Consider the following 65134-nt stretch of genomic DNA (forward strand, 5'->3'; position numbering starts at 1 on the left):
ACATAGAATAGTGAGTTTACTAGGAAAAACTGTGCTCTTATGTATTTAAATTATAATAAATAAGATGTTTCTGAACACCAATAACTCTACGGTGTAATATCTTAATAATATCTAATTAACTATTTCAGTTCTTTGCTTGGCTTTGAAGCAAACAGTACGACGATGTTTGTTGTAGTTCCTTAGTTGTAGTAGCCTCATAAGCAGCAGGAGGGGTTTCAGGGGAAAGATCTTCCCTTTCAGAATTGTGTCCAGTGGACTATTCAGCTTTCTGCCAATGTGCAGTGACAATGTGGGGTGACACCTGTGGTCTCTTGAACAGCTGAGTTTATGGCAAACCTGAATTCTGGAAGGTATTGATCCCATTTCCCGTGATTGTCATCCACATAAGAGGCTATCGTACTTTTGAAAGTGCGATTTACCCTCTCAGTCATATTGGTCTGTGGATGATAGGCAGTGGTGAGCTTGTGTTTCACAATCCATTGTTAATTGAAAACAGAACTGATGTATTCTTATTATGGTCACTTTTCCCTGTGACTAACAATATATGTACTGTCTGTGTATTTAATGTGTATTCTGCATAAATGGGTCAATATTTTTATGTTGTGATCTTTAATTTAATATTTAGTGGGTTTTATTTGTCATGGTTCTCAGCAGGAAACCGATGGACTGTCCACTCCAAGTAGGGAATGAGTCCCAAGTGAAGGAGTTCAAGTATCTCGGGGTCTTGTTCTCGAGTGAGGGAACAATGGAGCGTGAGATGGGCCGGAGAATCGGAGCGGTACTGCAGTCGCTTTACCGCACCGTTGTGACGAAAAGAGAGCTGAACCAGAAGGTAAAGCTCTCTGTCTACCGGGCCATTTTCGTTCCTACCCTCACCTATGGTCATGAAGGATGGGTCATGACCGAAAGAACGAGATCGCGGATACAACAAGTGGCCGAGATGGGTTTTCTCCGCAGGGTGGCTGGCGTCTCCCTTAGGGATAAGGTGAGAAGTTCAGTCATCCGGGAGGGACTCGGAGTTGAACCGCTCCTCCTCCGCGTCGAAAGGAGCCAGTTGAGGTGGTTCGGTCACCTAGTTAGGATGGGAGGAGACCGAGGGGTAGACCTAGGACCAGGTGGAGGGATTATATCTCTTCGCTGGCCTGGGAGCACCTTGGGATCCCCCAGTCAGAGCTGGCTGATGTGGCCGGGGAAAGGAACGTTTGGGACTCTCTGCTACCCCCGCGACCCGACCACAGATAAGCGGGATTCATTTTATGTCATGCGTTTCATGGATTCTAGTTCATTTTTTTCAATATGTTTTATGTCACATCTTAGGTTAAATAGATTATGGAATTCTATCCCTTTTTTATTTTCAATTCATGGCTATTTTCGTTATTGTAAAGCCCGTTCTGCCGCATTTCCAGCATGAAAGGAGCATTACAAATGAAGTTATTGTATTATCATTCTAACATCCAGGCTACTGCTGGTGCCAATACATCTGCTTCTCATGTTAATTTAGCACTTTCAAAGTAAAGTTTTCGAGGATGTGGTTCTATAGTGGTCCAGTTAGTCATGCATTGGATAAGAGTCAGATAAAAAGACTTCCTGAATGGAGCATTAAAAACACCATAAGTGCTTCTGAGAAGTGCTGAATGGCTTTCATTTTCTCTTTCATGCATTGAGAAGCCATTTGTGGTTTATTTACATGGAGGAAGTAGCTCCATACATCCCAAACTTACTGTCTGAACACATGAAGTACTAACAATATTGTATATTATGCTTTTTTCCATGTATATATGTTTACTTATTTCTGCTTGCACACTGTGTCACTTGCATTTTTCACTATTGTATTTCAAGTTAAGTTTCGTCTTGCACTTTTGTTATTGTTTCATTTCTCCATGTTGCATTGATGGAGGAGCCTTTAGACTTGTATTGTCCAAAAAAAGGCAGTACATTAGACAATAAAGCCTTTGAATCTTGAAGGTACTAAATACCACAACTCCCAAATGTATTCATCCCACTGTACAGTCTTTCATTTTACATGTTAACGTCTATCTTTTTCTATTTTACATGAATATAAACTCCAGCAACATTCTGTGTAACATGTACCTTATTGTATTTTATTTGACATGTATATATAGTTAACTTCTCCTGCATTATTTGCACATTGGTCTTGCAACGTAAGCTGGCACTATGGCACTAGTATTGTTTTATGTCTCGTATTTATTGATGTTGCATTGTTGGAGGAGCCTGGGACTTAACCTTTTCGTTGCCATAACTACACTGTAGCTACTGTGCATATACATACAGTAAAACCTTTGAATCTAACATCCTAAAGTTACTGAATCTCTTGCATGATATGCTGCAAAACAAAAGACAATGACACAACCCAACTCACCGTTCATTGTGACAGCCAGTCACCGGCAGCAGTAGCATCCAAGCTAAAACCCTTCCTCCACAATTTGACAGCTTTTATCCAGAGGCTAGCGATACAGCGGGCCCATGCCGCCTCTGTGGCCGAGCGGCAAGCACACTAGGGCGGCGTGAGGACTGATGATCCCCCGGTGAACAGAGAGGCCTGCTGGGAGTCTACCACAAGCTGACATGAAAGAGTTGTACAAAGCCCGGGAAGCAGACAAAATGTAAAATACAAAAGCCGGAGTTTAGTTTATAAGCCATTAAACAACCTGTCAAAAACAGGAGGTGTTTTTTAAAAGAGAAACTAGCTGTTTTTAGTTAGCAGCCTGTGGCACTGCGAAAAAAGGGAAACGCGCTGACAGAGCCGAGTGAAGGTCACATGACACAACATACAGCCGTCATATGACCGGAAATGCATGATGGGAGTTGTAGTTTGTTGGTAAAAGTGTTGTGAAACTACAAAATAACATTTTAAATGCAGAATCTTTATAACAAGACATTTGATCCTCAATGTGTCTGTGTATTTCCGGTGGTTAAAGAAATATTAATACATTTTAGGCGCATTTTCATTCGAAAAAATGACTTTATTTCTATATTGTAGTCAAGAAAAGAAAACTGTATGTCCGAATATGGATGCAGCTAATTATGCATTTAATGGAAATTAAATAAGTATTGCAATAAACTGATAGGATTTCATTTAAGAATATTGCATTATTTTTACTAACTTTTGACAAAGCAATCAAAGCCAGTGTGAGTGAGTGTGAATATTGTCCCCAAAAAAATTATAACATGCAACAAAACATATTCTTAGCATGACAATCAGTTACCATTTATTGTAGAAACACAATGCAAAAATCACAATTGTTATTTAAATCATTTTTCAATAAAATGAAATCACACAAACACACTCCTGACCTCTTGTGGTAAAAGTAAGTATTATACATTCATGGTGTGTGTGTGTGTGTGTGTGTGTGTGTGTGTGTGTGTGTGTGTGTGTGTGTGTGTGTGTGTGTGTGTGTGTGTGTGTGTGTGTGTGTGTGTGTGTGTGTGTGTGTGTGTGTGTGTGTGTGTGTGTGTGTGTGTGTGTGTGTGTGTGTGTGTGTGTGTGTGTGTGTGTGTGTGTGTGTGTGTGTGTGTGTGTGTGTGAGAGAGAGACCTTTGGCTCAGGATCACGCCCAGGGCAAATTCCCATACCCTTTTTATCAGGTTCAATTTCAATTTGTTCAAAAAACGATTGACATTTCCATCAACCTCAACTATTTTGCTATTGTGTAAACACACACTCATCAAGCTCAGAAAGAGTCCTGCAAATCAAATGAAACCCTGCAGAACAAAGTAGTTTATGTTATAGAACAGACATGATGCTCTTTCCTTTACAACTCGATCAGATAACTCTAATTATCACTCGACCAGATGACCTGAGAATCATCCGTTAAATCTGCACTCTGATCACTTTGGTCATATCTAATCTAAAGTGTACTGTGTGTGTGTGTGTGTGTGTGTGTGTGTGTGTGTGTGTGTGTGTGTGTGTGTGTGTGTGTGTGTGTGTGTGTGTGTGTGTGTGTGTGTGTGTGTGTGTGTGTGTGTGTGTGTGTGTGTGTGTGTGTGTGTGTGTGTGTGTGTGTGTGTGTGTGTGAGAGTGTGTGAGTGTGTGAGAGAGAGACCTTGTGGGTGAAGTCTAAGATGTTAGATTTAAAATGTGAAAACACTTTTCCAGTGACATCTTTGCACAGACACACAACAATAAGTATAGTCAAGTCAAGACATTCTGAAAGACTGTTTTAAAGACTGTCGGAGCCATGAAACGTATAAAGTAATGCGTTTGTTTTAATATAAGGTATTTGTTTAATCACTATTGATTGGTTGGCTTGGGTCACATGGATATGGGCGGCACTCATTATAATCCTGTTCACCTGCGTGGTGTGTGCGTGTGCGTGTGTGTGTGTGTGTGTGTGTGTGTGTGTGTGTGTGTGTGTGTGTGTGTGTGTGTGTGTGTGTGTGTGTGTGTGTGTGTGTGTGTGTGTGTGTGTGTGTGTGTGTGTGTGTGTGTGTGTGTGTGTGTGGTGCAATTTTATTAGAGGATCACAAACAGATTAAGATATATTTAGATAACTCCAGATTACTTTACTTGCATGCTAACAATTGGACACTTAACCCTGAAAGAAGTTTGGGCACTTTTTATCTGATAGCTATTTTCATACTATGCTTTAGTCAGCTCTGTCTTTGTTCATGCCATGAATGTTTTACACATTTAAAGCACAAACTACATGTGTTATCTATGCACTGTAGCTGTTGTAAACCTTTGAAGGCAATTGAAAACACTGCATGTGATTTCAACTGTGGAGGCATGTGGCGCAGTGGGTTGTGTGTTGGTGTTCAGATCAGGGGGACAGGTTCAAACCCCACTGCAGTCAGCATGTCGTTGTGTCCCTGGGCAAGACACTTCACCCCAAATCATGTGGGGATTGCCCACAGTACTGAGTATGCATATATATGTGTGTATATATGTCAATCAACAGGTAAAGCAGATTAATAATACTAATAATATCAATAATAATGCAGACAAATTATAATTATTGCAGATTATAAATAAATAATTTAGGGAAATTAATAAATGTATCAATCAATCAACAAGTGACGTAATGTAACCACACAAATACATCGGTAAAGCAATGGCAAAAGCAGAACATTAATGACAAAATCACTGCAATATAGATAACTGTATTTATAAAGCAGGTGAGATTATAAAGGATGAATACCATTATGCATAAAATAAATAAGTAAAAACTGTGTTATTGTTGCTGTGTTGGTTAAATGCACACTGCTGCAAAAAGGCAGCTTCAAATATTCCGGTAACATTTTATCCAAAAGAAAAGCTTCACCATAACAAATCTCTTAATATAACTTTTATTTTCTATTTATAGTCACCAAGATTCAAGAATCAACTAAAATATTGACAGATATGACTGATGTTGTTGTAGTGTGCAAAGTGTACATCTTATCAGCTTGAAACGGATGTTATCTAGACAAGACATCAGTGTTGTCTAATCATTACAGGAGCGTGTATGCAGAGCAAACACACACACACAAAATCTCTTTCACGTGCAAAAAGGAAGCAAATAAGTCCAAGTTCAGAGTCATTTAGGTTCATATTGATAATGTGTCCCTCTCAAGGTATTTAGACGGAGATGTGGACGGAGAAGACATGTTGCTTTCAAAGACGGTGGACAGCGACACCTCAGTGTTTGAAGGTCTGTTCCTCCTGAAAGAGTTTCTGACCGTGGAGGAGAATCTGTCCGACATCTGCCTCACGGCCCGACCCAGCCCCCGGTTCCTCAGCTTGATCAAACCCACGTCGTCCTCCAGCTCCTCGGGGGGCACTTCTATATTCCCAGAGTACCAGAACACCCACCAGATGAGGCTGAGGAAGATGATGATGCCCCCGCCGTAGATGAACAGATCGTGGACGACCAGCCCTCCGAACACCCCCACCAGCATGAGGAAAGTTCCCAGAATATCATGAGCCACAGCGAACCAGAAGGAGCATTTACAGCGGCCCACTCCCTCATAAGTCCTCTCCATGACCGGCTCCAGCTGCACAGGTGTAGACATGTGGAGATCCTCCAGAAACCAGATCCAGTTCCCAGAGTGTAATCCAGATGTGTGTGTGTGTGTGTGTGTGTGTGTGTGTGTGTGTATGTGTGTGCGCGCTACAGGACAGTGGTGTGTTTTCCTCTCATGAAACAGCCGGCTGTGGTCAAAGTTCAATGTTCGGCAGGGGTTATCAGCAGAGGAGTTCACACAGGGAGGGGGGAGGGGCACAGGGAGGCTTTAAAGAGAGTCAGATGAACAAAATGTAAATACACATTATTTGTTTTACTCTAAAATGGATTAACTGTTTCGAAATGGAAGTATTTTGACATCCAATTACAAGACTGGAGATGTGTGTGTGTGTGTGTGTGTGTGTGTGTGTGTGTGTGTGTGTGTGTGTGTGTGTGTGTGTGTGTGTGTGTGTGTGTGTGTGTGTGTGTGTGTGTGTGTGTGTGTGTGTGTGTGTGTGTGTGTGTGTGTGTGTGTGTGTGTGTGTGTGTGTGTGTGTGTGTTGTAACTCCATTACATGACTCATTATCAGAAAGAGCCACATCAGATATTTCACTATAATAAAAACGAAGCAGTTGCATCATTAAGACGGCAGCCAATCTGGATCCGTTCCGTTGTACCTCCGTTTTTAGAGATGTGTGTACGGAGGAAAAGAGAGAGGGTTTTGTTTTCTGACGCTTTGTGAATTCCCTGACACACCGGGGACACAGAGTTATGTATAAAATACATCAAAAAGGGACTTTTACAAGATAGGAGACCTTTAAAGGTTCCCTAATATACTGTTTTTCATTACTTTATTATAGGTCTCAGATATATATATTCCCTCAGGGAACTTATTCCGGTGTGAACGCGATCTGTACTTAGTTCATGAGAACTGAAGAGTACTTGGTGTGAAAGCGCCTAATGGTGCTCTAGGAGGAGATTCAGGTGATAAGGTGGGGGGGGGGGGGTTACCTTGGTTGGTGATTGGCTAATGGTTACTCAAGACAAACAAACATTATGACATCATAAAGTGGATAGGTTTTTATATAAATGGATCAGGACAAAAAGAGAGAGAATCTTTTTTCCCGAAACTTTCAGAATCTCTTTCCACAGAGGGGACACATGTTGATGTAGAAGAGACATGAAGAAGAGGGGACACATGTTGATGTAGAAGAGACATGAAGAAGAGGGGACACATGTTGATGTAGAAGAGACATGAAGAAGAGGGGACACGTGTTGATGTAGAAGAGACATGAAGAAGAGGGGACACGTGTTGATGTAGAAGAGACATGAAGAAGAGGGGACACGTGTTGATGTAGAAGAGACATGAAGAAGAGGGGACACGTGTTGATGTAGAAGAGACATGAAGAAGAGGGGACACATGTTGATGAAGAAGAGACATGGAGAAGAGGGGACACGTGTTGATGTAGAAGAGACATGAAGAAGAGGGGACACGTGTTGATGTAGAAGAGACATGAAGAAGAGGGGACACGTGTTGATGTAGAAGAGACATGAAGAAGAGGGGACACGTGTTGATGTAGAAGAGACATGAAGAAGAGGGGACACATGTTGATGAAGAAGAGACATGGAGAAGAGGGGACACGTGTTGATGTAGAAGAGACATGAAGAAGAGGGGACACGTGTTGATGTAGAAGAGACATGAAGAAGAGGGGACACATGTTGATGTAGAAGAGACATGGAGAAGACGGGACACGTGTTGATGTAGAAGAGACATGAAGAAGAGGGGACACATGTTGATGTAGAAGAGACATGAAGAAGAGGGGACACATGTTGATGTAGAAGAGACATGGAGAAGAGGGGACACGTGTTGATGTAGAAGAGACGTGAAGAAGAGGGGACACATGTTGATGTAGAAGAGACATGAAGAAGAGGGGACACATGTTGATGTAGAAGAAACATGGAGAAGAGGGGACACATGTTGATGTAGAAGAGACATGAAGAAGAGGGGACACATGTTGATGTAGAAGAGACATGAGGAAGAGGGGACACATGTTGATGTAGAAGAGACATGAAGAAGAGGGGACACATGTTGATGTAGAAGAGACATGAAGAAGAGGGGACACGTGTTGATGTGGAAGAGACATGAAGAAGAGGGGACACATGTTGATGTAGAAGAGACATGAAGAAGAGGGGACACGTGTTGATGTAGGAGAGACATGAAGAAGAGGATTTTGCATGATAGGAGACCTTTAAATCCTCATCAGAGTCCCTTGTTTCCACGCCGCCTGGCAGTACCCCTTCCTCCTCTGCTTCTCCTTCAGTACGGGGATCCACACCAGGCCCATCAGCCCCAGCAGCAGCCCTAAAGAGAGGCAGGCGGAGGCCACGGGGCGGGGGGGCCCTCCGTCACCCCCAGACAGAGCAGCAGGAAGAGGAGCCCCCCCACTGCACACATCAGAAACCCCATCACCAGCACGATGATAGCTTTATGCAGATGGGCCCAGCCTGAGGCCCCTGAAGGGTCTGGAAACAGCCTCTGACTCCCGGAGGCTTCTGGAAACGAGTCTTCTTCAAACTCCTCCATGGCTGTCTTCAAACGAGGGTTTTAACTGTTTGTGAGTGCAATCTGAGAGCCGGCTTCAACACAAGAGCACAACTTATGCTCAGCCATAAAGGTGCTAACTGAAGTATGTTAGCTTCAGATAGGGAATTTAAAATGCTAAATAAATATATTTTCTTCTTTATATTAATTTCCAAGAAGCTGCTAGCGGTGAGAATGTAGTGTGCAGATATAACTATTGAATTAGATAAATAATGCCCTTTTTTCACAAATGCATGCGTAATGATAGCTCGGAAATACGTATGTTGATGTTGTCCAATATGAAGTCTGTAGTCCTGTGACAAGATCATCAAATGGTTGTGTGCCTGCATGCGTGTGTGTTAAACATGAATTACTAGCATGCATAAGTACATAATAGTAGATAACTACCTTACACCGTTTCGTTTTAGTAAGCAATATGTTTTTGGTTCAGTCCAAAACAACCATAAGGAGGCAAATTAAAGCACGTGCCGTCTATAGAGGTGGGTTTTCAGTCTGCAGAAATAACTATCAATTTAATGAATGCTTTCCTACCCCCAGATCTGTGATGCTGATCCCCTGAGTCAGTGCATCCTCTCTGCAGTCACACAGAGCAGCTGTATATCCTCTCTCTGTGATGAAGAGGGTCTGCAGGATGAGTCTCTCTGTGCTCAGGAACCGTGACTGTAATTCTAGTCGACCCACCGACACCCAGAGGGGGAAGAAGATAGTGTACTCTTAATTATAAGTAGCGATGCTTAACTGTGAACATACTGTGTTACACGCCTAAGTAGAATTACAGACATATTAGTATAAAAAAAAACTTCTTACAAAGTACAAACAAGTACAAAAGTCAAAGGACTCCTTAAACACTTATCTCGTGCCCTCATTGGTCATGTGCGCGTTCGTGTGTTGGAAGAGGGGCTCTGTGAGGAAGTGGCAGATTTTGTTCCGGCTGCATACTTTCAAATTCTAGCGCACTCGAGCTGGTTTCTCCATTCTTACCTACCCACGAACGCGCACATAACAATGAGGGCACGAGATACGTTTGTGCACGAGATGGAAGGCTGACAGGCAGGTAGGCCATCCAGTTACTTTAGCCGGGCCGGCTCAGATGATTGGTCGTGCTTGTTACAGCGCCACGGCTTCCACTGATGACAGTTTTATATTTATTGCTATCGGGATGTTAAGAGCATTCCATGGAATATAACAAAAAGCGTTTCTGAAGTGAATTACCTACCCCACCTTTAAGTTTTGAAAATAATCTAAACTCTACATGAATAATCACAGGACATCAGAAGGATTTCTAAAAGGCCTTTTTCATAGTTTAAAATAGCGACTGGATATAAATGCACGTGAAGCCCTCCCCCAGTAGTGACAATAATAAAAACACGAGTAAAACGTCACGATACGCAAGGGTCACAAATATTTTAATTCACATAATGCTTAACAACTTTTTGCTTGTCATCTGTAATATGGCATTAGGATATTACCGTTAGCTGCTTTTCACATACATTTAGATGAGTTAGAAAAGGTGTTGGATGTAAAAGCCAAGGTAAACAATCATTTGTTGATTTAGGGAACATACTCACCCAGCAACAACCCTAACAGAATAACCGATACTGAGCAAAACACTTTTTTATTTTCCACATGGAAGTTGCAAAAACGACTTCCAAAATTGTGAAATGCTTTCTTCATTATGTCAATGAAAGGCTGCATTCCCTTTAAGCTTCACTAGTTCCATGGAAGGGATTATTGATGCCCACAAGTACACAGAGCCATTGTTAGCATTAGCTCTGTCTTCCAGTGAAAAGCCTTTTGTTGGAGGGCTATATTTGAGAAACACAACAGAGCCAAGTTCATTTCAGATAATCAACTTTATGTTCTGCATCATCCAGGCATAACGAAACAGACTGAATATATATGAACCAGTGTGAGCCATCTGGTCCTGTGTTCTGAGTAAAATGTCCATGTTGAAGGTAACGTGTGAAGAGGAGAATCATTTCAATTTGGGCACTCTCCTCTTCCCTTTGGACTCGCCCTTGCCACCCTTCTTGTTCATTTTGTTTTGTGGTTTTCTTCCTTTCTTCCCACCAGCCGTCGTGGGCGCCTTCTCCAGCTGCTTCTTCTTGGGCGTCTTCTGCAAAAGAAACAAAGAAAATGAGTCGGATTACATATTTAAAATCAGTATTCAAATAGAGTGATGCTTTCTCACGAGCCGACCCGGAGGTTAGCATTGCTCCCTCTCCCGTGTTATTCTCCAAAGTTAATGTAAACTTGAATAATGTACTTCATTTGAATGTAATAATTATGTTGGTTGTTGTTTGTGGAAGCTCCAGTGAATGATGGCTAGGACGCACTGTACCCAGCTGGTCTGGCCCTGTCCCCCCTATTTCACAAATGAGGGCCGGCCCCTTGTCATGTCTGCCGATATCTGGTTTTAATCTGTGTCTATGTTGTTGTCAGTGATGTATTGTCTTGTCTTTTTTAAATGCCTTTGTGATGCGCTGCAACCCATTTTCCCCTCGGGGACAAATAAACGAATACTATACTATGAGCCCCATTAACTGAGTTTTAAACATCACTTTAAATCAGTGCTTCTCAAAGTGTGGTCCGTGGACCACTGGTGGTCAGTGAGCGCCCCCTAGTGGCCCGTGAGTATATTGGTAACATTTCACAATTGAAATAGATAAATGTAAGTTTTCCGCACTCTCGCGGGAATATCTCCGCAATGGAGGGAGCTTAAGTTTCACTTTCAAGCGATTTGTAATCTGTTCTAGAAAAACGATGTGTTTTTGGAAATCTGTGGAGTTCGGTGGTCCGCGAGTGTTTTTTTATTGGTTAAGTGGTCCTTGGTATGAAAAAGTTTGAGAAACACTGCTTTAAATGGAAGATCCCCATAGCCCCCGCTCACTCGATCGGCGATCCCTAGTGCTTATGTTTTATTCAGCTGGAAAATCTCCACAAATTAACAACGCTTTACGATGTTTGTAAATGCAAGATGTAAAAAGCTAACGTCAAGCTTTAAAATTAACTACAGCACGGTCACATGACTTCACTTCACCACCGCTAAGCTAAAGGTGGCTAATGTTCAACGTTTAGTCGTCTCATTTAGGCATTTGTTAGCAACCGCAGTTTTTAAGCCACTAAGAAGCTTTGGATATTCACGAGTGGGGAGTTTACTGACACATTTTATATATAAAAATTGGGGAAACCCCTTCCTCTCGTGTTAACCACGGACCTCATTTCAGGCCTCTAACCCATGGTAAAATGCTAACACACTCCTGGGTTTTAGGACTCATTCCTGGACCTCTCTATCGAGCAGCACTGACCTCCAGTTTGGGCTTCTTGCTTGGTGTTCCCATGGGAACCAGCTGTGGGATTTCTTCCCCCGTCCCCTCGCTTTTCTTCACGTCCTCTGTCTTCTTGTTTTTCTTTGCCAGCTTTTTAGCCGCAGCCTGAGAATCACAAACACAGCCGCTGGTTATTTACAGATTCTTTAAAGACGGGGTGAGGCACAGGAGTTTGTATTTGAGTCTGATGAGTTCTCCTCACCTCTTGCTTGGCGGTCTCTGTCAGTTTCTGATCCTCGTCCAGCGCAGTGAGGTGGTTCAGGTTGGAGGTGTAGAGGGGCAGCGCTACAGACATCTGAGTCTTGATGTGAACCAGCTTTATCACAGGTCCTTTCTGTTCAGAGACATACAAAGATATATTAGAGTTTGAGGTGGGATAAAGTGGCTGGAAAACGCCTTTTAAAAAGGTCCCCTATTATACTGTTCTTCATCAATATATCACAGGTCTCAGATATATACAGAACCTGTCTCTGATTGGCTGAAACACCAAACAGATCATGGCAGCATTACCCATAATCCCCTCTGTTTCAGCCCTGTTTCCAAAGTGCTGATTCTCTGTCTGTTACTTTAGATGAAAATAAGGAGCCCCTCCCCACGCCCCTCTGAGAGAGATTTGGTTACAAAGAACTCAATGGTGCTCTAGGAGGAGATTCAGGTGATAAGGGGGGGGGGGGGGGGGTTACCTTGGTTGCTGATTGGCTAATGGTTACACAAGACAACACATCGTTATGACATCATAAAGTAGCCAAAATCTGATCAGCTCATTTTCAGACAGGTTTTTATAGAAATGGATCAAAAAGAGAGAGAATCTTTGTTCCTGAGACTTTCAGAGTCTCTTTCCACAGAGGGGACACATGTTGATGTAGAAGAGACATGAAGAAGAGGGGACACATGTTGATGTAGAAGAGACATGAAGAAGAGGGGACACATGTTGATGTAGAAGAGACATGAAGAAGAGGGGACACATGTTGATGTAGAAGAGACATGAGGAAGAGGGGGACACATGTTGATGTAGAAGAGACATGAAGAAGAGGGGGACACATGTTGATGTAGAAGAGACGTGAGAAGAGGGGACACGTGTTGATGTAGAAGAGACGTGAAGAAGAGGGGACACATGTTGATGTAGAAGAGACATGAAGAAGAGGGGACACATGTTGATGAAGAAGAGACATGAAGAAGAGGGGACACATGTTGATGTAGAAGAGACATGAAGAAGAGGGGACACATGTTGATGTAGAAGAGGACATGGAGAAGAGGGACACATGTTGATGTAGAAGAGACAGGAAGAAGAGGGGACACATGTTGATGTAGAAGAGACATGAAGAAGAGGGGACACATGCTGATGTAGAAGAGACATGAAGAAGAGGGGACACATGTTGATGTAGAAGAGACAGGAAGAAGAGGGGACACATGTTGATGTAGAAGAGACTGAAGAAGAGGGGACACATGTTGATGTAGAAGAGACATGAAGAAGGGGACACATGTGATTTAGAATGAGACATGAAGAAGAGGGGACACATGTTGATGTAGAAGAGACATTAAGAAGAGGGGACACATGTTGATGTAGAAGAGACATGAAGAAGAGGTACACATGTTTGATGTAGAAGAGACATGGAAGAAGAGGGGGACACATGTTGATGTAGAAGAGACATGAAGAAGAGGGACACTGTTGATGTAGAAGAGACATGAAGAAGAGGGACACATGTTGATGTAGAAGAGACATGAAGAAGATGGGGACACATGTTATGTAAAAGAGACATGAAGAGAGGGGACACATGTTGATGTAGAAGAGACATGAAGAAGAGGGGACACATTTGATGTAGAAGAGACCTGAAGAAGAGGGGACCACATGTTGATGAAGAAGAGACTGGAAGAAAGAGGGGGACAACATGTTGATTGTAGAAGAAGACATGAAGAAGAGGGGACACATGTTTGATGTAGAAGAGACATGAAGAAGAGGGGACACATGTTGATGTAGAAGAGACATGAAGAAGAGGGACACATGTTGATGTAGAAGAGACATGGAGAAGAGGGGACACATGTTGATGTAGAAGAGACATGGAAGAAGAGGGGACACATGTTGATGTAGAAGAGACATGAAGAAGAGGGGACACATGTTTGATGTAGAAGAGACATGAAGAAGAGGGGACACATGTTGATGTAGAAGAGACATGGAGAAGAGGGGGACACATGTTGATGTAGAAGAGACATGAAGAAGAGGGGACACATGTTGATGTAGAAGAGACATGAAGAAGAGGGGACACATGTTGATGTAGAAGAGACATGAAGAAGAGGAGACACATGTTGATGTAGAAGAGACATGAAGAAGAGGAGACACATGTTGATGTAGAAGAGACATGAAGAAGAGGGGACACATGTTGATGTAGAAGAGACATGAAGAAGAGGGGACACATGTTGATGAAGAAGAGACATGAAGAAGAGGGGACACATGTTGATGTAGAAGAGACATGAAGAAGAGGGGACACATGTTGATGTAGAAGAGACATGGAGAAGAGGGGACACATGTTGATGTAGAAGAGACATGAAGAAGAGGGGACACATGTTGATGTAGAAGAGACATGAAGAAGAGGGGACACATGTTGATGTAGAAGAGACATGAAGAAGAGGGGACACATGTTGATGTAGAAGAGACATGAAGAAGAGGGGACACATGTTGATGTAGAAGAGACATGAAGAAGAGGGGACACATGTTGATGTAGAAGAGACATGAAGAAGAGGGGACACATGTTGATGTAGAAGAGACATGAAGAAGAGGGGACACATGTTGATGTAGAGGAGACATGAAGAAGAGGGGACACATGTTGATGTAGAAGAGACATGAAGAAGAGGAGACACATGTTGATGTAGAAGAGACATGAAGAAGAGGGGACACATGTTGATGTAGAAGAGACATGAAGAAGAGGATTTTGCACAATAGGTGACCTGAAAATTGAATAACTCCGGGTGGGAAGCACAACACAATAAGGACATTATAAAATTGTTATAAATGTTGTTGTTAGACTCAAACATATTTATGTTAGAGTTTGGGGCAGTAAAACACCCATAAACAAACACAATTATTCTCGCATAAGTAGCAACACTACTGTCGTGTGCCGTTAGACTCACCGTGCGTAGTTTGGTCGACACCGTTTGGAAAGCAGCCTCAACGTTTTCTGTCACCTCGTCTGCGGTCATGCCGGCGTGGGCAATACGAGCCATGCTGCGACACAGGACAGTTAGGTTAGATAATGCAAGGGGACTGTGGGGCACTCCAAAGACACATTTCCACTTCATGGTCTGGCTCAACATCTTATTTCAACCACAGTCCGCTTTCAGATGCCAGTAACCCAAACAGAGGAACATCTGTGCTTTCTCAATTGTTAGGCGATGTGTACTGCATTGTTTTACCAGTTGCTTCTCAAAGAAAAATACTGAGTTTATTGGAATAATAATAATCACTTTCGACAAAGATTGGCATTTTACAAACAGCCTTATTTGGGCATCAGTTTTCTGCATGGTTTAAACGCCACCTTTCAACAGAGTATCAGGTAATAACCACAATTATTACTTATTGGAAAACCAAAAAAGAGCCAGTTAAGTTGAACCATGAAGCGGAAACATGACATGATGTAGAAGCAGTAGAAATGCAGGTATTTAATGTTTCAAAGTTGTAGAGACAGGCTCCACGGGTAGAGGAGGTCCATCTGGATTTACGTTGAATCCCTATGGCACCAAATATTGTCCGGTTCAAACACTTCACAGAATCAACCGGGCTGCTAAGGTGCTGTTCATATCAAAACTATAATTGTTAGTGTATGTTTTTCTAAAGGTTACAGGGGTTAGTATCAGAGAGAGGGGATCTCACCAGCAGGAGCCCTTGTTGGTGACCTTCAGGTAGGAGCCCTGGACCACTCGACTAATATCTTTGGCCAGATTTTTGCTCAGCATGTTCACACACAGCGGCTCTCTGTGAAAAACAAGAATGAGATAATGCATTAGGAGAACAAAGAATCAAATGCTTAACCGAGACGCTTAACCCTCCTATTGTCTTCCCCCCCCCCCCCTTACTTTGGTGTTCGCGGTCAAATTTGACCGGTCCTGTTTTAACTGCTATTACATGAACACAAAAACCATTAATCATCACCACATTTCATTTAACACCCTTTCAAACTGTACATATTGTATCAGACTACTGGTACACATGAACACTGCAGTAAATATACAAAGAACAGACACTGAACATGTGTTGTGAGTGCCAGGTGTGATCCATGTGGGGGGAGGGGCACATAAGAGCGGGACATGTGTCAAATTGTTCTGTGTGTGTCAGGTATGATTCACATGGGGGGTGGGCACATAAGGAACACATCTAGAGTGTGTGTGTGTGTGTGTTTTATCTGATCCGGATGGTTACTAATTCCTTTTCTTTATGCGGAACACCATGGTGTCACAAAGTTGACTAAATCATCCAAAACTCAATGAAAGTGGTGATCAGCCATTGTATATGTTCAGATGTCTCCTGTGAAGGATATCATGAAGCCTGAATGCAATCTAATGTAAAACTAAAAAGTTATGATTGATGAAAGTAGTAAATCGGTCAGATTTGACCCGAAGACAACAGGAGGGTTAAAACGTGCATCTGCAACATGAAGGTATTAAAGGAGTTCCAGTCTGTCAACATGAGTAAGAAGGTGTTACCTCTTCCTCAGGTAGAAGTGTTTCCCGAGGTGAGACGGCAGCAGGCGGCGGACGCGGTCGTCGGAGAGGAACATGTCGAAGTTACTCAGCAGGCGGCGCTTCGCTTCGTGAGGTTTGTACTCCGTCCTCAGGACTTTATACGGGATGACCTGAAACAAGACACAGCACGAAGGTGGTTAACATCAATGTAGACCAACAACGGGGGATGCTCAATGTTTAATATGTTAGTTGGATGTGTTTTTTTTGCCATCTAATTTATCTTGAGTTTGTAATAACTTCGAAAATGTTTATATTATATTAAAGCCATGTTGTGTTAACAGAAGTGATGTCTGTTAAATGTTGTTAAGTCAGAGCTAAGGCATTGTACAAGTCATCCATCTTTGCTTGTTACATTTTAGCCTTGTTTCCACTGGGTGTGCATTACATGCTACTAACTCCTTATTTTTTTATTATCAAAAACAAAACTTAATAGGCGCGTTCACACCGGAGTACTTTCCCCGTTTAGTTCCGATAGTGCGTTCACACCAAAAAGAGTACTTAGTGCAGGGAACTTTTACCTCCATGTGTAGTGCCTGCTAGAGAGGTGGGACTATCCTGGGGAGAAAAAAGTACCAATTTCGATTGACTGGGCGAATTGCAAACCACGCCCCGTAAAACTCTGAAAAGTTGTATTTGCTGGCGTGAAAGCGGCTAATGTCTTATTGTTATCAGCCACGAGACGTGTTGGTGTAAAAAAATCCACATCTTCCATAATCTAGAACTTTCCTATAAAAATGTAAATGCAATACGGCTGGTAATGAGGTGGGTTTGCTGTCATGGCTCCAAGATGGTGGAATGAGCTCCCCATTGACATCAGGACAGCAGATAGCTTACACACCTTCTGGCGCAGACTGAAAACTCATCTCTTTCGACTCCACTTCGAGCGATAGAACTATTAACAAAGCACTTATATACTAATAAAGGACTGGCTTACCTAAAGCCAGTTGAGTAGCACTTGAAATGTTTTGCTCTATGAAACCTGATGTACTTATATGATTCTGTTTTCTCCAAGTTTGTATCTTCTTGGTCGAACGCACTTTTTGTAAGTCGCCGGATAAAAGCGTCAGCTAAATGCAATGTAATGAAGGAATAATCTAAATCAGTATCCGTCTTTATTTGAGTGTTTCTCTGACTGGTATTCACCTCTGTGATGTTCTTCACTCCCTTCTCTGCAAGCAGCTTCTTATAAAACCTGATGGTCTGATCTGAGGTCATGTTGGGCTCGTCTCTGGTGAAGAGGCAAACCTCCTCCGTGTCCGACCGCTGGCCATGGGGCAACGGACTGAGAGAGGGGGGGGGGAGAGAAGACATTATCAATAAAAGAGCATCCGATGAGAGCAACAGCAGGACGTATTCACACCGTCCATGCTCTGGAAAAGAACCACTGTAGCACATGTAGAAGAAAGGCAGGTATATCTAATATGAACATGACATGTTGTGTTTCAAAGTTGTAGAGACAGGCTCCACGGGTAGAGGAGGTCCATCTGGATTTACATTGAATCTCTATGGCACCAAATATTGCCCGGTTCAAACACTTCACAGAATGAACCGGGCTGCTAAGGTGCTGATCATATCAAAACTAAAATGGTTAGTCTATGTTTTTCTAAAGGGGTTAGTAATTACACACAGAGTATTATGAGTATGGAGGGTTATTAAAAACACAGAAAGCAGATTTGTACATTTATCGAAAATACCTCCAGGCATTTATTGCTCTCTATTTTAATTAAAGAGGAAACAAGTATTTACAAAGTTTCAAATTAAGATCAGTAATCTGCTATTTAGTAATATATATACAAGTATCAGAGCTTGGTAGGATCACAGAGAGCAGATACAAAAACACCTCTTAACATTTTCTGATTCAAAAACTCTTTACAAATGAAGTTATAGTCAGATGTTATTAAGTTATGTAAAACCGGGGCTATAAGGCCGCTGGCCACGGGGAAAGGGTGGAATAAAGTTAATATCAGTAAAGTCACTTGATATGACTGTTAAATAACAGATTAGGCGTGAAGGCAGCTGTAATGGCTGTCAGTGGACTCACATGCGGATGGTCTGTGCTTTCGGGGGGATCTTCCAGAGGGTGAAGAGCAGGCTGATCTGCTGAGTGTCGTCCAGGAACAGCGAGTCCCCGGTGGACTTAGTTTTCAGGAAAGCCTGCAAAGCCTGGACGGCCTTTTTCACCTGGCAGAGACATCCAATTCAGTTATAAAATGCCATGAAAACCCACCGACAGACTCCATTTTTCTTCAAGAGGTCCAGACATGTTGCTTTGAATTAGCTTCGTTGCTAAACAGCAAAGAAAACAAGCTAACTAATGCTAGAAAGCTTGGTGCTACAACCGAATAATAACAATGATTTGGTTATTTAATCTTTTATTAACACACTATATATTTATAATTAGTTTAAATGTGTTAAAGGACAAAGAAACCCGTTTTTACCTGGGTCCGGTCTATCCCAACTTCTGCTGTCTCCGCCATGCTGTCTGCTTCACGTGTAAACGCCACACGCATGCGCAATGGGTAGATTCCTTTTTCTTCTTCGTTGGTTGGCAGCTCAGAGGCGCACTACCGCCACCTGCTGGACTGAGCGTTGTCTTTCAAGACAAATAAATGAATCAGGCTTTCTTAATTTCTTTCTAATATTTCTTTAGCTTAATTAAAAGTTTTTTTTTACTTACCATGTCTTTCCTAGAAGATGCTCGGATAGAAAAGTGTTTTGAAATGTTATTTAATTATTAATGTCATTTTTTATTAATTTCTCCTGATAATTCATTTCTTTCTATTCTCTAACCGTTGCAATCTATTAACAGCGTGTCATTTAATCCTGTATATCTTATTCTCTCACGTGTTTCTTTGTCAAATAATAGCAAAAACAATGTTGTACGAATAATCTAAACACCTTGGAAAGTAAAGTCAAATGATCGATAAAGATAGAACATAACATTTAAAATGTTAAAAGCTAAAATTGCACATTTATGGGAGAATTAAATATAACAGTTTTTTTCATCTGTTGACAAAGTTAGCAATACATCCAATTATATTAAATCAACAAAGGATACCTCTATAGTAAAATGTTAAATGTTGGGATTTTGCATTAGTATTGATACACTGAATATTGATTAATCCACCTGAAATGAGGATACTTGATAAAAGAAAACACACTTTTCTGACGCAGCGTTGATAATTTATTTTCAGTTTGGATTATGTAACAGCTGTGTGTGTGTGTCTGTGTTTATCAGTGGTTTTAATCAGAGTAGTATGTGAGCCCAATCCAATCAAACCATCTCATGTGGAGAGAGACCAAACTCAAACTGTTGGTACAGCAATCCTTAAAAACCAAATAAAATGTTTCCTAAATCCCGCTCTTAAAAAGGGAGATGTGATTTGCAAATTATAATTACAGGCTAACACTGCTCTTGTTTTGCAGGATATGAAATCTTTCTGTGGTCATATCCTCCCCAAACTCAGTAACACTGCATCCATCTCCATTCTAAAAACAAATGGCGTAGCGAGCGGACATCGCGGTTAGCCGTGGGAATACAGAAGGGGGCGGGGCTTGTAGCTACATTAGTGGCATAGCTGAGCTCTCAATATGAGAAAGCTGACACACTGGACTTGGTCTCTCACTTAATATAGTTCATCAAAAAAACTGATTCAGTCTTGTTTTCTTCGTGTGACGTTATTTTAACTCCTCGATCCCTCTCCTGGTTGTCGTTGGACTTCTCTTCAGCGTGTTGAGTGTGAAGAGAGAGCAGCCGTTTGTCGGCCGAGCAGCGTTTCTCCACGGTAACAAGAGGAAGAACAACGGTCTTCTGACGAGGCGTTTAGTCCTTCTCTGGGACCAGCTTCAGCACTTTGCCGATGGCGATGGTTTTACCTGGAGGAGGAGGAGGAGGAGGAGGAGGAGGAGGAGGAGGAGGAGGAGGAGGAGGAGGAGGAGGAGGAGGAGGAGGAGGAGGAGGAGGAGGAGGAGGAGGAGGAGAAATAAGCCAGACATGCACAGAAGTTAATGCACATTTGATTATTTTAACACTAACATTTGTAAATTGGAAAATAAGGAATAAAAGTTGGAGAACAAATTTAAATAAATAATTGATATGCAAGGAATTAATAAATAAATATATATAAAAAAATATGGAAATAAACAATTATATATATACAGTCCTTATATAAACGTAAAGAGAAAAATAAATAGTTTTAAAAATAGGGAAATGCTAATTAAAATTAATTTGTAAAATAATGTATATGCAATAATATAATATGTAAATATATAATATTTTAAAAAGTATGTATATGTGTAAAAAACAACAAATATTTCTTATTTTATCTGTTTATTGCGCATTGCTACTTTAGCTCCTACCAGTATGTTTATATAAATATGTTTATTATATTTTCTTATTTCATTCCAAAAAATTGAGCACATGTTTTGAAACCCAATTTCCTCCGGGATACCTAAAGTGTTCTGATTTTGATGCTCTTATGACTTTATAGAACACACACACACACACACACACACACACACACACACACACACACACACACACACACACACACACACACACACACACACACACACACACACACACACACACACACACACACACACACACACACACACACACACACACACACACACACACACACACACACACACACACACACACACACACACACACACACACACACACACACACACACACACACACACACACACACACACACACACACACACACACACACACACACACACACACACACACACACACACACACACACACACACACACACACACACACACACACACACACACACACACACACACACACACACACACACACACACACACACACACACACACACACACACACACACACACACACACACACACACACACACACACACACACTCCTCACCCTCGTCCCTCAGTGTGAACCGTCCCATCTGAGGGAAGTCTTTGAAGGTCTCTAAGCAGATGGTTCCTGCCGCTCTCAGCCGGGCGATGCACACCTGGTCCTGCTTCACGAAGCGCGGTCGGACTTTGCTTTTCTCCCCCGACTTCTTATCCACCAGACAGATTAAGGCCTGCAGGCAGGATGTAAACAAGTTCAACCACAGTGGAGAAATGCAATCACAACTGACTGATCAAACTAAATAGGAAATGAAAACAGAATATGTCAGTAGTGTTGGCATGTCCTCCTCGCCCTCTGACGCAGCTGACCAGCCCTGAGCAGCCGTTATCTCCCATAAGGAGGGGCTGCCCTAGCAAGTTGTTGATGTTACCAGTTTGTGACCGGGCAACTCTCGGTCAGAGATAGTTATTGTTGTGGGACACCTGGAACACATCCTTCCCGAGCCCTAAGCGACAACAGATGTGATTCAGTGTCCTCAGCTGTTTAGTCTATCTATTGAAGAATGTTGATTATCACACTCTGAACTAGTTAAACCCTGGAGCTACAGAAGGGCTCTTCAGAATTGATTGTGGCATCTCAGCCGTGTGGTCAGACCGTGGCCCGTGACATGTCTTGTGAATTCTCCGGCCGAAGCTCCAAAATCAGTGTTTGCCATCAAAGCTCCAGCTCTCCTCGTGTCTCTGAGTCCTGTCGGTGTATTCTCTGGTTCCGATTAACCCAGCCAAATCTTTGTTCTTGTTTTGTATCTATATCTACGCCGGGATCCGGAGTCGAGGCTGATCCTCTTGCTGTAGTCCTGTGTCTTGGATCCTCTATCCTGAGTTCTGGATTAAGTCGTGGACGTTCGGGTCGTGGCTGAACCTGTCTCTGCGGTCCTGCCTGGGTCTCGTCATGCTGCTTCCCTGATGGCTTCCACAGGACTGTAGCTGACATCCTCGTGGATTCATCTTCTTATTACAGACACATGCATTTTGTAGAGGAAACTTCTGTGTAGCTATGCAGTGGGAGTCACCGACTCAGGAAGGAGACACGGTAGGAGCAGTAGCTTTGATGTCAAACACTGATGGTTTATTTGGAGTTACGGCCGGAGGATTCACATCACAAGTCCAAGAGCCAGAGGTTCTGACTTCACGGTAGAGTTGCCACGTCAATTCTGCAGAGCCTCTCTCTTGCCAGCCCATCTAACTGGTTCCACAGAGAGTCATCAACATGTTTTGATAAGATAGCTTTAGATAGTTTGGGCACACTAAGTTACCAGCTTCCGACACTTATGGCCTTGGATATGTCATGCCCTGGAGTCCTCAGACACCAGAGCAGGAAGTGTCCCAGTGTACCCACAATACAGACCATCTGTGACCCAGTATTGACCGGTCACAGAATGGGAACAATAACAGTATTGGCTGAAACAGCCTGTGTCCTTAAAGGAGGTAAACAGACATCAAGGTTTGTCCTGTATGTTACATCTTGGCGTCTATGATCATTATTTCAATAACACATTTCCTAACATTCGGTCTATATGCTGTAAAATGTATTATCTCTTCGATTTACACACGGCATCTATTGCATGTCTGTCCGTCCTGGGAGAGGGATCCCTCCTCTGTTGCTCTCCCTGAGGTTTCTCCCATGTTCCCTTTAAACTGTGGGTTTTCTCCGGAAGTGTTTCCTTGTACGATGTGAGGGTCTAAGGACAGAGGGTCTAAGGACAGAGGGTCTAAGGACAGAGGGTCTAAGGACAGAGGGTGTCGTTTTTCTCATACTGATATTCTGAACAATCTGTGTTGTTGTATTTGCTGTAAAGCGTCTCTACTGTAGGCTATTTTTATTATATGTTCAGCACTTTGGCTCGACCAATAATCGTTTATAAATGTGCTCTATAAATAAAACTTGATTTGATTTGATCTGACTCCCATTGCTTCAGAAGTTTCCCCCACACACAGTAGTAACTTACTGAGATCTGCACTTCCTCGATGCAGGTGTGGATGTGAAGGACTGCGTTGTAACCGGGACAAATGATTGACTTGTGCTCAATGATGACGATCTGAAATAAAAAATATATATATTTCATTTCATTTTTTATTTGTTCCGTTCATGGTACGCACAACTTAATGTCTAACAATTGTTTACAAAACATGTCTCTGTAAACACACCGTACCCGAAAAGGAGCAGGGAGAGGAAATGTATCTTATATTACCTGCCCCCTTTCTCAAAATAAAATTATGGTCTGTCCTTCATATTTTCTTATTCTCAGCCAATCATAACAAAACACTTTTCAGTTCCCACTTGACGGTTAACGGAAAGAAACAAAACAACAACACCAAAACATCACATGTACAAGGAACAGTTCAACACCCTCATCTGAGTCCTACTGGAGTAGAAGGGGTTAAGCGGCGCATTATAATAATAATATATAATTCAATAAATAAACCTCCCACCTCAACACTTCACAGCCTAATGGTCACTTTTAATGTTATGGATCTACTTACTTGGCTTTTATTAGTATGACTATGCCAGATAATAAATGGTGAAGCATCGGTTGAAACTAAAGTTACCGGAGCGGAAGACCTTGATATCAATTCTCCCCTGAAGTAATGACTGAACTTCAGAGGTAGGTTGAGGACACAGACGCCAGTGTTTCATTGATTTATGTGTGGCGGGCCGCCACAATTAAATATCGTCCGCCACAAATGGATCTCATAAAAACAATAATTATTTTTGTTTTTGTTTGTTGGTCTAATGGATAGTGAGGTGGGCTGATGATCGGAAGGTTGTGAGTTCAAATCCTGCCTGGAACACCACTACTAGTGTGCCCTTGAGTAAGGCACTTAGCCCTCGGTTACTCCAGGGAGAATGTCCCTGTAACTGGTCGTTGTAAGTGGCTTTGGAATAAGGCGTCTGCTAAATGCCTAAATTGTAAATGATATTTTTGGGAGAATAAACTCCACAGATCCTCAACTCCTGTGTGTCTCACTCATTAACAACGCAACGCAGAGCAACAAGAACGTTGTCTACAGTAGCCATGAACTCACATGTATTATCTTATTTGATAACCCAAATTGGTTAAGGGGCCTTTGGCTTTTCTTGCCGGAGGGGGGGTGCGGTGCGGTGCCCCCACAAATAGAATCAAATTCTGTGGGAAACACTGGACGCAGTGACTTTCATGATCTGTTTGTAAAGCACCTGTGCGTCGAAGGTGCGTCCGGAGTGGCAGATGTTGTCGGGGCTGCAGAGGATGAACCCCGGCAGGATCTCCTCCTCCTCGATGCCCTTCAGCCTCAGCTTCAGATTCTCCCCGGGAGTCGCATCGTCCGTCTCCACATCGTCACTCAGCAGACTGAGGACCTCCACTGTGTGCTGAAACACACACACATTTATATATTTGTATTATTTAACTGTTCAGTACTTGTTCTATCTATTGTTATTTTAAATAATGCAACTACTGGAAGTGTCATGGGTCTGTTGTGAGCAGCAGAGAGGAGGTCTCACCCTGTTGGGCATCATGATGAGCTGCTGCGCTTTACTGATGCACCCCGACTCCAGCTTCCCCAGGATCACTGTGCCCATGTCCTACACACACACACACACACACACACACACACACACACACACACACACACACACACACACACACACACACACACACACACACACACACACACACACACACACACACACACACACACACACACACACACACACACACACACACACACACACACACACACACACACACACACACACACACACACACACACACACACACACACACACACACACACACACACACACACACACACACACACACACACACACACACACACACACACACACACACACACACACACACACACACACACACACACACACACACACACACACAAGATTAGAGCAATTCTGTATAAAACAAGGACAATAATCTTTTCCATCCAAAAAGCTTTTATTTTATTTAGAAAGTGTAAAAACGGAGTGAAAATATGATGTGTAATGAGTGTGTGTACAACATGACAGTGGAGACCTTATAACTTCCAGGTTATTGTTTTTTTTGGAGATGTGTTTCTTTCCACACAAGAACAGGGAAGTATCAGCAGGATAATTGTATTATATTTCTGATGATAGCGGTCATAAAAAGGGCAAATGCAACAAAAACAATAATCAACATGGACTTTTATTAATATGAAATTGTTTCTCTGCATTTGACCCATCCTAGTGTTAGGAGCAGTGTGCTGCCATTTTGAACGGCGCCCGGGGAGCAGTGTGGGGAACGGTGCCTTAAAATGTCAGGGACACCTCGGTAGCACTTTCCGGGACTTGAACTGGTGACCTTCCAGTTGCCAAGCCAAGTCCCTATCGACTTCGCCACCACCGCCACTTCAAACAATTCCACTTGACATTTGGTGGGTTAAGTACATTTCAAGCTTCATTATATGATACTCATTTAATAATACAGTATTAACATCTGCTGGCGTGCAGAAATGAATGCATTTTGGATTTCTGTTGACTGAACCATAATCCCCTCTGATCACGAGACCCCAGTTTAATCATATATCCTCCACATAAAGCTCTCATGCAATCACAGCGAGAGGAGAATTAAACCAACTTAAAGACGAGAGGATGAAGAGAGGCGATGAAGAGGAGAGGAAGAGGAGATGAAGAGAGGAGATGAAGAGAGGACATGTGGAAGGATCATTAATGTGAGGGAGCTAATGCGACTCCACCGACACCCACATCTGAACTGAGTCCAACAGCAAGAGCCAAGAAGCTGAATTATCTTTAAGAGAGTGAGTGTGTGTGTGTGTGTGTGTGTGTGTGTGTGTGGTCTAGCATTACTATACTTGTGGGGACCTAAATCTGTTTACATAGTCACGTGTGGGGACTGGCTTCCCTTATGGGGACAAAATGGAGGTCCCCATAAGGGGAATCATTACTTTTAGGGTGAAGACTTGGTTAGGTTTAGGGTAAGGGTTAGGCATGTGTTGGTTATGGTTAAGGTTAGGATAAGTCTCCAGGAAATGCATGTAAGTCAATGTAATGTCCCCTGAAGTGATGTATACATGGTGTGTGTGTGTGTGTGTGTGTGTGTGTGTGTGTGTGTGTGTGTGTGTGTGTGTGGAGTCATATAAGTCTATACATCTATAAATGAATAAGAAACTAAAGGTGGAAATACAAAAACAACATAAAATATAGAAAATAAAGAAATTCAAATATTTAGTTTGAGTCCGTTTATCTTTTATAGTCATTTGACGTGCCATAAAAAAGAATCAGTCCATGTAAAAATAATAAGAACAAATAAATGGGGAAGTATAGCAACAAATGTATTTTTACATTATGTCATTTATTTAGTCCATTTTCTATCCAAATATCTTGAGGTATTATTTCCCTTATTGCTTTTCCACACAGAAAACACAGAGATAATAAATAAGATCTTGAATTGACTTGGTGTCAGCGCAGAGAAGCTGAGAAGCATTTCATCGTGCTCTATAAAAACACCCTGCAGGAGGGAGGATGACAAACTGGAGAGGAAACATCAAAATACTTTGGCAGAGTAAACAGAAACCAGAAGAAATGTGTCGCCCACTCTAATGCTGAGGCTCTGCGTCACATCTCGGTTTCTCTCTTCAGGTTTCTGTATTCATCCTTCAGGGTCTATGCAGGAATCCTGAAGTCAGATGTAAGACCTTTTAAGACCCTTTCCATACATTTTAAGACCTCATCGCCACTTGGAGTTCTCACCGGTTACCTTGGCGACACACTTTACCTCACATTCACTATATCGATTGTAAGATAGCACAACTAAACAGAGTGCAGACCAGAGGTTGCGCTAGACTTTTTCGCTGCGGACAGGATCGTAAAACCTCCGTCAAAATCCAGAATTACCCGTCGGCCTTTACACAACTCTGGGGGGGGGGGGGGGAAGCATGCTCGTGAACTGTCAACGGGGGGGGGGGGGGACAGTTCACATGCGCCGTGTAATGCATGGCTGCTGCACCTCACGGGAGCGTGCACAGCGTAAAGCCAAAACTCACAGACATTTCAATGATCTGTGCGGCACAGTTCGGTTTGGAAACGGTATGATTTCCTTTTTGGAGGGCAGGCATAACACGGAGCCTCGCTGCGGGGAAACTTTGGCGCTGTTCCGAGTTTGTTCTAATCTGTCAAAATGACGGACTGCTTTCAGATTTATCCGTCATTGTTCAAAAAAATATTCGGTTAACGCGACCTCTGGTGCAGACAGACGACTGAAGCCTCCTCTCCACATGAACTTCAACCTCTCTGTGAAGGTCAGGTTTAATGCAGTATGCTGCTTTGTTACTTCTGTGCTCCGTGCTCTTTCATTCCAGTAGAACTCCTCAGAAACCATTAGAAACCAGTATTTGACCAATAAACTAAACTTTGAACTATGAAATATATTAAACTTTGGTGAGCTTCAGCGGGGTAATGCCATATAGGAGCTCCCTCACAAATACCCAGGGGTTGAATTGGGCTAAGCCCCGGCATGTAGGACGATGCTCTGACGTCATCACCCTCACACATTTGTCATATATGTTAAGACTTTTCTCGTTCTTAATATAGACTATATTTAGGGTCGATATGTGTTGACTTTACTTTAAAATAGCAGATCTCTGCGACCGGATATAGTTCGGCTTAGTGAACGTGTGTCTCTTCCTTGGAGGAGCAGCATCGGCCGGACTCCGCGGCTCCTCCGTGCAGAGAGTCTGCACTGCAGCGGTGTGTGTCAGCGACGTGCAGTCAGGGGAGGCACGGATTGGCCATCGGGAGAGTCGGGACTTAAACGCCGCGGCTTTCTGGCTAGCACTTAGCATGTGGGACCGGACAGCTTTGATCCCCCCCCCACAGAGCGGAGCAAGGCAACGACATTTTTCTTAAAAAATAAGAAGTAGCATTTTACAGCGCTATGCATGGGGCCGCCTTGAGGGGGTTTCCCGACATGTCGTTTCAGTAAATTAAAGGGTGTTTCATGTTGTCGTTGCTGTGGACCTTCTTAATACCTTGGAAAATGCCGTTTAATACTTTTTAATAGCCTTAATTTTCGCTAAATTGATTTATCAACTTTTAATACTTTTTAAGACCCGCGCGGACGCCCTGCTTTAGAAAGCGGCCAATGGCCTCCAGCTGCTCACCTTGTACTTGTCTACGATGGGTAGTCTCACCGGTCCGTCGTTGGATCTGGTGAAGTTTGGCAAACTGTCCAGGTGGGAAATAAATGGCATACCCCTGGTGAGGAAGAAAAATCATCATATTTAAAAAAAATCCACTCGTTCACTCACATTTTATATCTGTTGTCAGAGACTCTGATTAATAGATATACAATTATATTTAACATTATCAACACACACACACACACACACACACACACACACACACACACACACACACACACACACACACACACACACACACACACACACACACACACACACACACACACACACACACACACACACACACACACACACACACACCACACACACACACACACACACAACACACACACACACACACACACACACACACACACACACACACACACACACACACACAACACACACACACACACACACACACACACACACACACACACACACACACACACACACACACACACACACACACACACACACACACACACACACACACACACACACACACACACACACACACACACACACACACACACACACACACACAACTTACGTGTACCAGAGGCATTCTGTGAGGGGGTCTTTGAGGTTGGCACCTGTGAGTCCGGAGCAAGGCATAAAGTAGATGTCCTTCTTGGGGTTGAAGCCCACCTTCTTTAGAAAGGGAACCAGCTTCTCCTTACACTCTTCATACCTGCAGGGAATAATAAAACCATGAGATGTTTTACTAAAATATGAAAGGCATAACATCATGACTGCAACACATCAGTATGAGCCTCCATCTTTGTGTACCAGAGGCAATCTGACATTTGAATTAAAATCCTAACATCGAGCTTTGAACTATTTGGAACGGCCCTACATGGATTTTTTAAAAAGGAGAAAGACGTCACAACTATAAAAAGAACATCTTAACCCTTAGATGCATAAGTGGGTCTTCTTTGACCCGGTGAGGTGGTTTTCTTGAAGTATGTTTGTAATTACATTTTTTTATCATTTCATATTCCAGCTATTCCTCGAAAAACATGTTTTGGATATCATGCCATTCACATTTTAAGAAATGATAGTTTTTGTATTTCTACCCCAAGCTTCCATAAGTGGATCAAAAATGACCCGCATGCATTTCCTATGGGATCCTTTGATTATTATCACCTGTTGCTGTCAGGACCACATTCACTGTGGACCACACAGACGACATCACAAGTGACACCTCTCAGGAAGATTATTTTACACAGCAAGATCTGATACCTGTCAGTATGATAATAATAATAATAATAATAATAATAATACATTATATTTGTATAGGGCTTTTCAAGGACTCAAAATCGCTTTACAATATAAGCGAAGGTTAGGGTGGGGGGACGTATAGGACTATCAAACTTGATCAACCTGCATGGATTGATGGGGGGGGGCTATGAGTAGACAAGAGGAGAAGAGATGAGTTTTGAAAAGGGACTGGAATACTGTGAGGGTCTCAGAATAGCGGAGATCTTTGCATCGATATGTAATTTTTTTTTCTAAAATTATAAAGTGAGAAATTAAATATTAAATATTTCTAGTGTGAACAAAAATATAATACTAAATATTATACATGTAATTTTTCTTAACGAAATTGACAAAAATTGCATAAAAACACTTTTTTATTATTCTAATACGGGTCCTTTTTGACCCACTTATGGAAGAGTGTAGGGTCCAGTCACTCTAAGGGCATCTAAGGGTTAATAAAACAGGATCCCAAAACCATGCTAAGAATTCACTGATAGACAATGTTATGGTGCCGAAGCTCAGTAATAGATGAAAACAAGTTGAAAAGGCACTGACACAGCATTCAGAAATATCGTATGTATTTCAAGGCGGCCTCTTCTGACCTGTCGAGGCTCCAGTTGACCGTGGGGTCGTCCATCTTGTTCACCAGGACGATGAGATGTTTGACCCCGGCCGTTTTAGCGAGCATGGCATGTTCCCGTGTCTGCCCCCCCTTCTCAAAGCCCGTCTCAAACTCCCCCTTCCTCGCCGAAATCACCTGGTACAAAACAAGAAGGGAGGCAGGAGTTAGTCCCGCATTCAGGGACATTTACGTGCATTCATTTGAGCTTATTCATAACATGTATAAGTAGGATGAGAGGGGAACGAATGCAGAGGTTTGAATGGACTTTTTTTCCTGCATTGGAACATCTCACGATATGCACTTTCAATCTCTATGTGTCAGTACAGGATTTCATCTCTTTGGCTCGTTATGGATGGGATAGAGTTGTTTGTTTCTCTCACCAGCACAGCCAGGTCGGCTTGTGACGCCCCCCCGATCATGTTGGGGACGAAGCTCTTGTGTCCGGGGGCGTCCAGGATGGTGAAATGTTTTTTCTCCGTCTCAAAGTAAGCCCTCCCCACCTCCACCGTCTTCCCCTTGTCTCTCTCCTCCTGGTTTGTGTCCAGAGCCCACGACAGGTACCTGCACCCAACATGTGAATCTAGTCATTTGTGTTTTTTACATACATGTGTTAATATGAGCATTTAAGATTACTCTACATGCGTGTAAAACAGGCCTGTCGTAATCAAAATGAGGGATGGGAGAGAAACTCTAGAAACCTCTGGAGGGGCATGCGGCCCTTTAAGCCCTCTGCTCTGGCTCAGTGGCAGTTCTAGATCAATTTGACTGGAGGGGGGCCACTGGGGGGCCAGTTATTTTCTGAGGGGGGCACAATAAATGCAGAACGAAAAGGAGAACTAGACAGTATGAAGTAATTGCGCATAAGAAAACAATGCAATACAGTTATTGGTATTTGTTTCAGTACACTTATTTATTTCAGATAGATCTTATAGTTATTACTGTTAGCTTCAGCTTAAGTTACACATTTAACATTTAAAAAAAACAAAAAAAAACTTTTCATTGTTAGGGGGGCCACAGGGGGGTCAGAGGTCAGTGTTAGGGGGGCACTGCCCCCCCCCTAGAACCACCCCTGCGTGGCTCCCTTGAGCTTAAACAAAAATAAGAAGGAAATAAAAGAAAAGTATTTGTAGGACTATTTATATTTTGTTGCACGGTTCAAAATGTTTCGTATCTTGTATTTTGAAATGATACTGTGATATATAAAAAAAACGGTTTTAATTAGGTCAACTAAAATATGCGTCACATCCTGCTACGGTCCCGCGCTAGTGCCTTTTCTTGCAGGCGAATAACCTGACCCCCGGCTCGATGAGCGAACTATAGATACATCAAAGAAAAGTATCGGAGGAACACAGGATTTAATTCTGCGTGGTTAGAGTTATCTGCTTTCAAGCAAGCGATTCTGGCTTACCGGGATGTTTGATATGTGGAGAGAAGTTGTCAAAGGTGCTGCAGCCTTTACGTATCGAGGAGAAACACGGAAGAGGAAGACAGCTGACGATCTTCACTCATAATTCAATCAGTTAACTCGTTTTAGGGTGCAGCTATATGTGGGCTATTTTAATTATATTCATTTCCTTCAAATGTGCAGAGGACTCCTCAAGTGCTGTGTTGATTTATTTTAAAGTTGGCCTGTGTATTTTGTTAAATTCTCCTTATAAGAGTTCTTTGTTTCTTATTAGAGGTTAACAGTTTTCTGTAATGTAATAAATAATACATGCAAACAAACTGTAGTTTTTGTCTATGATGTAACAATATACAAGTTTATAAGCTATCAAGCTATCAAATATGTTTTGCAGCTCCAGACAAAAAAAATAGGTGGACAAGTGGGCAAAATGGTGGTCAAAAAGGTTGCAGACCCCTGCACTAAACCTACATATAACACGCTTCAGAAAAGCATAAAGCCCAAAAAGCACAATAGGACCTCTTTAAAATTGAAAAAACATGTAAAATAACGGCATATTGTAGATCAAATTTAGCCATTTTGAGGCCCTTTTGTTAAAATATTATAGATAGGCTTACTGCTTTATTTTCACAAATATTAACACTTAATATTAGGCATATATATTTTTAAATCCATGTTCTAGGTGGTCTATTTAGTCTAAATTATGTCCCCCTTAATTTCCCCAAAAGTAGAAATGGGTCCGGGTTCTTATGGGTTAATATTAGGTATATCTTTTTTAATCCATGTTGTTTTTAGACACAATAAAGTGAATATTGTTGTTTTCCTCACCATGTCTCCCTGTTCTTCTCTTTCGCCTCTCTTTCATATTTCTCCAGGGTTCGCTTTTCCACCATTCCAGTTAAGTACCTACAAAATAAAAAGGAAACACATAGAGGGTAAGATGACTGACCAGATGGCCGTGGCGCATTAGTTATTGTATCTGTGGCTTTATGGGGGCAAAAGTGGAACTGAGGATTAAAACTGAAAGTGTTGTGTAAGAGGGAACATGACACAATGGCAACAACAAACATTGGGTTGTTGTTGGTTTCATTGCTCAGGTCTGGACTCAGTTTTCTATACAGTTTGAAAATCTATCAATCAATCAATCAATGTTTATTTATAAAGCCCAATATCACAAATGTTACATTTGTCTCAGTGGACTTCACAGTTTGTACAAAATATCAGTATGACAATACGACACCCTCTGTCCTTAGACCCTCTGTCCTTAGACCCTCTGTCCTTAGACCCTCTGTCCTTAGACTCTCTGTCCTTAGACCCTCACATCGTACAAGGAAACACTTCCAGAGAAAACCCACAGTTTAAGGGAACATGGGAGAAACCTCAGGGAGAGCAACAGAGGAGGGATCCCTCTCCCAGGACGGACAGACGTGCAATAGATGCCGTGTGTAAATTGAAAAGATAATACATTTGCAACATAGGTAGTCCAAATGTTTGGAAATGCATGTGTGTAATGAAAAGGCACACTGGGGAAGGGGAATATTAGTTGTGTTTAATCATTAACACACATTAAAAAAGGGTTACTCACATGATCTGTCCTCCGATAGTTGATTTTCCAGCATCTAAACAGGTCAAATATATAAAAACGTTTGATTGTTCATGTTTCTTCTAGTGTTTTTTAATGAAGATGCTATATAAATAAACGTAACACTTTTTAACAAATAGCCCCATGTTGTTTGAAACCTGTCACAATGGATACCTCGTCTTTTAACTGCAACCTAAACCTACAGGTTGAAAATGAATAACCTGAACATTACATGATAAATAATATTCTTTAGATGAATGCATATTTAGTTTTGACTCACCCACGTGACCGATGAAGACCACGTTCACATGTTCCTTCTTCGGGGCATTTGGTGGTGCCGGAGCCACTTTGGGCATCGGCATCTCCTCCTCTTCCTCCTCCATCATCTCCTCTTCTTCTTCGATCCTGGCCGCTCCCTCTTCGCAGGCTCCTCCTGGTACCAGATCTTCCTCTCCTCCTCCTCCTCCTCCTCCTCCACCTCCTCCTCCACCTCCAGGCTCCTCCTTCTGCTCCCACGTCTCCTCCTCTGTGGTCATCTTGGCCTCTGAGCTTCCGTTCTCCACCGGAGCTGCAACTGAACACATTTGGAAGTATTTAATGACTTATTTTCTTGGCAGGACTGAAACCCTGCAGACTGATTCATGATGAATTCTGGAGTTTATTAAAGATGTTCCTGCCAGGTTTATTTTTACACCAAAAAGATCCCCTTTTTCCAACAACAAATTCCAATTTCCAAGACAGAACTGATTCACTTCTATCTCCTCCACTATTATCACTCACATGCTCTGTACATTACAATGATTTGATGTCTTTATTGGTAATAGTGCTGCATCGAACATCATGTCTTATTTAATCAGCCTAAAATGTATTAAACCACAAGGTCACCTGTTATTTTAACAATAGTTCAAGGACTGAACAGATGATTTGGCTAATTTCTAACCTAAAAATCTAGTTTTAAAAAGGCAAAACTGCTCCAAAAACTACGACAGTGGTATTGGATTTGCACCAACTACTATTAGAGCTGTACCTTAAATCCATATGTCATTTAGGGACCTGAGCAAATGCTCCAAAAAATGTATGTCTTAAGACTAAAAAGTTGCACATCTTCACTGTCTATGCAGTTACTCGTTCATAGAGAGGCGAAGTCCCTCCCTTTCCTCCATGGGACCTTATTTCGGAAAAGGTATGTATTGAAGTCGATGGCGAGAGAAAGATTATCTTTCGATCCCGTTTGAATTGTGCCACGAATTACACATATGATGTTTGTCAATTTAAAAGATAATTTTGCAAATCAAAAAAATTACAAAGTGTCGTAAAACTGTGAAGTAACACTTTTTTTTTTGTGAAACCGCTCAATGAACTACATCTCCCGTCTCGCACCACACACCAAGACGGCCGTCACGTTGAAACATTTCACTCCTTTCTCTCAGAATAAGGCGAAAAGTATAAAAAGAGGTGAAAATCACTACAAGTCTGTTAAACGCTATCGATTCAAACGGCAGCGTTTTATTAATATTTAGTTTCAAGCTCTCGTTCTTAGTAAAAACAAAACTAGTGGAAAGGGAAATGCTCCCAGGGGAAGCTGATCCATCGGCGCTGGGACAGCTCGCTCCCTCTCTGCAGCTCTATGAGCCGCGGTCTGTGTGAACGCCGCTCCGCAGTTTAATGCAGGGCTGTAGCTGCGTTTTTAACGGGCCTAAAATGATATTTAAAATGATTCACTTTTAACTAATGTAATGCTTGTTTAGTTGCTTCAGAAGCTTGTGGAAATAGTGTAGGTTTGTTTTAGTACAGTTTTAGGGAAACAACAGTTAGGGGGGCAGCTGGGGGGGCAAGGCTCTACAGACCACGGCTCGCAGCTGCCCCCCCTTGCCCCCCCGTAGATCCGCCCCTGAAGTCTGGGCATGTTGAGAGCTGTACATACTGTACACACAAGGGGAGTTAGTCGGTTCCGTGAGAGCCAGCATGCGGGACCGGGATTCTGGGATTTGTAGTCTTTCTAGTTGCGTATTTTTCATAGTCTTATATTTCAACAGTTTTACCGACAAACTGTGACTTTTTTGACATGGAAATTATTTTTTAAGGTTGACAAACATCATATGTGTAATTCGTGGCACAATTCAAACGGGATCGAAAGATAATCTTTCTCTCTCCATTGACTTCATTACATACTTTTTCCGAAATAAGGTCCCATGGGTCGGAAGTAGATGGGCGGGACGTCGCCTCTCTATTAGTCCCCTTGTAAGAAACTAAATCAATGCATCATTCTGCAGAGAAAACAAGTTCAACTAAAGGAAAAAACATTTAGTAGGCTAAAATCTTCCCATGGCAACACACACATAAGCCTGCCGCTCAGTAGCTATGAAATTATGCAGCCCAGCAGTTATGTACAAAGCCCATTTTCTCCTCATTGTAATCAGCGTGTGGAATAATGCGGCTCATTTGGGCTTTGACTTTGTCAGCAGTGTCATCGGGCTGTAATTATAATCTTTATTTCAGACTTGTACAGAGATTTTAAGAAGTACTAGACTCTCTGTGAAAAGCAAAGGTTTCTCCAGTTTACTTAACCACTCTGCTAAAAAACGAAAAACACCACCAGTTCTCTGTAACCCGAGTAGAAGCACATACCAACCCACTGCAGGCCAAAAAATGTGAATGAACCTGGCAAATAACAACCGGTCAGCAAAAGGGATTCTATATGTTTGCTTTTGACACGCAGCAGACTAATGGCATGCAGCGGTTGCTTCACACATATCAGTGTGTGGCAAAGAGTCTATTTTGGGCACAAGAGAGGTTGCATCATATTATAAGAAGGCCCGTGCACATGTTTAACCCCTGCCAGCTATCCAAATATGGCGCAGTAAGTGAACCTTCAAGACTCAGAAGTGGGCATCCAAGCTTTTTCTGCTCTGCATGAAGTTTGGTGAGAGGTTAATGTAGGTACACTTGAGAGTAGAACCACACCTGTGCTCTGGGAACAAACTGTAACTTAATAACCTGAACAGTGTGGCTTCATACCGGCTGTTTCTGCCACCTCCATGCTGGCTACTGGATCAGGGGCCGCTTTAGAGAGAGAAGAAACAAAGCAAACTTTCATAAGTATTTACAAGACAAACAAGGGTCACGTCTTGATGTCACTGTGTTATAAATTACCTATGACACCATATCAACACATGACTAACACTGACTTGTTGACTAGTTAGTAGTGGTGTAAAGTAACGTAAGTATTTACTCAAGTTCAATATTAAGAGACGTGTACTTTGCTTGAGTATTTAATTTTTTAGCTACTTCTACTCCACTACAACTCAGAGCAGGTATATCATGTACTTTTACTCCACCATTTCTTTAATATCTTTAAAGATTTGGATTAAGGATGTGAAATATAATCATAATTAGACTTTAGTTCCACCTGGAGTCAATTCACAAGCTACCCTCCAGTATACAAAGTCATTCAAACTAGCTGCACCTTTACCAGCTTTGATAACACTTTAATGATCAATCATTATAAAACATATCATAAATATTGTTCTGAAATGGTCCAATTTGCATAATGAGTACTGTTGGTACTTTAAGAATATTTAAATGCCAATACTTTTACTTGAGTAACATGTTGAATGCAGTACTTTAACTTGTAACAGAGACTTCCTTCACTCTGGTACTTCTACAATATCTGAGTACTTCTTCTCCCACCTCTGATAGTTTAGCTTTAACTGTACTGCAGGGAGGAAGGCTAACTAACTTAGCTTGGGTTAGCATGCTAAGCTAAGCTACTTCCAGCTGGCTGTCACCCACCGACTGGCGCTGGTGTCTCTGCGGGGCTTGCTTGAAAGAAGCTCGGCACAAACACCGCGGCGTTCACGTTGGGGACAAACGGCTTGGCATTAACGTTAAGGGCGGCAAATGAGGCCTGAAGATCCGCAGCAACAGCCAGGGCCTCGGCATCCTCCTCCTCCAGCTCCCATGAATCCGGGGCTGTGTCTCTCGGGTCCATGGCTGCCTTTTCCCGGGTTGACAGGCTCGGGTACCCCGGTAAGGTGGATGGTGGATGTGGGGTCCGCTAACACGCGTTTAGTAGCCGGTATGTTTTAGACTCTCGGCAGCAGGTTTGGAGAAGTTGCCATTGCTTTGTTGAGCCTGAGCTTTTTCACAAGCATATGGATCCCGTAGCCGACGAGAAGTGCCGCTGAACAGCCGCTGTAGGAGCCGGGAACACCGCGAGAGGCGCTGCTGCTACCGGGGATACTGAACACATAACTATACACTATGAACACATAACTATACACTATGAACACATAACTATACACTAATGTACACATAACTATACACTACTGTACCGCAACTATACACTAATGTAACTTCACTACTGTACACATAACTATACACTAATGTAGAATACTGTACACACTATACACTACTGTACACACTATACACATAACTTTACACTAATGTAGAATAACTACACTACTGTACACATAACTATACACTAATGTACACATAACTATACACTAATGTAGAATAACAACACTACTGTACACATAACTATACACTAATGTATAATAACTACACTAATGTACACACTATACACATAACTATACACACTATACACTAATGTACACAACTTTACACTAATGTAGAATAACTACACTACTGTACACATAACTATACACTAATGTACACATAACTATACACTAATGTACACATAACTATACACTAATGTACACATAACTATACACTAATGTAGAATAACAACACTACTGTACACATAACTATACACGAATGTACACATAACTATACACTAATGTAGAATAACAACACTACTGTACACATAACTATACACTAATGTATAATAACTACACTAATGTACACACTATACACATAACTATACACACTATACACTAATGTACACATAACTTTACACTAATGTAGAATAACAACACTAATGTACACATAACTATACACTAATGTATAATAACTACACTAATGTACACACTATACACATAACTATACACTAATGTACACATAACTTTACACTAATGTAGAATAACTACACTACTGTACACATAACTATAACTACTGTACACATAACTATACACTAATGTACACATAACTATACACTAATGTAGAATAACTAAACTACTGTACACATAACTATACACTAATGTACACATAACTATACACTTGTGTACACTCAACACTACTGTAACAATATATAGTCAATATAGTCATAATGTTACCTCTAATTGTACCTTTATTTCTGAAGCTCAATACATACAGTGGTTGGCTACTCAATTACAATTTTAAGGTTCTTATTTTATATGTATATTCCACTGTAATTAGGAGACACATTTTATATATTTATTTGAATACTGTCCAATAATTAAATTAAATAATGTATGTATTATTATAGGTTAAGATACACTTCATTGATCCTTTGCTGAAATACAAATACTTGTAAAGAGTATTTTTAGAAAGCTGAATTACTACTTTTACTTAAATAAAAAATCAGAGTAAAACATCCACCATTCAATCTGAGGAATTATACTATTAAAAGAAGTACATTACAAACTGTTGTCTTATTTATTTTAATATCTAAGAAACATGGGGAACAATACTACAAAACTATAGATATAATAAATACATCAAAAGTACAACGGTACAATATGGTCAGTTTAAATATAATAAGTTAATACAAATATAATAAATAAATCTTACAAGAAAACAACTTCAAACTGACAAGAACAGGGACTGTGATAACTGTGTTTCTTCTCCTCAGCGTTCACTCCTTGGCATCAGACACTCCTCCGGCACAGATGGCGAACGTGGCCTCGCTCTCAGGCATATCGGGACTAAAGGATACCAGGCAGAGATCAAAAGGAAGTGTGAGTTCATAATGTTTTCATTTTTAATATAATATTAGTTAAACATCTCACAGTTTATGTAACTGCAGGCACACAACTCTTATCAAATCATCCCACCACCTTCATATTTACAAGTAGGCCTATGTTAACATGGGCATGTACAAAAATGGTATTAATAGTTGTTTTATACTCATATCATAAAATAGATTTGGGTGTAATATTACTTTAGCACACAAAATGTTGCGATGTTAAAGGGGACCTATCATGCAAAATGCACTTTTTGATGTCTTTTCTACATAAAGATGTGTCCCCGGTGTGTCGGGGAACTCACGCAGCGTCAGAAAATAAAACCCTCTCTCTTTTCCTCCGTACCCAAATCTCTAAAAACGGGGAACAACGGAGCTGATCCAGATTTGCATCCAATATGACGTAATATCTGAAATGTGGACCCACGGCCCAATCAGAAACGTTGCTATCAGAAACAATGCGCGACTGTTTTGGACGTAATATGGTCGGTGTTTACATTAGCATCGCTAACACTCAGAGCTAACCTGTACTGGAGAGCATGTGTGTGAAGAAGCAGGAAATAAAAAGGAACTCACCTTGTGGTATAACCGGCAAGAGAGAAAGCCTTTGAGCTCCAGACTGTTTCAGAGAGAATCCTTGATAATCCATGATATGGCGTTTCATCACGGCAGCATTTAGTTTAGACAGTAGCTGCCGGGTCCCGCATGAGCTCAGACCCTCCTCTTTTTATTATCAATTGGCTAGAATGGGTGATCTGTTTGGTATTTTGAGCAAAACACTTCATAGACGTGTTTTTTATATATTTGTATATATCTGAGACCTATGCTGTTGCCTAAAAGTAGCATGATAGGTGACCTTTAAAGCAAAGTCCAAGACTCTTTTATGGCTTGAGTTTAGTGAAATAAGGAAATAAATCTAACATGATAGACAGAAAACCTTGATGTGACATCGCAGCATCTATTAGGATGTTAAATCTAATATCAATTTGTTAAACTTATCTCATCTGACAACAAAGTAAGGGGGAGGTAGTCTTCATATTGTGCATCATAATTCAATGAGTTAAAAAAGTTCTGTGATATTTTAAATAAAAACAGTGACCTACCTGTCAAATATTTTGGCAATTCTCATCTCGGCACGCCCTTTCCTCAGACTGATCCGTGTGGTGGAGGCGTGGGCCAGGATGTGTCCTCCAATGGGCTTCTTGGGATCGGCTTGAAAGCTATAACAGAACAAATCATAGGAGCGTCACACAGATCCCTATTTATTTAGTTAATTATGAATTTTGAACTAGTGTTTTTCTTTTTAAACGTTTTTAAATATTTTGAGATTTGACGGAGCAGGGTGTACTTTTATTAGAGATGTGTCTGTGTTTGTTTTTAGAGTGTGTCAGGATGGATCCCTTCGTCTTTTTATCTGCAAACTTAATCTACCTACGGGTACAAATAAAGAACCTGAACCTGAAAGCTAAAACAGAGACAGAAAAATTATAATGAGACATATTTACAAAGCTTTAAAGGTCCCATGTCATGCTTTTCTGGTTATCACCCGTCCCCTTGTTGTTATGAAGGTTTTTTTGCATGTAAACGGTCTGCAGAGTCACAAACCCTCAAAGTACACCCTGTAGCGAGTACAACTCTAACACAGAGAAGACCTGTCTGTGCTGCCCCAGAACGCCTCGTTGGGGATTTCTCTTTTTCCATTGTTTACTTCTTGGGTACAGTGACGTATTTCGGGTATAGTGACGTAACGTAGCGGCTAACGTTACATTACGTTTGGACCAATCCGCGGACTTCCTCACACACACACACTCAGCTGGACGTTGCGAGGCTCGCTGCTGCGAGGTGTGGGGTCTGCGAGACAGCGAGACACCGCGGAACTCAGCCTGAGCACACACACACACACACTCCCAGCCAGGCTGCGGGTGTGTGTGTGTGTGTTTCACACTGGGTTCCGCGGTGTCTCGCTGTCTCGCAGACGGCCACTGGGCTCACAGGGAGGGGGGGGGCAGGAGCTCCAACGAGCCGTTTAGGACAGAGAGTGAATACACATACTATACAGAGATGCTGTGAGAAACCAATGTGAGTTTGGAACATTGCACAATCTAAATCTATTCTAGTCGACCTCAACAATGGAATTATGATCAGTAGAAATGGCCATGACACGGGACCTTTAAGCGACATACAGAATATTATCCAATGTATTAAAAATTAGGAATTAGACAACACCTACCTCATTCCTGCCCCAGGATCAGCTGTCATTTGGTTGGTGACAAACACTGCTACGTTGTATTCTAATGTTTTAGAACAATAAAACACATAATTAGATTAATACTGTATGCATATTTGAGAGCACCATGTGAGACACAAAGGCAGCACTTTTCAATAAACAGCAATAATCATTTCTGCAGAGACTCCCTGTATATGTCAGATAAGATATATGGCTATATTTGTGTTATCTTTACTTCTTTCAGGTATTCCCATGGTTCCACGTCCTTCTGAGAGGGAATATTTTCCTTTCTTAATGGAATTTTGTTTTGGGAGTAAACAGGTGGAAGTGCTACATACTGGTTACTTTCAAGGCCATATATTTCAAGGTCACATGCAACAGATGTTTTAGCTGACTCCTTTGTATTCATTGTTCGTAGGAGTATCTCTGTCACTTGAAGCTGCTGTAGATCGGACTCTGTGCAAAAGGTAGCCGTACTACCTGGGTCCAGAAAGGCGTATGTTGTTATGGTTACATGTTAGACGCTTTACCCTTTTTTGTTTTCACCTTCACAGGAACAATAGCCAGGGTGCCTACGTTTTGGCTCCTATAGCTATTGTATCTGGCTTTCACACACACTGACACACAGAAACACACTCACACAGACACACACACTCACACACTAGGGGTTTCACCAACTAATCGACTAGTCGACTACCTTTACCACTAGTCGGCGCTGTAGGCCCTAGTCGACTAGTCGTGAAAAAAATGGAGGTAAACGAGCTGCTGCAAAATGCTTCAAAACACGTCCGACATTCTTATGTATGGCAGTACTTCAACAAAGATGTAACCAACTCCACAGTGAAGTGTCAGTTGTGTACAGCTGTACTGAAGTACAACAAAAATACATCTGCTATGCGCAACCATCTGAAGATGAGACACCCGCTGCCGACAGCTAGCACTAGCAGTAATGCTAGCACCAGTGAGCAACGGACCGGCGTCAGCACAGGACAGAGGCAGACGAGCAGCAAGAAAAAGCGGGTCAACAGTGATGCGGATGATGAGCTAGGGTTTACTGCCAGCGGACACCGCATATCCCCACAATGGATAACCCACTGGAGTGGTGGGCAGAAAATGTGCACCGCGTCCCCCGTTTAGCCAAGCTTTCGAGGAGCTACCTGGTTATTCCAGCCACAGGCACCCCGAGTGAGAGGGTTTTCTCCCTGGCAGGCAACACTGTCACCCGAAAGCGGTCACGCCTCCTTCCCTCACATGTCGATGCGTTGGTGTTCCTCAACGCAAACCAAACAATCTGGAAAGGTGGACGTTATCGTGGAGGACAGCGAGTAAAGTGTTGCGCACTGGATTTACGTGGCATTTCAGTAAACAGAGTTTTTTGCTGTCGATTTTGGTGAGTCCAGTTACTGTTTGTTATTTACTCAGCCATGTAACACAAATTAAAATGCAGTGTTTAATGTAACTGTATGAGTTCCAATATAAAATACAGTTGTACACCTCTCTTTGTGTGTCTTTATTATGACGTAACGACTAGTCGACTGCTATTTTGAAAAACGTGTCGACTAGTAAATATTGGTAGTTGTGAAACCCCTATCACATACACACATACACACACACACACACACACACACACACACACACACACACACACACTCACACAGAAACACACACACACTCACTCACTCACAGACACACACACACACTCACACAGAAACACACACTCACTCACTCAGACACACAGAAACACACACACACTCCTGGTGTTGACCTTCAGAGATCTTCTGCAGCCTGGAGAGCATCTGGGCCAGTTTCTGCTGCCGCTCAGCCAGCTCTCCTCGTCCAGAGAAGTCGACTCTGAACAGAGCCATGATGGAGTCAATGATCTGAAACAGAGAGACGAGCAGATAGAAATACTGAGACAGCTAGGAAGGAATTTAGAGTGTCTACCTGTTGTTTGACACAAAAACATCATTCTCTACTCACCAATAGTTTGAACACTCCTCCTTCCTCGTGGAATTTGGCTGCGACAAAGTCCAACAGCTCCATCTGGTGTTCACCTGAGGAGCAACACACAATATTATTATAACCTTGCCACAGGAGAGCCTTTGCACACAATAAATGTTTCATAGTCTAGGGCAGGGGTGTCAAACTCAAGGCCCGGGGGCCAAATCCGGCCCGCGACTTCATTTTATGTGGCCCCGCAAGAGCTTGCAAAGAATATAATACGTTTATTATACGGTTACATGCCACTTTACAGAAGCTGGTTGCCCATAAACTACATGTCCCACAATGCATCTTGTTTTGTGACATGCGCACCGAAGAGACTTGCAATTATTTGCCCTGGACTTCTGCTTTCAAATGTAGTTAGTTATTACCCTACCCGATAATAATCCAATTCAGAGGCAATAATGTAATATAATACATTATTTTATATATATATTTATAGATGTATATTTATATAGTTACAACCGGCCCTTTGAGTGCAACCATAATGCTAATGTGGCCCGCGATGAAATTGAGTTTGACACCCCTGGTCTAAGGGATTTCTATGTTCGCACTGGTGTAGGCCCGAGCGTAAAGCACGTTGTCCAGAACAGCAGAATGGTCCACATTGAACCTGTCAGCGATGTCTTTCAGTCTGTCTGGACGACTGGAAGCACGCAGGTACAAGTCAAGGTCATTGTGAAACAGAATGACAAGAATACGGATTCACAGACATAAAAACAGTCATGGTAAAGTCACATTAGGACAACTAGTGGAAAATTAGCTCATTTCTCCCGTGTTATTCTCCAAAGTTAATGTAAACTTGAATAATGTACTTAAATTTGAATGTAATAATTATGTTGGTGGTTGTTTGTGGAAGCGCCAGTGAATGAGCATTAACTGAGTTTTAAACATCACTTTAAATGGAAGATCCCCATAGGCCCCGCCCACTCGATCGGCCGATACTGATTCCGGCGATCGGCCCCAAAATCGTCAAACTTCAACTAAACTGTTTGGTTGTTTCCATTATTGTGAGGATACAAGGTGTTCTCTGTGTCAATGAAGACGACTTTCCCGCCTGAGTAGCCGTTCTCTCCGGGAAGCTGAGCAGTGACTGGACAAAAGAAACACAGAATCAGTTTTATTTGAATTTTTAAAAAGTGCCTGAAAGATGAAGCATCGCATGCTTTAAAACGTTCTTTACTCACCACAGAAAGTGTGAGAGAGCTGGGTTTTCCCTGTGCGGAACTCTGTAGGGTGAAATAAAGCAGTTTTAGTTTGTAGCCAGTGCTGTAAACTGATTGCCATTAAAACAATATAAAGATACACAGTGTATTTAAATGAACAAAGACACCTCCTCACCTCCAAACGCCTCCGTTATAGCCATACTCTCTATTCCTCCACCCAAGAGTTTACTGCAGAGAGAAAAATAAGTTTGAATATTTGTTTAGACATCTTTAATTTGATTTAGCAATATCTGGTTTTCTAAACATCATTTTTAAATGCCAGTTTTATGGTTATGTCAAATAATTTGGTCCTTCCTATCCTTGTCCGGCAGTGGCTCAGTCAGTAGGGGCTTGGACTGTGAGCCGTAGGGTCGCCGGTTCAAGTCCCCGACCAGACCTAAAATATGGGGTGTGGACTGCTACTTGGAGAGGTCCCAGTTCACCTCCTGCCCTGCCGTGGTGCCCTGTGAGCAAGGCACCGGACATCCCCCCACCCCCCCCACTTCCCGGGCGCTGTACACTAGCTGCCCACTGGTCCTAGTACTAGACTCCTGGTACTAGGATGGGTTAAAAGCAGAGAACGTGTGTGCTGTGTGCGCAGCTCTGCATGTGTGACCATTAAAGAGGGTGTCATCCATCCCAATTGTTTAATGGGACAATATTCTGGTTATGACTATTGCTAGTGCTTTAACAAAGCAATCATTAGTCATTTGGATTAAACAAACAAGCACATTTTTCCTTTTGCTTTAGTAGAAACGTCCTATGAATAAAGAAATAGTCTCAATGAACTTTGACGTAGCCTTTAGGAATACGATAAGACATATTTAAGCTATATCACAATAATAAAACAACTAAAGTTTAGAGGATAACATATTATGTCATGATATCTTCAACCTTGAGTAGATGTAAATGCACAAAATACACATAATATATAAACTTTAAGAGTGAATCTTAACTCAAACTCCAGGCTCCCGGTTGTGATGTTGAACACCTGCTTCCTCTTCGAACTGTACTCGAAGGCTGTCTGGAAACCAACATTCTATAATGTAAAATAAAAATATCTAATACATTAAATATTCTGTAATATTCTCAAGTAAGTCAGTCTTGAGGCGACAAAGTTGAAGGTTGAAGAATGACAGTGAAAAAGAAATCCCATTTTACCAGCATTTTCCCAGCAGCCTCCTTGATCTTCTCCACCTTAGCCTCAGACAGACCCTTGATGTTGCACAAAGCCTTACGAGTTGTCATCTGGATCCCTTTCACAGTGCAGATACCCACCAACTTCATCTTTTTAATGTCCGCCATATTCTGTGGTTACAGGGGAGAAGACCATGGATGTATAATAAGAACTGGATACAGCGTGGGAGGCGGGGTCTCGTTCATTCCTATGAGAGTTGCTCATTGGCGCATGAAGACAAAATGGCCCAACTTTTGAGAGAGCGAAACGTCACGAAAGTATTCATATAATCATAGAATCCGTTCTTATTGTGCATCCATGGGTAAAGGTAAAACTCATGTAGTGCTGAACACGTCACATGAACGTGCCGGGCGGCGCGGTCCCGTGGGTTAGATGTGCGTTCATAATGCCGAGGAAAATAACTCTCAGAATAACGTTATTAGCACATTTTACAACTTGAGGACCGAATGTTTTTAATAAGGGCTATATAAACGTTCATACTGGGTAGTTTATTTAGTTTAAAAAAAAGTATCCAACGATTTACAGACGTCTCTTTCCCAATGTTAGTCAATGGGAAAAAGTCTTTCCGGGCCCAGCGACTGATACGGAAGTGTAGTACCGCCGTTTGGCCACAACGAATATTTTCCTCAGAGTCCGGCGCACTTCCTGGGGGCTTGGAGAAGACGGCAAGATGTTCACATTAGAGGTTTCTCAATACTTTAATTTCCCCTCCTCGACTCCTCGGTCCTCCGGTATGTTGTGTTGAAGGACATCTCATTTCTCTAAATGCACTTCGAGGACCGAGCATCGAGGAGGCTCTCTGGAGGAGCTCTAACCGAGGATACACTGATGGTTCCTCCACGGCTCCTCCGCGGACGCATTTCCTGGAACGGTGGAGGCGTGACGCACGGCCGGACTTATCTCAGCCAATGACAGCTCTGCATGCATCCCCTGGATATTATTTTAGTAGTGCAGATTATCCATTTACTTTGAAAACATCAATTTATTGGAGAAATTTTTTTTTAACAGTATGTTCAAAAAAACCAATAAAAAAGCAATGTTATAATAAAAACAAAACAAAAATTAATAATAATAAAAAAATAATCGTTATATTTCGATTACGTTGTTTTCGTAATCGTTGCAAGCCATAATCGTAATTGCGATTAAAATACGATTAATTGAGCAGCCCTAGTAGGTGCGTGTTGTACAGTGCGTAGATGCGGCGGACGGACTCAGTTGGTTTGGTGTCCTAAGCTTACTTTTAATACTTGTGAATACAACTTTGGGCCCGTAATTTCAATTCCCCATTTCAGCGACCAGAGAGAGGGGGGGGGATATATCCAGTCTCTGATAGTGTGGCATGGTGTACCGATACTTGAAAGGTACCGCGATACCCTGCCGTTAAAAACGTTACGATTCCTCTGTTTCATTAGTATCGGTACTTTAAAAATGACGGGGAAAAGTACTCCGGTGAGAAAGCGCTGTTTTAATAAGAGCCGTGTGTGTTCAGCGCTCTGCTTCCACTCCCTGCACTGCAGCCGTGCCTGCAGTCCCTCCCCTCTCAAGCACGCTCTAAGTACCTCCCATCTCTCGTGCACGCGCTAGCTGCCAGAGCATGTGAGAAAACGAGAAGCATGGCGGCAAGTGGGAGTGCAACTGCCGCTGTGCCTCGGCTTGTTGACAAAAAAGACGCCAGAAGCGAAATTTGGAAGTATTTGAGCGATATCTCTGACAGTGAGGGCAAGCCTACGGACACCACGAGGCCTGTCTGTGAGAAATGTTTTAGATCCCTGCAAACCAAGGGAGCCAACACATCAAACTAGGCTAAGCACCTCGCCGACCGACATTCAGAGCTGTTTAAAGAATTTAAAGACAGACAGGTTAGCGAATGTGATAGATAACATAATTACATCATACTCAAGCCCATGCCCTCAAATCTAAGTCAAACAAGTGTAATTTATTTTGTGACAAACGAACGTTTTCGTAGTTTGACGAGGCAATTCATGGCAATGATAACTGTCTAATATGCTATCTTTTTAGCTAACTTACCAATGTGGCTAACATCTGCAATGTACATTTGGTCAATAATTATTTATATTACTGTAATATTACATGTTAATAAAATATAAAGTTAACTATCAAAGAAATCCCATAAACTCAAGTATAAAGAAGAGACCATGTTGTAAGAAAACACTTAACAGATAAACTACAATTGTATTGATCATGAAAATAATAAAAGAAAAGTATCGAAAAAGAATCGGAATCGCAATTCTTGACTTGGTATCGGTATCGAAACCAAAATGTTGGTATCGTGACAACACTAGTCTCTGATAGTGTTACGTTATTATGAGAGTGCTCTCATACTTTAAATTGTATATATTTATATAAATATATTTGTGTGTGTGTGTGTGTGTCCGCATCTGTAGCCTGTTATTGTCTCATTATACCGCACTGTGAATGAATCAAAGTAAATATATAAGTCGTCATGAACACATCTGTCCATCAGACAGAGTGCTGCTGTGCCTCCTGTCATCATTAATGGACGTCTCTTTAAAATGACCGCTCAGAGGAGAGGAGTTCTCATTTCTCTAACCGCCTGCTGCTTCCCCTCCTCTCTCCTCGGTTCCCCTCCTCGGCTCCTCCGCTCGCATCTCCTGTGGGCGGGACTAGGAGGATAGGAGTCGAGGAGGGGAGTTAGAGAAATGAGAAAGGGCCTAAGTCTCGAGGATAGGAGTTGAGGATAGGAGTAGAGGAGGGGAAATTAGAGTATTGAGAAGCCTCTATTGATAACTGCATTTTGACTTGATGTAAGAAACTTTGATTTTGTTACCGCCCTGTTTACTCACAATCCCATGTTTCTGTAGGAGGTCGATGTCCTGGAAGAAGGACTCCTGTTTCAGAGAAAGAGAAAATATACATGAGGTAGTTTCTGAGGAGTAAACCAAATTATTGAAAAATATCAAGCATAACTTTAAGAGTGTGCTGAAGACTTTCCTTTAAAAAAAAAAAAAAGCACATACAGTAGCTAGAGCTGGTTTAAGGTCACACTATGTTTGCCCTCCTAAGTCCTACATCTTATAGTATTTCATTGTTTTAATTTTCTTTTTGTTTGTATTTTAAATGTATCTTTTGTCTTCTATCTTATCTTTTTATAATTTTCTTGACATTGTATTTATCTTTTAGCACTGTCCATGTTTGTTCATCTGTAAAGCCCACTGAGACGAATGTGTTTTGTGATATTGGGCTATATGAATACACTTTAAATTGATTTGATAACTTACTAACACATTATTTAAAGATATATAAAGTTGTCTCGCTTTTTTCTAGTGTTTGCACCTATATGGCAGTTTTTATTTTAAATTGGAACTATTTATTTATGTTATGTATTATATTGATTTATGGACAGTTTGGTCATTTAAATTCTTTAGAAAGGATCTTAATTAGCATTGATGGCTAGTTATTTAACTTGTACAGCTATGGGTATTTTCTAGTCAGGGAAAGCCAATGTTAGTTAGCATAGATTTATTAAATGCTATAATTTAATCATAATGTAAAAAAATAAAGCATTATCTCACCTCATCATCCTGGAAACCAGTGTCCTCTTCAACAACCTGGTCCTCTGCAGCTTTCATTTTGATGTTACCGTTAGTATAAACAAATTAAAGTTTAAAAATGTTTAGCTTTTAGCTAAGCTAACGTTAGCTTCTACCTTTATGAATACCTTAATGTCAAACTGCTAATTTAACTGTTGAAGACATAAATAAAACTGTCAGTAAAACCGGATAAACTGTAAATTCGCTTAATAAGTTCAATTATTCAATTACATTGGCTAGAAAAAGACAATAATCTTAAGATATTGACTAAAAAGAATGTAAGTTTTAACAAAGCGTAGTTATCTTTGTTCCTTTGAAGGCTTTGCACACGGCCACTGGCGGGAAATATGATTTCGTTTATTAAAGTGCACTCGGAAATTAGAAAATGATATGTTTAGAGAACATAAATAATGGACGTATACTAAACGGTTTAATTCCTTAAGATGTATGTCTGTGAAATTGCAGAAGTGTACAATTCAACAAATTAATTAACAATAATTTAATATCTTTGTAATGCTAATTAGTAACTGTTTTAAACTAAAAACAACAGAGGCTCCCTTCACAACCCACATGAACGAGGGCTCAAAAAGAGCAGTGAATGCAGCATTTGATACAGGCAAAAACTGCTTATTTTCAGTGTCGTTTTAAAGAACTACAAACATGGCATATTTCTTTGCCAGTTTTGAAAATACGATTCAAAAGAAATCGGTTAAGGTTAATCTTATACTCCTATATTGTTGTATTTTATTAATCCTTTATGGTGTGTTTATTAAGGTTGAGCAAATACACCCCCCACATCCCGAAGTAAACACATAGCTTTCCATTGTTTTGGTGTTTAATTACCGCAGTCATGAACACAAAAAACAGATGTGGGTTTGCATACTGAACAGAGGTAATAGATTGTAAATGCACATGGATGAAAACAGAAAAAATAACATTCTCTGCAGACGTCTGCAATGTCGGGGCAACATTGAGACAATTAGCGTCAAAACTTCTCCAAACAGATTTATCCAAAACCTTTTCACACGTTTTCAATGAGAAAATAACTCCGCTTTCATCATACGATCAATGGAAAAAGGACCACACAATCTTTTAATTTTTAAAAAGCATTGTATCTGGAGTTGTTGGGTTATACAATCCATTGCTTAAAACCAGAGCAGTATGATAAAACCGTGAAGTGAGAGGCATTGCACTGACAAACATTTTTGAACTGTGACAGATGTACAGATAGGAATGTTCCTCAAGGTCACATTCCTACAAGTTAATCTTCATCAAACCTGTCTTGTCAGATATTTTTAATTAACACAATTCTCCAAGTAGAAGTGTAACTAGCAAGCACATGATGATGGAAATGCCAACATACTGCGAGTAAAAAAACGTTCTCCACACTGCAAACACCAAAGACAGACGATTTGATAACCTTTTTTTTCTTTCAATGCATCCACTTGCACCTGCTATCCCCTAAAGAAAACATTATTTATGTTGATAGATTTATTTTTAAAAAAAGGAAAAAGAAAATAGAAGCAGTGCTCCTGGAAATAAGTCTCTGCATGATGTTGGAGTAAGGAGAGACAGTGAGAGGGAAACGCATCAGATCCTCCTCCTCCAATCCCATTGGTCGATCCATTGCATTGGAGTGAGCCTGTCATGCCGTTTCTTTGCAGCTTTTGCTTCCCATTAATATTTTAACTGCAGTTCTTTGCCCTTCTCCATGCTCTCTCTGTCTCTCCTTGCGACCGGCCCCGGCTGTATCGCTGGCAGCAGATCTCAGGTTCATGTCGGCCCTTCTTGTTTCTCACATCTTTCCAAGTGCAGGAGGCATCATGCCCGGCATCCCCCCAGACATCCCAGTGTTCGGCCCCAACAGGATCTGGAAAAGAGAGAGTCCGTCACTCAGGTTGTTCATCAATGTGCTCGTCACGTACAGTATGTTTAATCATTAGAATGTGTAGGTCTTAAATGGTATTAAGCTGAATTCACAACATTGGTATTCAAATGATATAATAAACCTTGGGTGGCTTTGTGACGTGCAACAACAATGTTTCTCGTAAGGTCTCCCTTTCTGTTGGTCGCTTGTTAGCAGACCCTTCACGCGATAGCGAACAGGTACAGGAGGCGTAGAGCGAGGGATCATTGTCCACTAGTTAATCGATCGCAGATGGCGTCGTGCTCGCGGACGGATTAAAAATGATAATAATCACAAACCTAAATGGGTCGCAATATATACTTTGGCGGCCCGCCCAAGTAAAGTCTATGTGTGGAAAACCCTGAAATATGTGAATATATTATCATCATTTATTTTTTGCACATTCTGTCTTCATTTCTTATGTTTATATATCTTTGTTCATCTTCTTGTATGCATGCCATAAAACCCAATTGACTCGGGTTTAAATAAAGTCTTCTGATACCGAACAGCTACTCTTTTGAACGTCTATTCATTCTGTGCGACCTTGGTTTCTCTGCACCGTTGCAGATAGAGATGAGCCCACAAATAATATTAGAATTAGATTACAGAGGTGGCTGCTTGGTATTGTTTTGAACTCATGTGACCCAAACTTTTCCCATAACTCCATGGCATGAAGCACAAGATTCAAAATGTGTTGACAGATAAATGTAATCATTCCTAATATCGGAACATGTTGTTAACAAAACAATATACTGCTTTAATCCATTTCTGTAGGGGGTTAACCATTCAAAAAGAACATGTTTAATTTTAAATAATAGTTTTCCTGCTTGCCGCACACAGACTAATGTTCCCCATTTAATCAGTGACTTTCAAAGCTTCAATGGGACACTTCAATAAAGCTTTGATGTGTTGATTGGTTATCGTAAATGCACGAAGAGTCTCACTTGTCTCTGCTGTTGTAGCTGCTGCTGCTCTAGCTGTAGTCTTTCCGTCTCAAACACAACAGGAAGTACCAAGATCATGAAGGAGGTAGTGCCGACCCAGAGCGCCGTGCGAGAAAAACTGAAACGAGATAACAAACTGGTTAGTTATGGATTTTAGAGACATGCTGAAAAAAATGTGACTTTTGCACCCATTAGTGGCTATTATCCTTTCTGTTGTGAATAACTGCTGCTGGGATCAGACCATGGATCAGACCCATGAATTAGCAGTTTAATCTGTTGATCCACTGGACTCTCTGACGCACTGTACACATTCCTGCAATAAAATGGTTTATCCGGAGATTTACCTGTAAAACTGCTTGGCCAGTGAGACAGAGCATTGTGCAGAGACCTCAGCAGCGGTGCGGACGGTGTCAGGGAACATCTCCGTCAGACCCCACAACCTCTCCATCATGGTCTCATCCAGCTGAAGGTGACAAACACAAACATTAAGACATGAAGCTTTGGTGCAAAAACACTGAGATTTAAAAATCTAACATTTCATTCATATATACAATCATAACTATGAAAATAACACTAATTAATAGGAATAAAAAGGCATGCAGAAGGATATATAGCCTCATTAATCTATAATCTTGGTTAATACAGTTTTCCATCCTGTAGTTTGCTGCAAGTTTATGAAGCTTGTGTGAGCCAGTGGCACCTTGTTAGATACTCACATACAATTATAGTGAAATAACACTGAACACTAGCTTCAATTAGTTAATAATAGTGTATAACTGCAACACAGTTTTCAGTCATAACCTCAGGTGGCTAACTAGCTAGTTAGCATTGGTGCCATGTTAGCACATCTTAGCTAAGAGAAGAACAAGGTAGACAAATACATTAAAACTGTATTTAATGTTAGTTTTTTTAACCCCATTGTAGATGTTTCCAAGTATGATTAGCCACTTACATATTCATCCTCGTCGTCATCTATCTCGTCCTCCAGGGGCCGGGTAGACAGCGGGCCCGCATCGGGGGAAAGCTCTTCAATTTGGGGCATGTTTCTCGCGCCGGACCGCTGCTTTTTACCGGGTTAAAATAGCTGTTTACAAGTGGCTAGAAGACGCGGTAAATCCAACAAGCTGTTCTTCGTGTTTTTATTAAGATTTCCTAGCAGTCTTTCATTAAAGCTAATGCTAGGAGGAGGCGTGCATTTGATGCAACGACAGTCCGAGGTCACAGTGGGAAAAACGTGAAGCTTGTCAGGGACGGATGACGTAAGCGGGGCAGGGGTCAGTTTGTACGGTGGCCGGGAGTGAACAGCGCCCCCTGTGGAGGTGGAGGTGTAACAGCAGCCTGTGGTGTCAATACAGTTTCTTGCCACACATTTTTATTTTGCTGTATGGTGGTGCAAATATAAACAACAAAAGGTAATAAGTTGTAAGAGCAGATCAAAAATAGAACAATTATAAATAGAAAATATAACAAAAATAATACAGACAAGTATTTACACCAAATATACCAAATAAACTAAAACTTCGTACAATGAATACATGACAATATATGACAAACTGCAGTGTATTATATTTTAAAGTGGAGGGCTGTGCTGATTTTTAGAGAGGTTGTGATGTATAGAAATGTGCAAAATATATTCAGAGAGATGAACATGGCTCACAGTATTAAAATAATAATAATATAATATTAGGTGTTTAGCTGTATTGTATTTTATATGACGTACAGTAGTATAATATATATATGTTCTCGTCCCGGTTATCACATCATTCATTTTCAATGCTGTACATATGTTTGTGTGAAAGAAGTAAGTTGTCATTTTCTTATAGCAATTGTTTTTCTTGTGAGTTTATTTTATCTTCTGATTTTTTTTATTAGTTTGTTCCTTTTTTACAACTTAATGTCTCTCATTGTGTTCACTATATAAATCAGGGGTGTCAAACTCAATTTCATCACGGGCCACATCAGCATTATGGTTGCACTCAAAGGGCCGGTTGTAACTTTAAGACTATATAAAAATACATAATATGCTTAATAAAGTATGTATTATTATATAACATATATCACATTATTCCCTCTGCATTGGATTATTATCTGATAGGGTAATAACTTCATAATTAACTACGTCTGAAAGCAGAAGTCTATAGGGCAAATAATTGCAAGACTCTTCAGTAAGAATGTCACAAAATGATTTAAAAAGTGTCAAAGTGACATTTTGGTAACATTTTGAAAAAAAAGTGACATTTTGAAAAAAAGAATCTAATTCTGAGAAAAAAATCAAATTTGAGATGCATTGTGGGACATGTAGTTTATGGACAACATGCTTCTGTAAAGTAGCATGTAACCGTATAATAAACGTATTATATTCTTTGCAAGCTCTTGTGGGGCCACAGAAAATGAAGTCACGGGCCGGATCTGGCCCCCGGGCCTTGAGTTTGACACCCCTGATATAAATCAAGGCAAATTCATGGTATTTAAATAGTAAATACAACTTATTTTAAAACTGTGTCTTTAAATAAAGCACTTATAAATCACAAAACCAAAATACATTGTAATTTCACCAAATAAGCATTAGTAAAACATGTAGTCAAAACACTGAATTAGATTTGTTAGAGCACTCACTAATGATTTAAATGTATTAAAGATCAGTAGAAAACTCAAAAATTGTTAGAACATTAAAAACACAACAATATAGGACAATCTGAGTACCATGTTTTGGCAATACATATGGTCTATTTTGTGTTTATCATGGCAGATTTTCCATCGCTGGATAACAAGCAGGAAATAAATCACTAAAAAATATTCACTATTTCCTTTATTTTCCTTTATGAGTCAACTCGGAGTAGCACGTAGGACAAACCAGTGAACAGCTTCCACTTCAAATATGTAAAATATGGATCAGGAAAGAACATTTGCTTCTGATTCCAATGTGCAATGTGAATTTACAACTGCTGGTACATTAGAAATACATTTTGACCAATTAGAGAAATAATTAGTGTTTGGTTATCGTAAATGCACGAAGAGTCTCACTTGTCTCTGCTGTTGTAGCTGCTGCTGCTCTAGCTGTAGTCTTTCCGTCTCAAACACAACAGGAAGTACCAAGATCATGAAGGAGGTAGTGCCGACCCAGAGCGCCGTGCGAGAAAAACTGAAACGAGATAACAAACTGGTTAGTTATGGATTTTAGAGACATGCTGAAAAAAATGTGACTTTTGCACCCATTAGTGGCTATTATCCTTTCTGTTGTGAATAACTGCTGCTGGGATCAGACCATGGATCAGACCCATGAATTAGCAGTTTAATTTATTTTCCTTTATGAGTCAACTCGGAGTAGCACGTAGGACAAACCAGTGAACAGCTTCCACTTCAAATATGTAAAATATGGATCAGGAAAGAACATTTGCTTCTGATTCCAATGTGCAATGTGAATTTACAACTGCTGGTACATTGGAAATACATTGTGACCAATTAGAGAAATAATTAAATTAGGCATATTTTGAGGTAGGCTATTTGTGATACATATTTTCCTAAGGATTTGTGTGTTCATTGGCAGCTATATAGGGTTCAAGGAAATGTGAACATCCTGTTGTTGCCAAATATGGTCAAATTGATTTTATTTCCTGCGAGAAGGAACCTCTGACAAATTAATGAACAACCTTGACATCAGAAATTCTTTATTTATCTCCGGAGAAAATAGTGTTTCGTGATAGGAAGTACATAAAATGAAAAATAAATAAGTTTATGTAAACATTCAAGGTAAAAATGTTCAATAAAAGATCAAATCAAATAATATAAACAAAATAAGTTAGGAGATGCCAAAAGTGTCCGTCTCAGCACATAAGCACTTATACTGTAAAATGAGGAATGTGTTTGTGGGTTTAAGCTTATGGACTTGTTTTTATTGTTGTATTCTGCTTGTTTCTTTTAAAGGTCCCATGACATGGCCATTTCTACTGATCATAATTCCATTGTTGAGGTCTACTAGAATAAATGTATATCGTGCAATTTTCCAAACTCACATTGGTTTCTCATACAGCATCTCTGTATAGTCTGTGTATTCACTCTCTGTCCTAAACGGCTTGTTTAGGACAGAACAAGTCCCCCCCTCCCTGTGAGCCCAGTGGCCGTCTGCGAGACAGCGAGACACAGCCACACACACCCGCAGCCTGGCTGGGAGTTTGTGTGTGTGTGCCCACTGCCCAGGCTGAGTTCCGCGGTATCTCGCAAACCCCACACCAGTGAGTCAGCTCACAGTCATAGGCGGAGTTTGACATTTGCGCTTGGGGGGGGCAGACCTTTTTTTTACTGACGTCCCTCCCAACTATTGCGTGGGGTGCTACGGATACAGTAGCAATAAAGCCAGCGCTCACCGCACTGAGTATGAGTTTTCCATGCCCGCCGTACACACACAGTCATATGGAAGGGGCGGTCTCTCCCCCCAACAACAGTGCATTACATAACTGTAACACTTATCATAACTGTGCACATCTTATACTGATTTGATAACTACTACATCCCTTGGTTACTTGAACACGCTATAATATTATTAACCAGTGTCCTACCTTATTAAAATATTGATATACTAAATATTTGTATTGGAACAGTTTTCGACGTAGTAATGCTGTAACATATTTCAGCCACTAGGGGGGGGACAATGCCCCCCCTGCCCCCCGCAAAATCCGCCTATGCTCACAGTGTCCCGCTCCTCGCAGGAGCGAACCTCGCAACGTCCTGCCGAGTGTGTGTGTGTGTGTGTGTGTGTGTGTGTGTGTGTGTGTGTGTGTGTGTGTGTGTGTGTGTGTGTGTGTGTGTGTGTGTGTGTGTGTGAGAGGAAGTCCGCGGATTGGTCCAAACGCAACGGCTCCGCGGACGTCACTATACCCGAAATACGTCACTGTACCCAAGAAGTAAACAATGGAAAAAGAGAAATGTCCAACGAGGCGTTCTGGGGCAGCACAGACAGGTATTTTCTGTGTTAGAGTTTTACTCGCTACAGGGTGTACTTTGAGGGTTTGTGACTCTGCAGACCGTTTACATGCAGAAAAAGCTACATAACACAAGGGGACGGGTAACAACCAGAAAAGCATGACATGGGACCTTTAATGTGTGCCTTATTTCTTTACTTCCCCACCATATAACCTTTCATGCTTAATGGTGTCAGTAAATGGTGACTATGAACTTGCCCCTCCCAGTGTTTTTCATCTCTTTCCAGAGGAGTTGTTTTTGCAGGGAAAAGCAAAGAAAAGATAAAATACAAATAATAAAATCTAATATAAACATTTAATTAATAAAATATACTCACAAAATAAGTCAGGACTTGATTATCAGAAATCCAGCAGTGAAATAATTGCTGCCATAAATGTCCGTCTCAGCGCCAATTATTCTGTAAACTATGAGGAATGTGTTTGTGGAATGTGAGTTTAAGGACTTGTTGTTATTGTTGTATTCTGCTTATTTTTGTTACTTCTAATGCTAAATAGTGTCAGTAAATGATGGCTATAAATTTGCCTCTCCCAATGTTTTTAATCTCTTTCCAAAGGACTTGTTTTGCAGGGAAAAGTAAGAAAGGAAAAAAAAGGGGATGATCATGGAAAAGTTCTGGGATGCAGGGATTCCTTGTTTACATCCTCCCGGAGTACGCCGCGAGGGCGGAGTTAACCCCGCCCTCATTCTTTACACCTGACGTCATTGTCGCTTGTGTTTTTTTGTGAATGAAAGAATCCAACCTCAGAGAGCAGCGGAGTAATTCCGGGAAAAGGCGGACTGACATTTTGTCGCCAGCGTCGCTTCGACCAGCAGGTAAATGCTTGTTTTTTTTACTAAATATTAAAGGTTTAAATATTAATCCATACACCCTCGGTAACAGGGCAACGTTAGAGGTCTTGAATCCGACAGGGATTGCCCAACATTACCAAGGACAAGTGAGCAGGCAGCTGTTTGCTTTAATCTCCTATAGGTTAGCTTAGAAACCGTTGGTGCTAACGGCTAACACCACTAGCATGTTTTAAGATCATGCGTATAACGTGGTTCTGCTTTTCATATTTACACCTCTGTTATATACATTTGACAGCCATATGAGGTTCTCAATTCCCTAATCTAACTGCGTGCTTTAAAACAATTTAAATGTATTATTTAAAGGGTTACTAAAATGGATGTCGAGGGCACTCGTGATGGCTGTTTACTATACAGCTCCTCTCCCTATAAGGATAAGGGTGGATTTTGGGTGTACATATACGAATAAATACACATTTCAGAGGTTGTTTATGTTTGTTTTGTATTGTGTAGTCATTTATTATTGACTATTATATATTTAAGGGTGTTTACATGTATAACAACAGCGCTAACTAGCTATAGTTGTAGCTTTGCTGCGTTCACTTGTTGCGTACCACCAAAAAGTACTACGTCCTCTAAAGTGGTATTTATAGAGAGGGACAAACGTGGATATTCCGTTGCTGTTTGGATAAATGTTTAAAGACGTGGTTACAGATGGGTTTGCTGGGTTTGGACTGACTGGCAGTGAGGAAGCCTTTATTTGCTGAATCACCATGACTTTACGAAACGTCTCCTCGGTTTGCAGTCCGCCGGCTGTTGGACAACCACTATTGCGGCAACCTGAACTCACCACAGCATGTCGGGAAATGCAGTTTCTTGTCAGCAAACTGTGGGCCACTACAACAGGGTTATTTATATAGATCAACACTGGCTGTACATGGGTTAGAGGCCTACTTGTGCTCATTTTACTGTTATGCTGAGGTGGAAGAAGTGTTCAGATTGTTTACTAAAGGGAAAGTAGCAGCGGTGTAAAGTAACTAAGAAGATTTACTCAAGTAAAGCACAATTTTGAGAAACTTGTGCTTTACTTGAGTATTTAAATGTGTTGCTACTTACTCCTACACGCCTGGTACTTCTAATTTTACTTAAGTACAAGATCTGAGTGCTTCACCCACCTCTGTGAATCATCACTGGCTGGACACGAGTTATACACATGCTCAGTTAGAAGTCAAAGTATTGGCATTAGAATCAGAGTTGTAAAGTAACTAAGTGGATTTACAATTTTGAGGGACTTGAACTTTACTTGAGTATTTACATTTTATGCTACTTTGTACTTTTACTCCACTACATGTATTTAATCCCTTTAGTTACTTAAATATAATCAAGTGTTGAATCAGACTTTGAGTAAACTCACAAGCTACCCTGCTGTATACAAAGTCATTCAAACTAGCTGTACCTTTTACTTTAAGTATATCTAGATGCTAATACTTTTCTGCTTTTACACGAGTAAGATTTTGAATGCAGGACTTTAACTTGTAACAGAGTATTCCTACACTCTGGTACTTCTACTTTTACCTAAGTACAAGATCTGAGTACTTCTCCTACCTCTGACAAACTGTGAGTGACTTCAACAGGTTTATTTATGGCATTGATCAACACTGGTGGCTGTATTTGGGTTGTAGGCCTACATATGCTAATTTCACTCTTATGAAATAAGTCATATTCCTGAAAACTGAAACAGATGGAATATATGTGTGTATTTATAACTCCTCGTGTGGTTCCCCTTCCTGCCTGGAAGCATGGTTAACTTTTGGTTTTGACGACACAAATCAACAGTTTTTAAATCCATTTGTTATGAAGGCTATACAAATACCTCTTTTTAGATTTAACATTTTGAGTACTGCAACTAAAGGCCATAATAACATACTCTTACTTTCACTTGGGAAACGTGTTAGGAGTCAAATAGAAAGTGAGATACCGCAGCTATATCGGTGTTAGATAGCCTTTGGGGGCAGAAAACAAACTTTCCTTAACTTGAAATGTTCTTATACATAACACAAGATAAAGATTTCCCATCATTCAGAGATTAACAGCAACATATTTCCCCCCGTGTCACATGCTGCTTTTTAAACAAAGAGCTCTACTTCATCTTCAAGATTTGTTGAGGTTTAGAGGAAAGAGACGCTAGAAGGTGTCAGCGATCATGTATCACGCCGTTACCCAGCAAACACTCTAACAGAGAAGTTGTGAAATTCAGCTGCAGAGCGATATCTTCAAGATCATTCTGCTCTACAAAGAAAAATGACAGCGCAAGGAGTTAGCTGTCAAAATGTCTCCAGCAACCTCCTCTGCCATTTTCTGTCTCTCAATGCGAATGCAACCACGCTTGTTAACATGCTTTTGTGGGTTTTCTGCACTAAATTAAATCCCACCTACTCTAAAAATGTTTTTAAAAAACCCAATGTTGCAATATCTATAAACGTTCCCGCTTCGCTCGCTCTCCAAAAGCAGTGTGGGAAACCCCCCTGCGGTTTTATGATGTCAAGTGAAGCTTGTTGTTAATTAAATGTTAAAGTCAAAATATAGGTTTGCTGCATGCAGTCAACACAGCGGCGCTTCTCCTCCAATCTGTTCTGCGTGGTCAGCATAGGTGAGGGAGTGATGATGAAGCTAAAATAGCCTCACGTAAAACTGCAGAGTCATTATATCAACACGGCAAAACCAACCAAGAAGTGTGGGGGGGGGGGGGAAGCAGTTAAAGTTGTCCCAGTTAAACATGGACTTTAATCCCACACACACATTAGTGAGCTGACCTTAAGAGGGGAGCAGGAAGTCCCTACGCAGTGTGTGAAAGTCTCAGGAGGAAGAATGGGAGAAAATACAGCGGTGTCAGGGCGGGACAGACAAACACACAGTCTGACACAATCTCCACATTCAAACCCCTCCTCAAAACCCACCTGTTCAGATCGGCCTACTCACTGTAGCGCTACATGTCTCCTGTTACGCTCCTTTTGTACCGTCTTAAACCTTTCCTTAGAATATGTGATGAATTGTCAGCTGTCCTTGGTGCTTTGAACGGGCCTCTAAAGAGAAAGAATTATTATTATTACAGGTTGTTACTGAAAGCAGCAGTTTAAGGGTATTCGCCCATCTGACTGCTATTTTTATTCAAATGAGTTAAAACTAATGAGAACTGTTTATGTTGACGTTTTTTTTATTTTTTTTAACCAATCAGAGCAGACTGGACTCTGGTTTCAGACAGAGGGTGAAAAGAGGTGCTGCAGCACAGGCAGTATGAGAGAAATAAAGGTTTTTGTTGAACATTAAAGCATGGAGACATGTAGAGACACTACATACTGATATACACCTGAACATCAGCAGGAGAGGACTCTTTAAAGTAGAGACACTACATACTGATATACACCTGAACATCAGCCGGAGAGGACTCTTTAAAGTAGAGACACTACATACTGATGTACACCTGAACATCAGCAGGAGAGGACTCTTTAAAGTAGAGACACTACATACTGATATACACCTGAACATCAACAGGAGAGGACTCTTTAAAGTAGAGACACTACATACTGATATACACCTGAACATCAGCAGGAGAGGACTCTTTAAAGTAGAGACACTACACACTGATATACACCTGAACATCAGCAGGAGAGAACTCTTTAAAGTAGAGACACTACATACCGATATACACCTGAAAATCAGCAGGAGAGGACTCTTTAAAGTAGAGACACTACATACTGATATACACCTGAACATCAGCAGGAGAGGACTCTTTAAAGTAGAGACACTACATACTGATATACACCTGAACATCAGCAGGAGAGGACTCTTTAAAGTAGAGACACTACATACTGATATACACCTGAACATCAGCAGGAGAGGACTCTTTAAAGTAGAGACACTACATACTGATATACACCTGAACATCAACGGGAGAGGACTCTTTAAAGTAGAGACACTACATACTGATATACACCTGAACATCAGCAGGAGAGGACTCTTTAAAGTAGAGACACTACACACTGATATACACCTGAACATCAGCAGGAGAGAACTCTTTAAAGTAGAGACACTACATACCGATATACACCTGAACATCAGCAGGAGAGGACTCTTTAAAGTAGAGACACTACATACTGATATACACCTGAACATCAGCAGGAGAGGACTCTTTAAAGTAGAGACACTACATACCGATATACACCTGAACATCAGCAGGAGAGGACTCTTTAAAGTAGAGACACTACATACCGATATACACCTGAACATCAGCAGGAGAGGACTCTTTAAAGTAGAGACACTACATACTGATATAACGCCTGAACATCAGCAGGAGAGGACTCTTTAAAGTAGAGACACTACATACTGATATATACCTGAACATCAGCAGGAGAGGACTCTTTAAAGTAGAGACACTACATACTGATATACGCCTGAACATCAGCAGGAGAGGACTCTTTAAAGTAGAGACACTACATACTGATATACACCTGAACATCAGCAGGAGAGGACTCTTTAAAGTAGAGACACTACATACTGATATACACCTGAACATCAGCAGGAGAGGACTCTTTAAAGTAGAGACACTACATACTGATATACACCTGAACATCAGCAGGAGAGGACTCTTTAAAGTAGAGACACTACATACTGATATACACCTGAAACATCAGCAGGAGAGGACTCTTTAAAGTAGGAGACAACTACATACTGAATATGCACCTGAACATCAGCAGAAGAGGACTCTTTAAAGTAGAGACACTACATACTGATATACACCTGAACATCAGCAGGAGAGGACTCTTTAAAGTAGAGACACTACATACTGATATACACCTGAACATCAGCAGGAGAGGACTCTTTAAAGTAGAGACACTACATACTGATATACACCTGAACATCAGCAGAAGAGGACTCTTAAAGTAGAGACACTACATACTGATATACACCTGAACATCAGCAGGAGAGGACTCTTTAAAGTAGAGACACTACACACTGATATACACCTGAACATCAGCAGGAGAGGACTCTTTAAAGTAGAGACACTACATACTGATATACACCTGAACATCAGCAGGAGAGGACTCTTAAAGTAGAGACACTACACACTGATATACACCTGAACATCAGCAGGAGAGGACTCTTTAAAGTAGAGACACTACATACTGATATACACCTGAACATCAGCAGGAGAGGACTCTTTAAAGTAGAGACACTACATACTGATATACACCTGAACATCAGCAGGAGAGGACTCTTTAAAGTAGAGACACTACATACTGATATACACCTGAACATCAGCAGGAGAGGACTCTTTAAAGTAGAGACAACTACATACTGATATACACCTGAACATCAGCAGGAGAGGACTCTTTAAAGTAGAGACACTACACACTGATATACACCTGAACATCAGCAGGAGAGGACTCTTTAAAGTAGAGACACTACATACTGATATACACCTGAACATCAGCAGGAGAGGACTCTTTAAAGTAGAGACAATACATACTGATATACACCTGAACATCAGCAGGAGAGGACTCTTTAAAGTAGAGACACTACATACTGATATACACCTGAACATCAGGAGGGAGAGGACTCTTTAAAGTAGAGACACTACATACTGATATACACCTGAACATCAGCAGGAGAGGACTCTTTAAAGTAGAGACACTACATACTGATATACACCTGAACATCAGCAGGAGAGGACTCTTTAAAGTAGAGACACTACATACTGATATACACCTGAACATCAGCAGGAGAGGACTCTTTAAAGTAGAGACACTACATACTGATATACACCTGAACATCAGCAGGAGAGGACTCTTTAAAGTAGAGACACTACATACTGATATACACCTGAACATCAGCAGGAGAGGACTCTTTAAAGTAGAGACACTACATACTGATATACACCTGAACATCAGCAGGAGAGGACTCTTTAAAGTAGAGACACTCCATACTGATATACACCTGAACATCAGCTGGAGAGGACTCTTTAAAGTAGAGACACTATACTGATATGAACCTGAGAATAATAGGTCGTCTTTTCCTTACATAAAATTACGTAAAATAAATACTTATTTACCAGAAAAAGGCACAATAACAAAGATAAACACTGAGTCTTTAACAGTTTTTTCATAGTTTCAGACTTGAATGTCACTTGAAACTATTGATATTATAACATGAGGCGATATATCACCTTACATTTTGCATATCGTAATACCACATACGTGTCTTTTCATGAATGTAAAGGCCGTATTCCAGTAGTGACACATGTTTCTAAACTCACCAGACGGTTGTACCTGCTCTCTTATTTAACGTCACCCCCTTCACCATGATATCAACATTACTGAGGATTGTAGCCGCCCTACAATATCGAGTCCGGTATTGATATTGAGGTATTTGATCAGAAATATCGACACAGTAACTACAATTCCACCCGTGATATACGCTCATTATATCACGGCTAAGAACCAATCAGATTGCTCGATTTGACTTGTCCGTTTTATAATGTGATGTATGAGATTTCCCTTAAACATCACTTGAAGCAGTGAGAAATTTTTCAGACGAAAGTTGCGCGTGCTTTTTTCACAATGAGCCGTTGGTGTTGTGTTGACAAGAGGAAGTGTTTGGACACCTGCTTTGAGCAACCAAAGGGCACCGCACCATGACTTCCTCCTCCCTCTTCCAGCTAACAGAGATGTTTGCTTTCAAAACCCCCTCTTCCTTTTAATATCAAAACCACAAAGTTGAATGAGAGAGCGCGTTTGGAGAAGCATGAAAGCTCCTCCGCTTCTCCTTTTCTTTATCGTGCATGACTGGCTGTCTTGTGAGCGGATGGTAGAAAAACCCACTAGAAGAGCA

The 65134-nt window shown here is 41.2% G+C and overlaps 6 protein-coding genes and 2 non-coding genes across 10 annotated transcripts in view; all 8 read right to left on the reverse strand.

The window, feature by feature from the left end:
* Positions 1–2781, reverse strand: part of snx29 (sorting nexin 29) — a 200233-nt gene extending 197452 nt beyond the window's left edge. Inside the window, 1 exon segment of the mRNA XM_034200403.1 lies at positions 2381–2781. Coding sequence (XP_034056294.1) covers positions 2381–2387 — 7 coding nt within the window. The 5' untranslated portion in view covers positions 2388–2781.
* Positions 2782–5110: 2329 nt separating this feature from the next.
* LOC117535822 (transmembrane protein 238-like) lies at positions 5111–6088 on the reverse strand. Its single transcript, XM_034200411.1, has one exon. The coding sequence runs from the start codon at positions 6010–6012 to the stop codon at positions 5548–5550; it is 465 nt and encodes a 154-aa protein (XP_034056302.1). The 5' UTR covers positions 6013–6088; the 3' UTR covers positions 5111–5547.
* Positions 6089–9934: 3846 nt separating this feature from the next.
* Positions 9935–19147, reverse strand: rsl1d1 (ribosomal L1 domain containing 1). Of its 2 annotated transcripts, none has more exons than XM_034200422.1 (9): positions 19047–19147; positions 18650–18789; positions 17752–17890; positions 16570–16718; positions 15740–15841; positions 15001–15094; positions 12077–12208; positions 11854–11979; positions 9935–10658 (listed from the first exon to the last, which is right to left on the reverse strand). In XM_034200422.1, exons 1-9 carry the CDS (start codon positions 19116–19118, stop codon positions 10521–10523), a joined length of 1092 nt encoding a protein of 363 aa, XP_034056313.1. In that variant the 5' UTR covers positions 19119–19147; the 3' UTR covers positions 9935–10520. The 2 variants fall into 2 exon arrangements, with proteins under 2 accessions (XP_034056313.1, XP_034056312.1); XM_034200421.1 differs by having other exon boundaries at positions 9935–10661.
* Positions 15530–15659, reverse strand: LOC117535831. Its single transcript, XR_004567461.1, has one exon. It is a non-coding gene; the product is annotated as a small nucleolar RNA SNORA55 (small nucleolar RNA).
* LOC117535830 lies at positions 18044–18173 on the reverse strand. The gene has a single exon (XR_004567460.1). It is a non-coding gene; the product is annotated as a small nucleolar RNA SNORA55 (small nucleolar RNA).
* A 622-nt stretch (positions 19148–19769) lies between the features above and the next one.
* Positions 19770–37754, reverse strand: gspt1 (G1 to S phase transition 1). 2 transcript variants are annotated; one of them, XM_034200413.1, is made up of 14 exons: positions 37336–37754; positions 36562–36606; positions 33824–34117; positions 33547–33580; positions 32790–32867; positions 30940–31120; positions 30540–30694; positions 29228–29368; positions 28654–28747; positions 25001–25081; positions 24695–24868; positions 23466–23555; positions 21521–21689; positions 19770–20484 (listed from the first exon to the last, which is right to left on the reverse strand). In XM_034200413.1, the coding sequence occupies exons 1-14, from the start codon at positions 37532–37534 to the stop codon at positions 20432–20434; spliced, it is 1788 nt and encodes a 595-aa protein (XP_034056304.1). In that variant the 5' UTR covers positions 37535–37754; the 3' UTR covers positions 19770–20431. The 2 variants fall into 2 exon arrangements, with proteins under 2 accessions (XP_034056304.1, XP_034056303.1); XM_034200412.1 differs by having other exon boundaries at positions 36541–36606.
* A 1368-nt stretch (positions 37755–39122) lies between these two features.
* On the reverse strand, positions 39123–50283 carry dmc1 (DNA meiotic recombinase 1). Its single transcript, XM_034200414.1, has 13 exons — positions 49613–50283; positions 48884–48928; positions 46022–46168; positions 45817–45899; positions 44997–45049; positions 44843–44884; positions 44676–44748; positions 44210–44301; positions 43635–43708; positions 43420–43534; positions 41658–41718; positions 40531–40647; positions 39123–39389 (listed from the first exon to the last, which is right to left on the reverse strand). Exons 1-13 carry the CDS (start codon positions 49667–49669, stop codon positions 39320–39322), a joined length of 1029 nt encoding a protein of 342 aa, XP_034056305.1. The 5' UTR covers positions 49670–50283; the 3' UTR covers positions 39123–39319.
* A 164-nt stretch (positions 50284–50447) lies between these two features.
* tomm22 (translocase of outer mitochondrial membrane 22 homolog (yeast)) lies at positions 50448–53750 on the reverse strand. The gene is made up of 4 exons (XM_034200417.1): positions 53433–53750; positions 52825–52943; positions 52481–52598; positions 50448–51500 (listed from the first exon to the last, which is right to left on the reverse strand). Exons 1-4 carry the CDS (start codon positions 53520–53522, stop codon positions 51426–51428), a joined length of 402 nt encoding a protein of 133 aa, XP_034056308.1. The 5' UTR covers positions 53523–53750; the 3' UTR covers positions 50448–51425.
* Between the last annotated feature and the right edge of the window lie 11384 nt (positions 53751–65134).

Source organism: Gymnodraco acuticeps, unplaced genomic scaffold (assembly GCF_902827175.1).
Source record: "Gymnodraco acuticeps unplaced genomic scaffold, fGymAcu1.1, whole genome shotgun sequence".
Classification (NCBI taxonomy): Eukaryota; Metazoa; Chordata; class Actinopteri; order Perciformes; family Bathydraconidae; genus Gymnodraco; species Gymnodraco acuticeps.

What these genes read in the sequence shown, in the direction of transcription:
- LOC117535822 (XM_034200411.1), bottom strand. Translation starts at nt 6,012, where the DNA reads ATGTCTACACCTGTGCAGCTGGAGCCGGTCATGGAGAGGACTTATGAG.
- rsl1d1 (XM_034200421.1), bottom strand. Translation starts at nt 19,118, where the DNA reads ATGCGTGTGGCGTTTACACGTGAAGCAGACAGCATGGCGGAGACAGCA. An exon ending in CACTTCTACCTGAGGAAGAG is followed by an intron (nt 15,842 to 16,569) that starts GTAACACCTTCT and finishes TGTTTTTCACAG; the next exon opens with AGAGCCGCTGTGTGTGAACA. An exon ending in TGTCGACCAAACTACGCACG is followed by an intron (nt 12,209 to 15,000) that starts GTGAGTCTAACG and finishes GTCTCTGAACAG; the next exon opens with AAAGGACCTGTGATAAAGCT.
- gspt1 (XM_034200412.1), bottom strand. Translation starts at nt 37,534, where the DNA reads ATGGACCCGAGAGACACAGCCCCGGATTCATGGGAGCTGGAGGAGGAG. An exon ending in TATGAAGCCACACTGTTCAG is followed by an intron (nt 34,118 to 36,540) that starts GTTATTAAGTTA and finishes AAATGTGTTCAG; the next exon opens with TTGCAGCTCCGGTGGAGAAC. An exon ending in ACAGAATGCCTCTGGTACAC is followed by an intron (nt 28,748 to 29,227) that starts GTAAGTTGTGTG and finishes CTTCCTCACCAG; the next exon opens with GGGTATGCCATTTATTTCCC.
- dmc1 (XM_034200414.1), bottom strand. Translation starts at nt 49,669, where the DNA reads ATGAAAGCTGCAGAGGACCAGGTTGTTGAAGAGGACACTGGTTTCCAG. An exon ending in CTGGTTTCCAGGATGATGAG is followed by an intron (nt 48,929 to 49,612) that starts GTGAGATAATGC and finishes TCTCTGAAACAG; the next exon opens with GAGTCCTTCTTCCAGGACAT. An exon ending in GCTCTCTCACACTTTCTGTG is followed by an intron (nt 44,749 to 44,842) that starts GTGAGTAAAGAA and finishes TCTTTTGTCCAG; the next exon opens with TCACTGCTCAGCTTCCCGGA.
- tomm22 (XM_034200417.1), bottom strand. Translation starts at nt 53,522, where the DNA reads ATGCCCCAAATTGAAGAGCTTTCCCCCGATGCGGGCCCGCTGTCTACC. An exon ending in CTGGCCAAGCAGTTTTACAG is followed by an intron (nt 52,599 to 52,824) that starts GTAAATCTCCGG and finishes ATCTCGTTTCAG; the next exon opens with TTTTTCTCGCACGGCGCTCT. An exon ending in AGCTACAACAGCAGAGACAA is followed by an intron (nt 51,501 to 52,480) that starts GTGAGACTCTTC and finishes TCTCTTTTCCAG; the next exon opens with ATCCTGTTGGGGCCGAACAC.